The following is a 68,330-nucleotide window of genomic DNA, read 5'->3' as shown; positions in this document are numbered from 1 at the left end:
TTGGGGTCCCTATGGCTAAGGGGGCTGCATGGGGCCCTAGAAACGGTCTGGAAGTTTGGGTTATGGTCCTAGGAAGGGCTAGGATAGGTTCGGTCAAGGCTTGGATGAGTTGGTTGAGTGCTGGAACCGAAACTCCACAAACATGCGTTGGTTGGGCTGTTTTGGGGCGTGTGGTTCCTATGGCTAAAGGGGTGGTGCAAGGGCTGGAACAGGGGATAGGGACGTGTCTTAGGGTCCTGGTGAGGGTCTAGTGTAAGCCAAAAGTCGAGCCAAGGGCAGCCATAGCCGCTGGAGCCTTTGTTCCTCAGCTGCACGCATTCGGCGTGCGGCTGTTGTGGGGAGGTTGGAGTGTTGAGCGTCTGTTCTGTGTTTGAAAGGGCCTGACCATGGTCTTATTTAGTGTCTAAGGAAGGGGTCTAGGGCCTGGTTTGATGTCGTTTCATGCCGTGGTCCTTCGTGGTCGTAAATTGCCCGAACATGTCAAAATAAGAGCGAAGTGAGCCTAGGTTAAATTCTAAATCCTTGTTTCGATTTTGGCTTGGGCTTGGGGACTTCCAGCAGCTTAAATTATGTCTTAGGAAGTTAATAAAAGTCTGGTCTCGGGTTGGTTCGAGTCGGAAGGGTATTTTGATAATTTGTTTTATCGAAACGCGAAAACGGTTGTAAACGAGTCATCAGGTAAGTGAATTGAGTCGTTTTTGAAACGCAGGTCCTAAGATTGAATTTCTAGAAAGCTACTGGATATTTTTGGGTTTTTTTGAAGTTTTAAAATTGAGTTGTCTCCTTGAGTCAAAGTTTAAGGTCGTCCGGGTACGTATAGCGTTGAAACGTGTGTAGTCGGTTCGAGGAAAGTCGAGGGCGGTTTGCAACTTCCTAAAACAATTCCACATCATGAAAAATGTTATTTTTAAAAGTTTTAAAGTATATGCATGATATATGCTATTTTTAGAAGTTTTTACATATTTGCACGTATATGCTATTTTTAGCAGTCTCAACGATACGAAAGATATAAGCTATTTTTGGAAGTTTTAAAGAATATGGAAAGTTATGAATGTTTTATGAAATGATAAAGTAATGGAAAATGTTTTTGAGGAATATGAATTGATCGTGACGAAAAAGTTGTAAGGGATCCGTTGAAAACGGGAATGGTGAACTTGCAATGAAAAGAGAGTGAACCGTCGAAAACGGGGGCGGGAATCTCAATAATAATGGATCCGTTGAAAACGCGAACGGTGAAGTTATTTTTATGATAGTCGGTGGGATAGTCGAAAAAGTGGACGTTGAACCCGGCGGCCTAGTACTATGATTTATAGATTAATCAATCGAATAAAAGCTGTCACTTTCGAGGATCGGACTTCACCTAAAAATGATTATTTTTAAGGGAAAAGGTTCATATTTAAGCATGGTTTAAAAGCTGCATATTTTGAATGTTTCACGATTGCATGGGAAAAATCAATTTTTAGTAAAAATAATTTTTATGCATGTGATTGTATATGTATGTACTTGCTATGCTAGGTTTGAGCATGATGAGTCATTAGACTCACTAGGTTTGAATGGTTGCAGGTGATAATGATATTGAGGGAGGCGTTGACGCTTGAGTGGATCGAGTCTGGCAGTACACTCCCGAAGGACATTTATTTTCCGCATTAGCTTGTTAGTTAAAAGATTTAAAGATTTTTGTCAATGAATTTATTAGAGATTTTTATGTTTTATTTTGACGTTAGTTGATCTTGTTAAAGGTCGACGTAAGATTTTTGGTTAATTGACGATTTGTGGATTTTTATGTACTTGAGATTTTAAATGTTAGAGTATTTTGATTTATGGAAGGGTTAAGTGGTTTTAATTATTAATTTTTTGAAATAATGTTTTTAAAAAAAAATTAGTAAGATTTTGAAGATAAAAAGTAGTGGACGTTCAATAACATTTAGAGATCAGTCCTACTATTTCTCTGACGTCGACCTTGTTCTCAGCAGAGATAGTATTACCCGTTAAAATCTTATCACTACAAAAAAAAAATCCAAACGAAAACGGTTAAAATCCGTTGTCGTAGCCATTTTAAAAACGTTGTTAAAGCCCCTGTGGTTAAAGAGTGCGCTCAAAGACAACGGTTTTACTCCGTTGTTGTAGACACATTTTGCGACGGTTTTTCAAAAACCGTCGTCAATAAACTTAGCGACGGATATGTGTCAAACCGTCGCTAGTTAGCGACAGTTTATTATATTCGCGACAGTTAGTTCATTAAGTCCGTCGCTAATATTAGCGACGGTTATTTTATGATTTCCGTCGCTAATATTTTCAGTAAAATAAAAAAAATTACTTTTAATAATTTAATGAATTTAAAAAAACTTATAATTTGAATAGGCTAACAATATTCAAGATCTTAACTAAAACTTAAAAATTTATAAAAAAATAAAGGGAAAAAATTTACTTGAAATCGAAACTGAAATCATGTAAGAAGAAAAATTTTAAGTGTTTTGAAATGGTGTGTGTTAAAATGGACCGAATGGGCAGGTATTTATAGATAATTTGCGACGATTTTTGTATAATCTATCGCTAGCAGCGAAGGTTTAGCCAAGAACCGTCGCATTTTTAAAATTTGCGACAGTTTTTTTAAAACTGTCGCTATCCGTAGCGACGGGTTTGTTAAAACCGTCGTTAACTTTTACGACGGTTTTAACAAACCGTCGCTAAATTTAAAACATGAGACGGATTTAATCAAAACTGTCGCTAAATAAAGCGACGGATTTTATACCGTCGCTAAAGTTAGCGACTGTTTTATCAAACCCGTCGCTAAATACGTTGTAAATCACTTCTTTCAACAACGGTTTTCTAAATCTGTTGTTGATTGTAAAAAAAAACGCTAATAGACAACAGATCTATAAACCGTTGTCTTTGACCATAAAAAACGCTCAAAGACAACGGTTTTATAGAACCGTTGTCATTGACCCTAAAAACCGTTGTCTTTGACCCCCAAAAGTCTTTTGCTTAAAAAACGCACCTACGACAACGGTTTTCACTAAAACCATTGTTAAAAAGCATACGACAACGGTTTTAGTAAAAACCGTTGTCGTAGGTGCGTTGTTAATTTTAAATTTTCTTGTAGTGTATGTCACTATTTTATGACCCACCTAGTCAACCAAATCAAGCGGCACAACATCACCAGCTTAACACACAAAAACTTCGCAGGAGATCATTCATCCCAGTAATACTCTCACTCATGCACACTTAACCCAACAACGAGTATTTGGTGTGAAGTATCCCCACACACACACACACAGAGATATATATCATACATAATTCATTATTCCATTTCATGAGTCAAACAGTGTAGTCGACATAAATGGTGCAACTTATGGTGATCAACGAGATCACATCTTCAGAAGATGTTGATCAAGACGTATATATTCTTATTTTCCCAAGGTGGAGAATGGTAAAAAGTAATGAACCAACTTTAGCAAATTTTATATAGAAGCAGACAATTCAAGATAATATAAAATAAAAATAAACGAGAATCTAGAATATATTCATAGCTAAACTAGTAAGTGATAAAAGTAGGCTAATTTACTTGATGGAGATAGAAAAAGAATCTCATGAATAAACTAAACTTGAAGCCTAAACAAATTGACCCCTTTTAAGGTTCCCTTTTAAAGTTTTTTTAATCATATAATAATAGAAAGGTTCCATTTAGGAATGTTTTCATTACTTTAAATTAAGGGCTTTACTCCTAATTGAACTCAAGAAAATTTCAAACTTAGCATAAATAACAAGCTACATATGGAGGTTAAAAAAGAGAGAAATGTGGAAGAAAGAGCAATGGATATCACCTTGAAAGAGCTTGCCAATAAATTGCAAGAATTTGCCAAGGATAGAGATTGGGAAAAGTATCATAGTCCAAGAAATTTACTACTTGCAATGGTAAAGTTTGTTGTTTTTTTCATCCTTTATTTAATTTATATTAAAAAATATTGATTTTTGCTATTTTTTCCCCACCTATATCATCGTTTTTCCAGTGAGATATAATCCATTTTTTAAGTTCACTTGTACTATATATCTCTGTCTAACGTTGGCTTAAAACATGGATATTAGACATATATATTTCTAATAAGTTACAATGGATTTCTGTAAAAAATCGAGTTAATCATTTTCGTTTACGAACAGTTACTATTGGAGTTCATTGTGAAGTTACGCTCGAATGGGCCATGTGTGTGAGATTTTTTCATTTTTAGGTATATGAGACAATATGTGATTTTTCAGGTTGGTGAAGTGGGAGAATTATCAGAAATATTTCAATGGAGGGGAGAGGTGAAGAAAGGGTTGCCAAATTGGGAGGAATCAGAAAAAGAACACCTTGGGGAAGAGCTGTCTGATGTGTTGCTTTATCTAATAAGATTGGCTGATATTTGTGGAATTGATCTTGGAGATGCTGCCACTAGAAAGATACTCAAAAATGCCATTAAATACCCACCAAAATTTAACTAAAAATTTGCTTAAAGTACTTTAATAACTATGTTTATGTTAAATTTGTTACAATATAATTAAGTATATAATTTCCGGGGGCAAAAATTAAGAGTTGATATATATCTTGGACGATCTCAATGGTTTAATATGTGTTAATATCTCATAAGCGAGAAATTGTATGTTCGGTTATGTAATTTGTATTTTTTCTTCATTTTTGGTCAATTTACGGTCTTATTTCACTAATTTGCATTTTTTAGTCATTTTTCATTAGAATATTGTTGTGACACCAAAAAATGACGAGTTACCACCGGAAAATGCTGACATAACTATGGACGTCGTTGGCGTTTCTGATGTGACGTCATTAAAATTGAAAAGGTGCAAATTATTAGATTGATACTGAATTGACATATAACAAAACTAAAAATAAAAAATGTGCAAGTACAGTAAAAATAATATAATTTTCTCCCTTATGGAAAGCTAAATATAACGTTATGAATATTTATGAATATATTTTAAATAAAACAAGTTGATGAGCTAAGTCATAATTCAAATATTTGCTAATAGTCTACAATTTAACTCGAATTAAGCTTAAATTTGAACTTTGTTTCGAGCCGAACTCAAAATAAGAATGGGGTGGGTTTTTTTATTAATAATTTTAAAAATAAAAAAAATTCAAATTTACTTTAAATTGTGCAAAACTCCACCATGACAGCGGACGCTACGAATAATGAAGCATCCACTCTAGCTGCATCCTTATTTTATTTTATTTTATTTTTTGTTTAATATCAGGTTTCCTCGTGTAATTAAAGGTCACATATTAAACATGTGCCTTTCACTAATTTGAAAGACAAATAATTTTTAAATAGTATGTATCTTGTGTGAATTTCTCGCGTCACGGATTTTTATCTATAAGACGGGTCGATCCGGTTCATCACTACTATAAAAACTAATACTTTAATACAAAAAATAATAATTTTTATGGGTTGGGTCGAATCGGAAGACCGGCTCACAAAAATTAATATGTGAGACTGTCTTATTGAAGTTTTTTATATTTTGAAAATGGCGATGAACTGGAAAATCATGTTTTTTTTAAAAAAAAAATATTTTAAAAATATTAGGTAATTTATTTTTCAAAAAAGATTTAGTCTTTTTATATTTCTAAAATTTATTTAACTTATTTAAATATGCTTTGGTTTAGTTTTTTAAAAATAAATGACAATTTATGTGTATCGGTCCACTTTATTTTTATTTTATTTTTCCTATTAATATATTTAATAGTTGGAATAATAATAATAATAATAGTAATAATAATAATAATAATAATAATAATAATAATTGCCATAAGTGAAATTTTAGAAAAAAATAAAAGGAGTGTGAATTTACTTGTGTCTACTAATTGTTTTTACTAGTAATATGATTAATTAAAAAATAATAACGATATTTAGAATAATAAATGAAATATAGAAAATTATAAAAAAATTCCCACGCAAAATTCTTGAATTTTTTCTCGTTTTAAATTTAATAAAATTCATTTATTTAAATATATAGGTTTAGTTTTCAAAAAATAAAAATTATTAATTTTTTTAAAACAAAACATATATACACACCTTCTTTTATTTTTTCAAAAATCTTGCCTACAAAAATTCAAGAATTTTACATATTCCATTTATTATTATTATACAACTATTAATCATATTATTAGTAAAAATAAAATAAAAAATAAGTAGGCCAACATACATTCACCTTTCTTTATTTTTTTAAAAAGTAAACCAACCTGTTTTTAAATAATTTAAAGAATTTTTTTAGAAAATTAAAAAGATTACAACTTTTTTTTAAAGATAAATTACTTGATATTTTTAAAATATTTTTTTTAAAAATGTTTGTCCGTTATACCATCATTTAAATAAAAAAAACTCCAATGATACGGTTTCACGAATCATTTTTTATATTGATTTTTGACCCGACCCTACCAATGAAGAATGATTACTTTTTATGTTAAAATTATTAGTTTTAATTATAGATGTGGACTAGATCGAATCGTCTTACAGATGAAAATCCATAAAAACTTCTCACAAGATATCTACTATTTGAAAATTATTTGTCTTTTAAATTAGTACGTGACCTCAAGTCTTATTTTATTACACAAGAAAACATGACATTAAATAAAACAAAAGAAAATTAAAAAGCCTACAACTCCATTGCTAAGGGTGGGAAAAAATACCGAATTTTCGATATAACAAGGTTACCGTACCTAAAAATACCGAATTTTCGATATAACGAGGATACCGAAATATTCGGTACGGTAATGGTATGAAATTTGAAATTTTCGATATATACCGAAATAATATATATAAATTAAAAAAATATAATATTTTTAAATAATAATAAAGTTAAATTTTTTAAAAATATAAGGTATTTTTTGATATAAAACTATATATATCGATATCGTATCAAACTAAAGAATTTAACTTCTGTTTGGACTCATCATGTTGGAATAGTCCAAATCAAAGTTCAGTGAAGCAACTCGACTCATAGTTGAGAATTTAAAATGTTGAGAAGTCTTATCTCTGTCGTTTAACCTTACAGCTAGCTAGAAGACTTGATGCTGAGCCTCGACTTTTTAAAAAGCTGATATGCTTCAGAAATCACAGGACCTCAGACATTGTTGCAAAGATAGCGGATGAAGAAGTTGCACATGTTGCAGTTAAAGTTTATTGGTGTTAATTGATGTCTTGGATCTCCACACATTTTTGCGGTTGATGTTTATTGTCTTGATGAATTTGTTTTGTATATATCTTTCCGAGTCTCTTTGACTGTCTTGAGGTATTTGTTTAGTATTAGTGATCATTGGCCTTAGAATTACAAAAGAATGAATTTTTTATATATATAATTTCGGTATGACGGTATTTTATAGATAGCGTACCAAAACTTCAGCATACTGATTTTTCAGTATACCGAAAATTCGGTACGGTAACGATATCATTTTCTCATGTCGGTATTTTCGGTATGGTATATCGTACCGACCACCTCTATCCATTGCAGCCTTGAGCAGACGCTGCAAACTCTTCATGGTGAACTTGTACAGTACTTCTGCAAAACTCCACCATTCAAATTAAATTTGATTTTTTTTTTAAAAAAAATTATTAAGAAAAAAACCCCAACATGAATAGTTCATCTTTCGACGTTGTTCTAAGTAAGGTTTTTCAACTGCAGTTTGGTTCAATTCTAGATAAACATTTGAACCAAACCATATTTTATTAGTTTTACAAAATTTCAAACTAAGCCAAACCAAACAAATTATTTTTTATAAAGAAACTAACTCAAGCGATGAATTTCCGTTTGGTTTAGTTTGGTCTGATTTAGATGACTAATTTTAAGTTTTGAATTTTATACTCAATTAGTGCATCATATATTGTAATTTGGAAATAGCAGCAATTGAAATTTGACAAAATTGAGATTACATTTTATTTTATTGAACTAAAATGATTACATATAAAACTATATACTAAAAAACTTATGAATGTTACATATTTTGAAACTTATAAAAAACCTAGACTTTTAGGGTTATAATTATGTTTGTTTGGATTAAAATCTGTAATAAATAAAATTTTTAATATAATAGTATTGTTACAACTTACAAAACTCACTAATAATACAATAGAAACTAAAAATCAAATAAAATATACTAATGTACAAGAAAAATCAAATTAAATAAACAAGACTTATTACATGATTTTTTTTTATATGAATGCAGTCGGTTTTGTTTGGTTTATTTTTATCAAAGGTTTGAACCAAACTAATATTTACAGTTTATTAGATTTTAAAACCAATAAAAAAACGTGCTTGCTAGAAAATCGATTCAAAGTATGCAGTTTGGTTTGATTTTACAGTTTGATTCAGTTTCTGAACACTTCTGATTCGACACGTAGGAATATACATATACATGATCATCCCAATTTTTAAATTTTGCCCTATGCTTAGGACCGTATATCTATACTATATTATTAAGTGTGAGGATATGATAATAACTACCTAGGAAGGACATCAACTTTTTCTTCCAACTTTACCTTTATATGATATTAATATTACACTTTTGTTTTTGTTTTTGTTTTTAATTTCAACACACACTTTTATTTTTATTTTTTTATTTCAACAATTCAAATATCAATTTAGTCCCTCCATAATTTGTCAAATTTCACTTTAGTCCATCGATAATGATAAATAAAAGACTATATACACACGCATCACGTGTGTAGAGTAACTAGTTTAAATGATCTTTCTAGTTTATAGACTTCATTCTACGCTTTTAAATTGGTAGAAAAATCGAAGATCGTGAATTTAATATTATGCATATTTTTATTTTGAAATTTCGAAAATTAAATATATAGGTTTTAACTAATGATTGAGGCTCCAAACATCAAACATACCCACCACATAAACAGCGGGAATTTTGAAAATCAGTTAGGGCAAATTTATTTCACCTCTTCAATTTAAATATAAATCATAAATTCTTTTAACCACAAAAACCACACACAGACTCAGATTTTGGCCTGAATATGATCAAACTTTCTCTGCAAATCTAAATTTCAGGTATATTTATTTATCTCTTTATTTATTTTTACTTTTTCTGCATGTAATTGATTTATAATCTATAAAACAATTTTATCGCGGATCGATTTTTCTTCTTAGCCTTTTCTTCTTGTTATCATGAATTGAATTTGCTTTTCTCATAGAAGACAGGTTAACTATACATTATCAGATACGTTTTCTGCAAATCCCTTTTTTTTATGTCATTTCAAATAATTTCGCGGTTAGAGAATTGGAAATTATTTTTAAAGCGTATAATAAATCATTATTTTTTTATAAATTCGACTTGCATATGATGCCATTAACTCGTATTGAAAATGACGACATGGATTTAATTTATAATGCGTTATTTAAAGTATTCGAACAAAGTTATCTATTTTTTTTTTTTGTTATTTCTTACAGAAATAAATATATAACTGATGAAAATGGAAGATCGATCCGTGTTTATTCTCAGTTTGGAAGGTATAAAGCATGTGAAATCTGAAGAAGGGGATTTGCTAACCAAGCCTTTCTTGAATGTGTGCAAACTCATAATCCCTATTATAGGTTGGTTCAATATGTTTCTCCTTTATAATGCCAACTTAAGATATTATAGTTTTTCTTTATATGTAAATCATCATTTTTCTCTTTGACGGAGTTTGCGAAAATTTGAATTTTCGCGATTTTCGAATGGTTTTAAACAAAAATTCGTATTTCCTTTCATTTTATTTCGAAATTTTAATGCGACTGTTAATATCTTATATAGATAAATTCGGGCCAGCCATGACAATCGTAAAATTAGACATCAATAGCAACATATCGGTAAGATTTCATCGAGCGAAAATTTCCATTTAAGAGAGTAATTTAATTAATTTTTAGTGATAAAAGGTAGTATATATTTTCATAAAATAATTCATCAATTTAAATATTTGTATTCTAAATTAATTATTTTTTTTTAAAAAAAATATTTCTCCAGAGGCTGGAATCAAGGCACAAGTCAAATCCATCAAGATTTAACTACTTGTACAGCTTGATACAAGCTGAGATCGAGACAAACACTGCTAAATCATCCTCTAGCTGCACCAATGCACTTCTCTGGTTAACAAGGTATGAAGGTAATACTTATTAGGTTCACGGGAACGCGTTTTGTTAATAACTATTCTTTACCTGTCCACATTATACGAAAATGGTTAATCGAGATTCGAGAATTACTATAGAAGCCTATTTTAACTATTTATTAATCAATTCAAACTTTTATACGGGACATAAGTATTATAACAACTAGCACATCGACACGCACGTTGACTACAATCCAATTTAACCAAAAGAGGTAAAGATAGATGACGTAAATTGTAATTTTCCATGAAATTTTTTGACTAATCATTATCTACAAAAATTTCTTGTGCAATTGATGGAGTATATGAGTAGTGTTGAATGCGACCTTGCTAGCTATCATCATCGCCATCATCTGTAAAATATGTAACATTTTTTTTGTCTGAATAACTAATGTTAAATACTTTTTATGTTAATAAATATTATATATGTTATTAACTGTGTTAATAGTTATTATTAGCATTTACAAATTTGCTGCATATATTCTCAAACCAAACTATTCTCATTTTGTGGCAGAGCTATTGATTTTCTAGTCGAGCTATTGCATAATCTAGAACAACATCAAGATTGGCCGATGTCCCAAGTTTACAACGATTCATACACCAAGACCTTGAAAAAATGGCATGGTTGGCTTGCTACTTCAAGTTCTATGGTAATATATGATTTATCAAATTCATCCATTATATATATATATGTATATTTCTGAAGTAAATTTGAATTTATTTGGTGGGAAAATAAGGTTGCAATTAAGCTAGCACCGGATAAGAAGAAGTTCATGGAGGTGATTGGAACACAAGGTGACATCCATGGAGACATACAAAAATTCTGCACAGATTTCTCACTGATCACTTTAAGCATTCACAAGTTTCTGGTAAGCTCTCTGCTCTTTTCAATGTAAAATCGAGTTACATCGATCAATACAGGAGAGAAATGCACTACATATCCATGTTGATGCATATCGTTTGGTTGCAGGGCAGTGTTGGATTGGACAATATGAAAACATCATGACAAGTATGACAGCCGAGATATTTTGTTGGTCGACCAATAATTTTCACTCTTTATATTTTGTGTTCTTTGTCTCTTCACCTTTTTACTGGTAATTTAAACGTTTAAATGACTCGGACACAATGTTAAATGATAATCTAATCTTACATTTTGAATAGTTAGATATGTTTAAGGTCTATTTCTCCAACATATTGCCCATGCATACATGTGGAGCTTCATGTGCATATACAGCTCAAGTCTCAAGCAAAGTTACAGCAAAACGAGCTTCATTATCAGCTCACCTTTTGAAATGAATCTTGTTTCACAATCAACCCCTTTTTAAACCATTTTATAATCAAGAAACATAGGAAATAAAGATAGTCGAGGCTTACCCCAAGAACGAGAGTATTTGTAAGGGGTGAATCCCTGGGATTTTCATGCTCATTGTAAATCTGGAGTCTTCATGCCCTCCAAAAGTCTTTCTTTAAGCATCTCAACCTCCTGTAGCTGTTCAAACACACTTTGTTCCATTTTTCTCATGTGGGATAAGGTTTATGAATATATGATAATGTAAAAAACAAATCCCTGTAGATGCTAATTTGTATACTAATTAAATAAAATTTTGATATCCAAAAGCAATGCTTTACAAGAAAGGAAAGTCAAATGGCTTTGGTATCATTTCTGAATATATTTTTGTCCCTCTATACAAATCTCGCACATGAAAGGAGATGAAAAGAAAAGGAATCAGTCACAAACTAAAATATATATGATTTCCGTCCTTCCAAAACTTATGAGATAACAAAAACCCTGAGCTCTTCTCTATCTCCTCTAGTGATACGTGTATCAGAGTCAAGGTAGGTAACATCAAATTCACCGGTACCAGTATTGGATCGAGGCCGTAACACATCTGGCAAATGGGGAATATCCACCGGTGGTAGCTGTGATAAGTTTCCAGTTGCTTTCACGGTTGTTTTCTCGAAAGTTATCTTGATCCTATTAGTTCCTGTTCAATGAAAAAATAGTAGTTTTAATAAATACCATGAGAAAATTTAATGAAAATATTTGAACCAAAATAACAATGTGAAGTACTAACCTATGAGCACAAACTTGTGGGCTAAACTTGCAGTCAATTCGACGGGTGGTAAAGGCCATGGAGCTCCCAATTCAAGTTCAACTATGTTGTCGAAATCTCTGCTTAAGATGTCGATTCTTTGGAACACCTTTTCAAGAAGAATGGTATTATGTAACCAGCATAACCGAAGGGCAAGTACCAGACATGATTTCCTTAATGCATATAGAGACTGAACCAGGATTTCAATTTTGCTTTTTGGGAAAACAATTTCATGTATAATTTTCAAATAAAATATAAAAATATAGGATGGGTGAAATTCACGTATCTAAAGAAGTTATATATGAAACATGATACTTATTGCTGTCAAAGAAAGAACCATTCTGTCTCTTGATATGAATGTTTCTACTCTAACCCCTCTTCATACTGATATTAATCTTTTTTCCTTTATTCAATTTTACTATTGAAAAATAAATGTCAGATACACAGTAAATAGAGAACACAACACAACACAACACAAAATCATGTGGTTCGACCGAAAAGGCCTACATTACATTCATGAAAAATATCCCGAGTGATAAAACTCTATTAATTTATCGTTCTTATAAGTAAATCAATATTAAATAATATAAAAAACACATCGAAATCTGAATATAACATCTGATTCCACAATGTAATTATTTAGTTTCTAACATTCCGAATCCAGAATAAGCAAGAAGAAGTTTTCAAATGCATCACACACTCATTTATGATAGGATGAGAATGATAATCTACTAGAATCAGACCATGTGTCTCAACTCCAATACCTTAAAATTAAATTATTTCTGAAAAATAAGCTAAGCATATTGTATTGCACGAGCATGCATACCTGACCAAGATTTATAGGAAGAAGCCTTCTGGTGGGTGGTCCAGGACGGCTACCTCCAAGAGTCCGAGATGAGAATGCACTGCTGTAAGCTAATTTCCACCGTCCTTGAAGCTTATCAAGACCATCAATAGTTGACAGATCTACAGAACCTCCAGCACATTCAAGCGCCTTTGCAGAAGCTTCAGCTTTCTGCAAGTCATCTTCATTTGCTGCAAGGCCTCTATTTAAACCAGAAACAGTACTCTGCAATGAAGACCAAATACAGTTTTTTTTTTTTTACTTCCAATCGAGAAAACAAATCATCCTTCACAAGATCCTACTTATCAAATATACGATACAATATTTGTTCATACAAAAACTTATTTTCTTGTTTGGCTGCTTGAGTACACTCGTTTCTTTTGTGTTGTTATATCACAAATTTAATGATTTTTCAATTTTGTTCTTCTTTTAGTCAAATGTTCGTTTTGGTAACATAAAGTTGAGTAGATGCTCAACAAGCAACCGTAGTCTCTAAAATTTTGATGCTTGCAACGTATATATTTCAATATATTTTATTTTGGCAAAACTTTAGCTCAGTACCCATGTGTGCTCATAGATGAAAACCTTGAGATTGGTATAGACGTACATTTCACAGGAATGTGATTGTATACTACGTGAAAACATGAGATTCATTCTTTGGGACTGCATTTTTTAAAATTTGTGTTCCTAGTCAATCAGCTGAGTAACAAGAGAATATCTATCTATCAATCTATCTATCTAGCTTATTTGAAACCAAAAATCTTGATCCGTAGCTACGTTTCATCAGCACACACTAGTAACTGCTAATAGGAGATAGATTCATCTGATGATCCATAAGAAAATTTAAGTATTTAACCTTTTTTTGCCAATGATTTTGATATCAATTTTCTAAACATCGTCCGACTTTTGGGATCATGTGTTTATGTCATCTACTCACTATTTACACATTGTACAACGTATAATAGGTTTTTTGTCAAAGAAAGTTAAAAAAATCTTTGACTAAGGTTATAATTCTATAAAACCCATGACATTTATCCTAAAGTCACCAAATAATTCTCATCAGCCAATTAGGGAATTTGAGTTGTCATGAAGAATCATTAAGCTCACAAGTCACAACCCAAGATAAGACAAGAGCTTTATTCAATAAACACTGCATTATGACTCCGTGAGGGTCACAAGGTGGCAATTTATTGTCTACATAATTCGGTATTCCGTTAACGGAAATTCGCCACTTGTGTATGCACCTGGATTTCCTAAATGTTCTGTCAAGGGCATGACCTTAGGACTCTATGGCTAAAGTACGGTGTGTACTTCAGATGACTTATGATACATTAAGGCATGAATATAGCCATAAGACTAATAGTAAGATCTAGACAAACCAATGACCCAACATCTGGTTGGGACGTATGAAAATCCACTTGATCCAATGGATTTAAATACATAACAAAGAAGTAAAATTGTAAGATGTCTCATATGGATTGAGTTGTTATTTTTATTTTTAATAATTCTTTTCGAATGGCAACAAGGATAGAAAAGAGTACACAATATTATTCAACCAAAAAAGCATTCTCAACAAATTAAGTTCAGTAAGAAACATTCATATTTTATCCTTGTTTTTATTTATCCAGAAAATCTTACTCTCGCCTTAAAATTACATAAACCTCTCATCCAACTAGATTTCTTGGATCCCACAACAAAATAAATCTAGCAAGAACTAACCAAAAACAAAATCAACCCAAAAAACAATTCAGTATTAGCATCAGGATCAACCAACATCAGAACCCAAGAAATAATAATAATATATTAATAATTAATAAATAAATAAAAAAAGCCGAGCAAAGGCATAATATTTACCAACAAATTGAGCTTAAGTGACCCAATAAGCTCATCTTTGGACTCAAGAAGTGGAACATCAGTAAAAGATGACTGACAAATGACGCCATTCTTGATATTACAGTTTCTTCTGCGCTGAAATCTCTCAGTTCTTGAGAAATTTAAGGTGATAAAAGAAGATTCGGATGCATTACTTAATGGGTTATGTGGGGATTGAATGTGGGAGAATGGAAGTGATAAAGGAAGCACAGAAGCCATGGGCAACGAAAAAGGTCGATTCTTTCCCTGCTTCGATTGGTTGGTTATTATCAAATCAAATATAATTATTGCTTTATAATAAAATAATAAATTTATCAATAGATTTAATTTGGATTTTTTGAATGAAAATGGTGAGGCCACCTAATGTCCCCTTGGACCAGTGATGGCCAGAGGAGTGCCGACGGTTGGATACTTGCTTAAATTTGTGTTCATATCTTTAAATGTTTAAAAAATTATAATTATAATTGTATTGTTATTATTGATTATAATTTTTGGTAAAACGCAATAACGAAACATATAAGTGGTCGCGACTTGCGGGATCAAATTATTTACTCATTAATTTATTAATTCATGTAATAACGACTTTTTTAATCTTATTAATGTAGACAAGAAATAATATTATTTGAGTGACTTCCAATCCAGATGGCACAACCAATGCCGGTGATCAACAAATCCGAGTGGTCACCCAATTCGGGTGAATAGCCATCCACTCGGGTGGACATCAAATTCTGGTGATCAACCAATCCGAGGGGATTGCCAACTCCACTGATGACAATCCGGGTGGTCAAACAACCCTGGATGACAAATGCCACTTTGACAATTCCCAAAAAGCAAGTTTCGTGAGTTGTCACATGCGTCACAAACAAGAATTAAAGATGTCAGGTTACCCAGTGAAAACCCTTCAGTATTCAAATCATCGATCACTCGATGTAGTTTTCGTGATAAAGCAAGAGTGTAAAATGAAAAATCTCCCTAAAATGTGAGTACTTTGAGTAATTTATAAGGTTTTTCAAAATCATGCGAGCTTGGGCCCTATATGGGCATAACTTAAATTTTATTCATCCCAATTTTATTATCGAGTCAGTTATAATAATTAAAAATATGCTATTAATTGGACTAAAATAATTAAAATTGGGTTATTTGATCATCACAAGTCCCCTGCTCTCAAGTAAGTGTAGCTTAGAGGTGGTATACCGTACTGAAAATTTTATACTGTATCGAAAATTATGGTATAAGAAAATCCATATTTACCGAAAATTTCGGTATATATAACTAGCATACTAATTATATCGAAATTGTACGGTATACCGAGATTTCGGTACGGTATCGGCATATACCGTTTTATACCGAAAAAACCTTATATTTTAAAATTTTTTATATATTTTAAATTTTTTGTATATTTTTTCAGTATTTCGATATATACCGAAAATTTCAAATTGTATATTGTTACCGTATCGAAAAATTCGGTATTGTTACCGTACCGTACCGAAATCTTCGGTATACCGAAAATTCGGTAAATTCGACATTTTTTCGGTACGGTAATCTCGGTATACCGAAAATTCGGTATTTTTTCCCACCCCAACTGTAGCTAGATGGATATGATCGAGAGTAAAAATCTAGAGGAATAGTTAAATTTTGGGCGAATGAAGTATATTTGTGTCGCATTCATTTATATTTATATATGTTTCTTGTGTTACATTAGCTGCAAGCTATTGTCCAATGTTCTATTTTGTAGAAATCATGAGAAATCAACCTTTCTTTTATGTCGAATACACTGGGTGGTGGCACATGCAGTTTGGAACTTGGGTCTTTACAGTATCCATTATTATTATTTTATTTATAGTCGTTATGATTTTCGTAAATTATTTTTTATAATTGTAATGATAAATTTTTTTTTTTTTTGTAGTCATTATGACCTATTGATTTATTTTTTATAGTCTCAATGATTTTATTTTTTTATAGTCGCTATGACTAGTTTTTTTTTAATATAGTTTCCATGACTTGTTCGATTTTTTTAAACTCTCTAAGACTTTTTTTAGTGTCGTTATGAATTATTGAATTTTTTTTATAGTCGCTATGACTTGTTTAGGGGGTGTGAAGAAATCTAAATTGCCAAAGGTTTATCTTCTCACATGCATGTGTGAGGTCTGCGATCAGAAGTGGGCGCGTAGCTGATGGTAACCTCATCTTTTTCATATGTTGTCCCCGTTATTGGATTTAAAGGTGGCTGTCTCCTTCATTAGGGCCATTAAGGCTTCTTGGGTGATAGATAAATTTGTGTCTTATAGAGGAGTGGGAAGCGGGCGTCCTTATTGTCCATTAGCATTGTGATTCGTGTGTGATTGAGTTTGCATTATCAGTGACGAGGTAACCTTCCCACAAATGGTGCCAAACTAATGTAACTAAGAAATAATATTATCTGAGAACAGTCAATCCGAAGGGACATCCAATCCAGATGGACAACCAATCAAGGTGATCGACCAATCAGTGATCAGTCAATCCAGGTAGACATAAAAATTCCGATGATCAGTCAATCCATATTTATCTTTGTTTTTTCTTTTTACCGCAGAAATCTGACTCTCACTTTAAAATTGCATAAACCTCTCATCCAATTGGATTTCTTGGATCCCACAATAAAATAAATCTAGCAAGAACTAACCAAAAACAAAACCAACCTGAAAAACAATTCAGTATTAACCTCAGGATCAAACAAAATCTGAACTCAAGAAATAATAATAATATATTAATAATTCAGTATTAACCTCAGAATCAAACAAAATCTGAACTCAAGAAATAATAATAATAATAATAATATATTAATAATTAATAAATAATGATACTCAATAGAAATATAATGTTCGCTTTTCAGTAGGTGATGCTAGCCTGAATGTAGACCTCGAATTCACTCTAGGCCTGAAATCACGAAGGAGACCGTCAGAAGGGGGCAGTGAGGGTGCCCCGGCATAGTCCATTCGACGCTCAAGTCAGATACTGAGGACGAATATGAGAGAACAGCTAGGGACGCTGTTGAGAATCAATACAGTGAATGAATGAATTGGACACTCAAACCTGATATTTATAAGAGTGTACATGAGATCAATCATGGGCCACTTACTTAGGTTAGGAATGGGCCGGGGGTCCAAAGTCTTGTTTGGGCCTAATCTTGATGGGCCCATCATAGGATAGCACCAGTCTTCCCTTCCCAAGTCGAACTAAATCGCAGGTTCGAAGTTCGATTAATTGCACTGTCCACATCCCTGGGCGTACCTTCCATCAATCACCCTTCAGTTAGTATCTCTCCATTTTGCTTCTTCCTCTAACGCGCTTGCCCCTGCTAGCTCCTCATCCACACCTTCGCAAACTCGCACCCACGCCCTTGCAGCCTCATCCAACTTTGCAGCTCGTCCCTCGCTCACGTTCTTTATTATTACCCCATCCCTTGGCCTCGCCCTCCACGCCTTCTCCCCTTGCCTCACCCTCCACGCCTCCAGCCTCGCCCTCGCCCTTCTCCTTCGCCGCTCGCCCTAGCTTCGCCTATGCAGCATGTACACTCGCTTGTCTGGCCCCTAACTCCCCTCGTCCAAGCCTGTGCTCGTCTCGCTCCCTTGCCCCACCTCTCGTACACGTCTGTGCCCGTCTCGTCCCTAGCCTGCCCTAGCCGCCTAGCCCCACCTCTCGCCGCTATCACATCTCGCCTCACCCATGCCCGCAGCCTCACCATCTCGCCCTCGCCCTTCCAAGCTCGCGCTTCTTTCTCCCTTCGCCTCGCCTCGCCTCTGCCTAGCCTCTGCCAGCCCCACGTCCTTTCCTCGCCTTGCCTCATCCTCGCCCATCTCGCCCTCATCTTCAAGGTCCTCTACTAGGCTTTAGGTAGGAGAAACGAGTACTTCACTCACCCTTCATACTTCAAGCACCTCACTCTCCTCAATTCAAGCTCATCTACTTAGGGTCCAAACTTCACTCTCACCATCTCAAGCTCATCTATTATGCTTCAATCTTCATGCTCACCACCTCAAGCTTTTTTACTAGACTCCAATCTTAGTAGAAAAATTATGAACCCTCACCCTCCATATTTTAAGATTTTCACCCTCACCACCTCAAGCTCATCTACTAGACTCTAACCTTTACCATCACCACCTCAAGCTCCTCTACTAGGCTTTAGCATTCGTAAGAAAATTATGAACCATCACACTCCATACATCAAGTGAAGACTCTCACCACCTCAAGCTCCTATACTAGTGTAAAGCCCCGTATTTGACAACTGTCTCCATTGTACCAATCAAATCTTTTAAACACTCCTCAACTGCACAGTCCCATACCAGAACAATTTTGGAATCCATTTCCTTCCAGTGTAAGATGGATTCAATCATATTCCCTTCTCCTAGAAGCCTGCCAGAAGCCGCTCATTATCCGTGCAACCTCATGGCACCGACGATCACCCCCGACCTCTCGGCTCCGGGCCTCACAACTAGGCTTCAACCTTAGAAGTAAAATTATTAACACTCACCCTCCTCACTTCAAGCTCCTCTACCTAGGTCGAGCCATGATAGGATAAATATAGATTTCACTTTCATCACCTCAACTCTTCTCTTCTACTAAGCATAGCCCAAATAAGTAAAATTTAATTTTTAATCTTCTCACCTCTTCTCATCTACTAGGCATAGCCCAATTAGGTAAAATTTAATTTTTAATCTCCCCACATCTTCTCCTCTGCTAGGCATAGCCCAAGTAGGTAAAATTTAATTTTCATTCATCCCAACTCTTTGCCAAGTAGGTAAAATTTAATTTTTAGTCTCCCCACCTCTTCTCTTATACTAGGCTCAGCACAATTAGGTAAAATTTAATTTTCATTCTCCCCACCTCTTCTTCTCTACTAGGCTCAACCTCAGTAGGTAAAATTAATTTTCATTCCCCCAAACTCTTCTCCTCTACTAGGCATAGCCCAAGTACGTAAAATTTAATTTTCATTCTTTCCATATCTTCTCCTCTACTAGGCATAACTCAAGTAGGTAAAATTTAATTTTCATTCTCCCCACTTCTTCTCCTCTACTAGGCTCATTCTAAGTAGGTAAAATTCAATTCATGTTAACCTCATAGTACAACAACAACCACGAACTTAATACAAGAATTTAAATTTCAGCCGATTACATTGGAAAAATTCAGAAACAAAATACATCAACAATAAAGTCAAGAGTAATATTCTCTAAGGTGGTAAGCATTCCAGGGCCTTTTTAAAGCCTTTCCCTTTGCATCCTCCAAGTAATAGGCTCCAGAATTAAACTTCTTGATCACTCTGAAAAAACCCTCCCACTTTGCGGCCAACTTTCCTCTCTGCTCCTCTTGCACCTTCCCCAAGACCAAATCACCCACTTAAAAGCTTCTCTGAATGACTCTACGATTGTAAGAATGAGCTATATGATTTTCATAAGCTTCCATGAGAATGCTCGCGGCCTCTCTTTTCTCTTCCAACAGCTCAAGGTCATGGGCTATCTTCAGTGTCATCTTCTTGAACCCCAACTCTACAATTTCTAGCTCTTCGTCTGCTATCTCCTGAATCTCCTCCCTTATCACCGCTTCTTCCCCTCCTGATCACGTTGAATTCTGTACGCGCTCTCTTCCCCTCTCCCTTTACTACCCCTTCATAACACCGACGCGCGACTTTTTGGTCTCGCACAAGAATCCAACTCCTTTTCTCATAGGAAACTTAATCTTCTGATGATAGGTGAAAGCTACGACTCTAAAATCCTTTAGGACTGTCCGTCCCAAAATTTTATTATATGATGATGGAGTATCTATCATCGTGAAGGTTATCATCTTTGTTACCCGTCGAGGATCACTCCCCACGGATAAGGGAAGACCAATTTGACACAATTGCTGAATGACCTGTCCCGCGAACCCATACAAATGGGTATAGACCTGCTCAAACTCAAATCCTTCCACTTTCATATGTATTGAACAAAATATTAATGGAGCTTTCATTATCAATAAAGATCCTTGTCACTTCGTAATTACCAATGGTGTCCGTCACCACCGAGGCATCATTATGTGGAGCCACGACGCCTCGGAGGTCTTCCGGACCAAAGCTTATGATGAGATCTTGTAGTAAGTCCGCATCCCTGGATATCTTATAGTTCTCCAACGTTCTTCTGTGTGCTTTCCAAGCTCGCCCGGAGTCTCCATCGGTAGTACCTCCCGAGATCATATGAATTATTACTTTCGTAGGATAGTTATCCTCGTTCATTCTCCTCTTTGGATCAGCATGCTCTCGAGGGAAATCTTGAACCCGCCATTCCTTTCTCGGCTCTACTACCCAATGGTTTATCCAGGGAGGGCCCTGACCTCGCCTAGGGGACGGGCAAGACCTTGGCCGACTCCCGGATGAGGATCCCTCTCGTCTATCAGGCGGAGGTGATCTAGCATCATTTTCAACCCTCTGCGATTTTTCCCACCTCCCTTCTGACTCCCTCACTTCCATCACCTTGTCCTGATTCCTATTCAAAGAAACATGGGATGAGAATTGTCCTCTACCTCTAGCCTTATCCTCTTCTCTTTCACATGTGCCTCTCTTCCTACCTCCTCTCTCTGCTCCCTCAACCCTACTCTCCCCGGGAAGCTTTTCCATCCTCCTGTGCCGCTGGGAATCTTCTAGATTCACGTACTTTTCTGCTCGAGCTAAAAGATCAGCATAGCTCAACGGAGGTTTCTTGACCAACGATTTGAATAATTCCCCTCCTCTCAGTCCTTGGGTGAAGCCACTTACTCTCTCTCCTAGGCGCTGGAGCTCTGTTTCCCAATTGCTGCCTCAATATTCTTATCTCCTTCAACATCTCCTCCATCTCAGGATTCTCCCCGCTTGGAACGGGGCTGCATCTCTTCAACTCTGCTCTGATAGCCCTCGGCATTCTCCTCTTCATGGTGAAGAGCTTGTTCTTCGACAAACATAGACTCTTGGTTCTTTTTCATGGCTTCGTCTACTGTCCTTGTAATGAATTTGCCTAACTGTTCCAGGGTCAAGTTCTCCACATTCTCATTGGGATGAGTTTTTTCAGGTCTCGTCTCAGGACGAGGTTTCTCAGTTCCCGTCTCAAGATGAGGTTGTTCGGGTCTCGTCTGAGGACATGATGATACTGAGTTAGTTCTTCTGCTTCCTCTCTGGCCTACCAATCTCTACGTCTCATCTCAAGCTTTCCACAGACGGCGTCAAGTGATACACACTAGAAATATAAGGTTCCCTTCCAGTATGTGATGCTATCCCAAATGCAGACCTCGAATTCACTCTAAGCCTAAAATCACGAAGGAGACCGTTAGAAGGGGGCGGGAGAGTGTCTCGACATAGCCCTTCCGACGCTCAAGTCAGATATTGAGGACTAATATAAGAGAGCAACTAGGGACGCTGTTGAGAATCAATATAGTGAATGAATCAATTAGACAATCAAATCTTGTATTTATAGAAGGGTACGTGAGATCCATCATGGGCCACTTACCTAGGTTAGGAATGGGCCGGGAGTCCAAATTCTTGTTTGGACCTGATCTTGATGGGCCCATTCATAGGATATAAAATAAATAAAAAGTTCGAGCAAAGACATAATATTTACCAACAATTTGAGCTTAAGGGACCCAATAAGCTCATCTTTGGACCCTAGAAGTAGAATATCACTAAAAGATGACTAGCAAATGACGCCATTCTTGATCTTGATATTACAGTTTCTTGTAGTTCTTGAGAAATTAAAGATGACAAAATAAGATTCCGATGCATTAGTAAATGGGTTATGCGAAGATTGAATGTGGGAGAATGGAAGTGATAAATGAAGTACAAAAGCCATTGTTATGATGTTCAAATTGCGCAAAGAAAAGATCGATTTTTTCGCTGGTTTTTTTCGCTTGATGTAAAGAAATAGTATAATTTTTACAAAATATTTGAGTTCATTTGGATTGTTTGATATGCATGAGGATCAATGATGGTTAGAGACATGTCAAAGGTCAGATTCTAGTAGGAGTTTTCAACAATTGGTTCTCATTATATTTATTATAAATAGTGTACTTTCTTGGTTGTAAATGAAAATTTGTTGATATATTCTCTTGAACTTCTAATACATTATATATAAAAATAATGATTTTCTGTCTAATCTAGCTAATCGAGCTTTTTCAGTACAATAATTTATAACAATTGAATATCGTTAAAAAAATATTATTGCAAGTGTACATGTCAACTTTTAATAACAAGTACAAATATCGTCTGACAAAAGTTGGTATATTAAAAATCTATCTCAAGAAGAATTATTTAGTTAACTTTAACAAAAAGTCGAATAAATTACTAAAATAAATTGAAATTAAAATAAAAGGATGAAACAAACACAATATAAATAATTTCAATTAAAATAATATATAAACAAATGTTAGAATCCCAGTTAATACGCATACCCTTCAATCTTTTATAATGATTGAATTTCAATTATTTAGCAATGTTTTTGAAGGAATTCATTATTTTATCTATAAACTATGTCGAGTTACATTGAACTAATTCAACAACAAGCAATAACCAAATTTCCTTTTTTTTATTTAATAATTGTAATCACAACAATGAACGGTGGAATTCTCTAACTTTCATTTTTCAGTCTATGACTATCAACATGTACTCAATATCATATGTTGTTAAGATTGGCTAGATGTTTAGAGGAGGTTAATGAAGACCTAGTAAAATTTTCGGCATGATTGATTTGGCTAACAAAACACAATCACTATGAGATACAAGTCACCAAGATAAAATATATGCGCGGAAAAGACTCGTGTTCAAAGTTGAACCAAATAGATACTAACACGAGAATCGGTAGAGTCAGCAATCTCAATGACAAAAATATTCACGATGTTCAATAACTTTTCGATGATGAAAATACTGTTAGACAACAAATTCAAGATGATTTTGATGGAGAAAATGGAGAAGAAATGCATCATCCTTTGGAGAATGCACAATCTGCAGAGAACGAGCAATAATCAACAATCAATCAACACATTTCAGTCAGTGTGACGAAAAATGAACAAAGATCTCAACGAGTTAGAAAAAGACCGACATGGATGGAAAATTATGAGGGAACTGGTATTAACCAAATTGAAGATCCATTTGTTCATTTTGCTCTATTTTCATACTGTGACCCAGTAGCTTTCGAAGATCCCATCAAAGAAACAAATTAGCAAAAGGCAATGGCTACTAAAATCACATCCATCGAGAAAATAAAAGTTGGGAACTGACCGAGCTTCCAAAAGGTCAAAAACAATAAGTGTGAAGTAGATTTACAAGAGTAAATTGAAAGAAAATGGAAAATTCGACAAATTCAAGACACTGTTTGTAGCAAAAGGTTACAAACAAGAGTTTGGAGTCAGCTATAAAAAAACGTTTGCACAAGTTGCAAGGCATGATACAATCAGATTGGTAATTGCATTAGCTGCACAATATTCATGGTCTATCTTTTAATTTGATGTGAAATCGGTGTTCTTACATGGAGACTTGGAAGAACATAAATATATGTGTCGATCAACCTCCTGGTTATATTAAGTTTGGAAATGAGCATAAAGTGTATAGATTGAAAAAAATTTTGTATGGGCTAAAGCAAGTCCCAGGAGCATGATATAGTCGAATTGAGGCTTATTTTTTTAAGTTGGGTTTTCAAAAATATCCTTATGAGTATACACTTCGTACAAAATTTAAAGATGAAGGAAAATGCTCATTGTTTGGTTATATGTTGACGATCTTATATTCATGGGTAATGATAGTGTCAAGTTTGACAATTTTAAGGAGTTCATGATGATTAAGTTTGATATGTCGGATCTTGGCAAGAAGCATTATTTTCTTGGTATTGGAGTAGTTCAATCTACTCATGGGATTTTTATTTCCCAAAAGAAATATGTTCAATAAGCTTTGTGCAGATTTAATATGAAGAAATGCAATTCTGCAAGTACTTCCGTAGAATGTGGTTTGAAACTAAACAAATATTGTGAAGGAAAGAAGATTGAAAACACACTTTACAAAAAAATTGTTGGAAGATTAATGTATTTGGTAGCAACAAGGCCGTATATTATTTGTATTCTTTTAGTCTCATAAACAGATACATGGAGAATCTTACATAAATGAATCTTTTAGCTGACAAGAGGATTTTATGATAATTGCAACGAACACGTGAACTTGGTCTCTACTATAAGAAAGGAGAATAATAAGATTTTTTGACTTTTTGTGATAGTGATTATGCATGAGATTGAGATGATAGAAAAAGAACTCCATGATATGCTTTTCTCTTAGATTCAACGGTTGTTCCATGGATTTCGAAAAAGCAATTAATTGTTACTTTATCAACCATTGAAACTGAATTTGTTGCAGCAACTTCATGATGTGCATGTCAAGCTATTTGGTTGAAAAAAATTTTTGAAGAACTTAAATTCAAGAATAATTATCCTATTGCAATTTATTGTGATAATAGTTCAACGATAAAACTATCAAAGAATCCAGTCCTCCATGAAAAAAGCAAGCATATTGATGTGAAATATCATTTTTAAGAGACCTCACAAAGAAAGAAACATTTGATCTCATCTATCGGAGAAGCGAAAACCAAGTAGCTGACATGTTTACCAAGTCCCTCAAACTACCTGGTAAACATGTCAGCTACTTGGTTTTCGCTTCTTTCCATTGGTGTATTTCCATATAAAAGGTTCATTGCTCAATAAATAAGATATATAGGAAAAAAAAAAAATTCTTCTCTTTGTTTGATTTATATTTTATTATCTCACTTTCTTAATTTTTTTATCAGTGTAAATTCTGAACAGCTAACCACAAATTTATATGTTCATTTAACTAGAAGTTTAAAAAATAAAGTTCGAACCATTTTTGGTTATAAAACGTATATGTTTATTTAACTTGAAGTTTAAAAAAAATAAGTTTGAACCATTTTTTTATAAAATGTAGAAAAGATATTGTAGGTTTAAAAAATATTATTTGCAGTCTACTTTTTCATGTGAAAGAATGCATAGTAAAAAAAATATGTAAAATATTAATAATATTCGAATTTTTATTTAAATAATGCATACTTATGTATCAATTAAATAAATAAATTAAATTAAATTTAAAAATCTATCAATTATAAACTAATAATGGGAAAAAGAATGCATTGTGATGTATCAATATATCAATTAAATAATTGATATAAATTAACTTTATTTAACTTGAAGTTTAAAAAATTATGTCTGAACCTCTAACCACAAATTTATATGTTTATTTAAATTCAAGTTTAAAAACTAAAGATTGAACCATTTTTTGTTATAAAAATATAAAATATAAAGTAGGTTTAAAACATACTAACCACAAATCTATATGTGCATTTAACTTGAACTTTAAAAAATTAAGTCTGAACTACTAACCACAAATTTATATGTTTATTTAAATTCAAGTTTAAAAACTAAAGATTGAACCATTTTTTGTTATAAAACATATATGTTTATTTAACTTGAAGTTTAAAAAATTAAGTATGAACCTTTAACCATAAATTTATATGTTCATTTAATATGAAGTTTAAAAAATTAAGTACGAACCATTTTTGGTTATAAAACGTAAAAAGATATTTTAGGTTTAAAAAATATTAATAGTAGTCCACCTTTTCATATGAAAGAATGCATAGTAAAAAAATATGCAAAAATATTAATGGTATTCGACTTTTTTATTTGAAAGAATATGGTAACGTATCAATTAAATAAATTATTTAATTAGGTAATTAAATCAGAAAATTGAAAAGTTAAATAAATAAAACATTAATTAAGTAATGGTGGGAAAAAATTTAATTAAGTGAATTCACAAATCAAACTTCACTTTTCACGTGAACGAATGCATAGTAAAAAAATATGCAAAAAATATTAATAGTATTCGACTTTTTTATTTGAAAGAATATATAATTATGTATCAATTAATTATCAATTAATTAATTAATTAAATTAAAAAAATTATCAATTATTAAGTAATCGTGGGAAAAAGAAACCATAGTAATGTATCAATTAAATAAATTAGTTAATTAGGTAATTAAATCATAAAATTGAAAAGTACATAAATAAATAATTAAATAAATAAAAAAATTAATTAAGTAATGGTGGGAAAAATGATAACTAAGTAAATTCACAAATCAAACTCATATATTTATATAAATAATATATATTTGTTATTTATTTTTGAAACATATTTTTATACATAAAAACTTTTGCGAGACGGTCTCACAAGTAAATTTTGTGAGACGAATCTCTATTTTGTTGACCCATGAAAAATTCTTACCCTTCTGAATTATTAAAAAAAGCATAAAACTCTGTATGTCAAATTTAAGATATTTTAAAACTCCTTGTTTTAAAAAAATCAGATACATTTCCGTCATTTACATGGATTTTTATGCCTCGACTTAAAAAAAATAAGGTTATAAAATATCATTAATTTTGTATAGAGGTTTATGTTTTTTAAAATTTTTTTATAGGGGTTCTTAATGTTATTTGTCCAAAATATTTTTGACCAATTCTTTATTCTATGTTATTTTATTTCGATTACAATGTGGAGTTTTGGTATCGCCGTAGTTGTTGTTGCAGTTGTAGTTGTAGTTTGAGGGATATAATTCTTTCTCCATTGTGAAAGAGACGTGTTATTAAGTACTAATATCTCACTCATGCGATACACAGATTATATCCCGTGTATATAATATGAAAATTTTGTCTACACACATGAAACAAAAACACAAACTAATTTGATGGTGACTAATACAATTAACGACCAAAAATAATATTATTGTTGGATGTATTTGAAAAATAAAATCGATAAGTATATATATTTAGTGGGTGCAATAATTGTCCTTGCTGGTAGAGCAATCGAACCGTGGTGCTTGAGCTGCTGTGCGGTTTAAAAGATTTGAGTTGTACCATTACCACTAGCTATAGCTTTTGGTAAAGCGGCAATCGCTCGGTCCTACAATTGGTATCAGAGCCAAGGTCACGGGTTCGATTCCCATTGATTGCAAGGAGTGCAATTATTGGGAGGGAGATTGTTGAGTGCAATAATTATCATCGAACCGTGGTGCTTGAGCTGCTGTGCGGTTTAAAAGATTTGAGTTGTACCATTATCACTAGCTATAGCTTTTGGTAAAGCGGCAAACGCTCGATCCTACAATATTTTTATATGTTGGGTGTGTATATATATATCTATAATTTTATTTCTTCAGCAATTTAACTACGACTCATATATTCAACATGAAGATAGATGTTTATCTAGATTTCCAATGGCTAGATGGAAATATTTCATCTTGGCTTTCTTGTGTTGTTCTTTGGGATCTCCGGGATTGATTTTATTTTATTTTTTTTAATGTAAAAAAAAACATGAAGATAGATAGATAAAGTGCAGTAGGGCGCCTGAATGGCTGAATGCCGATATATGTACGAGATGAGACACATAACTAATTGGCACTACTTGTAAATCAGCCATAAATTTCTATATGTATTTGAAAAGAACACAAAAATTTTGTAAGACGAATCTTCTATTCGAATCATTCATGAAAAAATGTTATTTTTATGTCAAAAATATTACTTATTATTGTAAATATGAGCAGGATTGACCCGTCTCACGGATAGAGATCCGTGAGACCAGTGGCGAAGCCAGAAATATGGCTCTGCTCGGGCTAGAATTTTAAACTCTAGAATTTTTTAATATTTTAAATTAATCTATCCGGGCTAGTATCATATTATTCCAAAATCATACCAAATTTACATATAAATTGTTCAAAAAAAATTGGACTTTAGCCCGGGTATTCATATATGTGCCTTCGTCCGTGCGTGAGACTATATCATAAGAGACCAATTTTTGAAGAAATATTGCATTCATGTATATTGAGTGTTACATGGTTCAAACAATTAAAACAAAATACTATGATTATTGTTAATATATGCATTACATGCATGTTTGTACAATTCATTTTTTTATGGGTAAGTGTTTGCGGAATTTAGAATTCTTTTTTTATAAAACTACGAGTAATTATATTGAAAATATTTATGATTATTTACTGTAGTTTGTAATAATCGTTTGGATGATGATCAATGATTTTTAAAGAAAGATAATGATGTAATTATATTAAGCACATTTATAATTTGTATAGATAAATTATTGAATTTTTCACTTTTGAGAAGTCAATGAGATATAATTTATTAAATGAAAAATATTATTATTTTTCTAAAAGGACATAAACAATTTCGTGAAATTTAATTAGAATCACAAAGTATGATATCATATTTTTATAAATAGTACAAATAATAAACATTTATTAATTTTGATATAGAAATAAACATATTTAATAAATTTAGGTAACATGTCTCGGTTGATTCAAATTACATATGCATCGAATTTTTGCTCAAAAATTGTTATTGTAGATTAATACTAGTAAATCATGAAATGGAAAACCCTAATATAATCTCACATAAATTTTATTTTTATAACTAGAAAATAAATAAATACAATATATATTGTATATATATGCACACAAATCACATTTCACGTTGACCATGTTAACAAATTAAATTACATTCTTTCTTTGATTTCTAGATTCGGTTTTCTTCATCGAAGTTTCATTATAAAGAACATAAAAAGCAATAATATTAATTAGAGACGATGATCTCACAAATCTTTATTCATGACACGAGTCAATCTTACACATATTTAAAATAAAAAAAATAATTTTTGGCAAAACAAATAATATTTTTTCATGGATAGCCCAAATAGAATATCTATCTCATAAATTGACTAATAAAACAATTTCACAACAGTTTTTGTGTATTAATTATCGTTGAAAATGTCAATATTTTGGTCCATTTAGGCGTTTGTAGCCGAAAGTTGCATTTATTTGACTCGGACATATATATTCCTGGAAATTCAAATTTCTGATAAAAATACAAATTAAAGTGTAATATAAAAAGTTTTACGAATGGTACAAACATAAATTTTCATAAACATACCTCATTAAATTAATTATTACTTGTCGTATTTAAAATGAAACAATCTATTACTTCCTCGAAGTGACTAGATAACTATGTTCAAATGTAATGAGCGTACAAAGAGTGTAAATTTTTTTGGGGTTACTATCATTTGTGTAAAAAATTAAAACATTTTCTAAGATTTTTTTTATAATAATTAAAATAATTATTTTGGTAAATTTTTGAAATTTATTTTTGTTTATAACATGTTTTTTAAAATTTTTTATATTAAGTACATATAATATGGTAATGTTATGATCGCGCTATGATTAAGATGATGGAGTTTAAAAGAATTAAATCGAGCCAAATACAAAAAAAAAAAAATTAAGATTATCATTCGAGTTCAAATTGTTTTTCAAATAATTAAATATTTTTGGCTCAAATGTAGCTCATGTTTGAGCTCAACTTGAAATATTCTAAGTTGTTTGTGAGCTATTTGAACTATAAATTGAAAATAAAAGTCATTTCAGAATTGTATAAAATTAATTCAATTTATAAGGTGTATTTCAAGTTATTTGGGCTACATTGGATGTTATCTAGACAAACTGATGGTTGCAAGATCAAACGGATTGCACAAAAAACAATAATCAGTTGGGCATGAATAGTTGCGGTATTTAGGTCAGCCTGATCAATTCGGTTATCCAAATGTAAACATTCAATATGTGTTACGAAACTAAAACGATGACAAATCATATTCACAAGTCAAATCTGAATTAGAGTGTAAGATGCTGATAAATGATGATGACAATACAAGTTCTACGCATGCTGAAATAAGCAATGTTGATTTCAACAGACTTCATCAATTTGGTTTAGTTGAGCAGACGAGAAAAACTAAATGACCAGTTTAGCTGATGAACAAAACTGAATGACCAGTTGAGTAGACGAGCCAAACTGAATGACCAGTTTAGTAGGTCGAGTTTAGCAAATGAGAAAAACTGAATGACCAGTTGAGCAAATGAACAAAAATGAAAGACCAATTTAGCAGGTTTAGTTTAACAAATGAGCAAAAATGAATGACCAGTTGAGGAGACGAGCCAAATTGAATGAGCATTCTAGCATACTAGCCAAACTGAATGTTCAGTCTAGCTGAAGAGCCCAACTGAACAAAAACGTCAAAATCAGTTAGGCTCGGAAAAAGTGGCCAGTAAGGCGGTAATGATCGTTTCAATATCAGAAACAATACAGAGACTTTTCAAAATGTCATATTCTTGTGTCTAACCTACATATCATTCTTGGAGCCTAAAATACAATATCTTGAAGATCAAATACAAGCCTTGGAAGGGGATTCAGAATATTAGCAGCCTACATGAAAAAATTAGCTAGAATGATAGTAAGTCCAATGTATGAGGATATATTTGAGAAATAAATATACTGTAAATGATTAAATCCTCACACACAATCACCCACACATATACATGAAAGTTGAGCTTCAAAATTTAGTTGAGTGAGTCTTTACACAAAGACACTAAAGATTGTGCTTGTAGTCTAGGCGTAAGAGACGTTAAACATTATGCGGAATGTGATGTTGCAGCCTACAATCGAGAGTGTACTAAGAGTTTCAATTAGACAAGAGATAAGTCCTAATTTGAAATGGGTTTCTACAAGGAGTCGTATAAATCAAAGTCTTCTAGTGGTAATTTCCTAGGGATAAATGAGTGACACAAGAGTTTTTAATCTCCGAACATCCATAAACAAATTTGTGTCTATTTATTTATTATAGTTATTTATTTGTTACTGTTTTTAATATGTATTGTTGAAACATTTTATGTGTATTTCAAATATCAAAATATTCATACCAATGTTTGATAAAATGCTTCAACCAAAATGTTTTTACTCATTCAACTTTCATATCTTTTAAATGCTTTACATAATGCTTAATTGGTTTTTACAAATGATTATTTTGAGTAACTTCCGCTTGGTTTGAAAACCAAACTCTAATTAATTAATCGGTGTTCAATATTTCAAGAACCGAGATATTGTAGCTCAACGATTATCCTACAATCGATCCAATCAGATTATATTGCATTTAAAAAATATTAAACACTAAAATAAATTGAGATCGAATTCCACTGAAAAATATTAAATATATTTAAGATTAACTCAAATTTGATAGGTTCACATGTACAAATTCAAGATATTTTAAAACGGGCAAAAAAGCTTATAAACCAACTTGATTCATTTAGAACTATTTACCATAATTCCTTCTTTTATTATACTTTCAATAGATTATAAGTAATTTTATTTGATTATTTATTGTGCAAAAAAAGGAAAAAAAAAACTGGATTTAAACATGAAAATAAACTTATATAATTACCAATAAAATAATTAAAATCTGGGACAGAGTTATGAGATTTAAGTAAACTCGCTCCACCATTATATATATCTATATATATTTACAAGTATATATATGTGCATATATATTATTGATAATACATTCATATTTTTTTATTATATTGAATAATAAATAACTTAATTCATAATGTTAGGATCAAAAGAATGGTTTAGAGGGGGTGGATAAACAATAACAGAAATTTCAAAATTAATTTAGTTGAGTTAGCAATGTCAAGTTGTAAATCTCTTCAGTTGAGTGTACAATAAACCAAGAGTAGAATACTTTGCGGAAAGGCTTACTGAAACTATTCGAACACGGAAGATAGCTAAGATAAAAACAGTTTAATTATCAAAACGATACGACAGAAAGTAAAAAGCACATACATTTTTATGTATGTTTGGAAATTTGAATAATTCATATGTCACTCATTCTTCCACATAAGAAATATTTTACTTAAATACTTTGTTAATTATTAGTAATTTGCAACAACTCAATTCAACATGATTTATCTCTTGCATACTGAAACTCCTAAACATTTCTCAAACTTAAACAAATGATCAATAGGAGACTTAATGTCAATTACAAGTATTTCACAATAAAATATACTAGTATGAATTGATCCTCAATGATGAGATATAGATCTTTGAATGTGTACTAAATAAATAGTTCGAAGAGTTTGGCTGTAAAGAACTTGAAATTCAAAATAATGCTTCGCAAATAAGGATTGTTTGACCATTGAAATTTCATTTGACCGATCTATTTATAGTCTTCGATCTCAACGATAATGAATTTCAATCTGATTCATTTCCAAATAGAACGGTCGTTGTGTCATGTCATTGTCGTTTCTGATAGATCGTATATCTTGGATAATGCAGTGAACTCTAACATTCTAATGGACCGATAAAGCTATTATTAAATATCTTATCGGATATTTTAGTAAGGCTCCGAAAATTAATGAAGGACAACCTCAGGTAATGTTCACCAAACCTTAACTGATTCAGTTAGACAGGGTCATCAATTGTCCTCTAATCAGTGACACTTGAATCATTTAGCTTCAAAATCATTTTTGATCTGGATTAGTTGGATTGGCTATTAGTTTGGCTCATGAAACATTAACACATAAATTATTAGTTTCTCTTATGAATTCAGTTCGGTTAAGCTGTATTAATTCTTCATAAATTTCACGTCTTTTGTTAATCATCCAAAACTTAATGGTTCCAATACATAATTTTAGTTCATAATATGTTACGATTGAAATAATTTTATTGTATTATGATATTTGTATATTTAAAAATATATTATTATGATTTTTTATATTTGAATTGGATATAAATTAATAGAATTTTTTTTTTAATTGTGGGTTCATGTGGAATTGAACACGTCTAATTTTGGGACAGCGGGTCATAAAAGTGAGGAAGGGCCGACCTAAACCCGCCCTTAGACGTCCCCACAAACAACTAAAAGGAGCAGATTCCATTCCAGCACACGTTAACGACGACTTGTGGAAAAAAAATATTATATCAAAGTCAACTTTTCCGAGTAAAAATTTTCACATTTATTTTGAAAAATTTGTTTTAGCAAAAAAATTGCTTCTGGTTTTACACCAGCAATGGATGTATACATAGCAATTTATGCTATCCAAAGCCTTCTTAATGAGCTGCTAGAGGAAGATTTAAAAAGCTTGACAAAATTACAAGGTCGAATCGAGCTTATTCAGACGAATCTGTCCAAGTTAATGTCCATTTTGGAGATTGCGGAATCCGGTCAAGAATCTGACGAAGGAACCCGAAAATGGGTTGGAGAGACAAGACAAGCTGTGTATGAAATAAAATTCTTACTTGATTCATCAAGAAAAGAAGGAAGCGTTTTCAAAAGAAGCCACAGTTTCAAGGATGTTGGGTCGATGATCAAGGTTGTTGAGGATAAGATCACTGCCCTTGAATCAGATTCACGAGTTCGACATATAGAACCGAGGCAACTGCGAATCCAGAAGCAGAGGAGAACACATTTGCATCAGGCAGTGCCGGATTTTGTCGGCCTTGAGGAGGATTTGGAGGCGTTAGTGGAGCGTCTGGTGGGAGATGATAGAGTTCAGGATTCGCAAGTCGTGTGCCTTATTGGGGAGACTGGTGTTGGTAAGACAACCCTCGCGAAAAGGATTTACTATCATGAAGAAATCAAGAATCATTTCCAAGCTTTTGCTTGGATCTATGTATCTCAGCAATGGAAGCTGGAGGATGTCCTGCAATGGATTTTATTCAATCTCGAGCCCGAGAAGGGGAAGAAACCCGATAGAGTATTTAAAGTTCACGAGCTGGTTAACGAGCTTTTCGGCGTTCAACAAAGGAAACGATGCCTTATCGTGCTTGATGGTTTATGGTATAATGGATTCTGGGATTTACTCAGACCGGCCTTTCCGACCAAACAAAACCGAAGCAAAGTTCTGATCACAACACGTAGCGTAGAAATCGCTGATCACATCGATCAAACTCACGTGGGATGTTATCTCTACAAGCAAAGGCGTTTAAACGAAAAAGAGAGTTGGGAGCTACTTAAGAAGAAAATCGGCCACAGACTAAACATTGCAGGTATCTTTTTGGGACCAAAATTTTCAGCAAGTTCAGGGAGTTTTCCAATTTATAAGTTTTCCCGATGCATTGTTTTACAGGAGAATACGGCGAGTATGACGATGAGGATGAGAATGACGATGGAGCATCAAGTATACAAAGCTTTGGGACATGCGCGTCTGTTGAGGAAGAGGACGACTCCACTGATTTTCTTGATATATCTACTCCAGAAGACGGTATTCAAGGTATGGTGATTAATTCGATACCGCATATGTTCAACATACTAAGTCTATCCGATAAAATATTTGATTGGGGGAGAAATGTTTGAAACAAAATGGCTTAGAAAGCTTATAAGTTCTTAGAAACGGTGAGCCCGGAGTTCCATTCTTAAATGAGTCCTAATCATGATCTTTAATATACCTCACAGACCCAAAAAATCAGCTAGAGGTGGAGAGAGTAGGAAACGAGATTGTTGATCGGTGTGCAGGGCTGCCACAAGCTATCGTGCTGCTCGGGGGAATCCTAACGACTAAGTCTACAATAACGGAATGGAAAATGGTGCATCAAAACTTGGATTCATATTCCAGAAGAGGAAGGAGCTCTCAAGAAAAAGCAGGGATACGTGATGTTTTATCACTGAGTTATCATGACCTACCATATCAGCTCAAGCCATGCTTCTTGTATATGGGAAACTTTCCCGAGGATTATAAAATTCCCACTCGGAAACTCTACTTTTTGTGGGCTGCTGAAGGCTTTTTACCATCAGAATCAACAGGTGGCGAGAATCAAGAATCGATCGCGGACACAGGGGAGCGTTACTTAGGTGAACTAGCTGAAAGGTGCATGGTTAAGGTGGTGGTGGACGAGTTAACTGGACGATTCAAGACTTGTCAGCTTCACGACTTCACGAGGGAGTTATGCCTTTTAAAGGGCAAGGATGAAAATTTCTTGAAAAGGGTTCCTTTTAGCCATGAAACAAATTCGATAAGTTCCCCATCTTCGTCATCTACTGTTGCATCGACCCGTAATGCGCACAGACTTTCCATTGCAGTAGAATATGATTTCAACAATTGTTTTCCTACTGCAAAGCTCGACAACATCAGGTCAGCATTGTTCTTTTCCAGGCTTAGTGACAGAAGAAATCTTCAGCCTACACTTGAATTGCTATGCATTGAATCTAAACTTCTAAAAGTGTTGAGCCTCGAAAGGTTCGATTTTGGCAGAAAACTATCCAAGGCTGTTGGGGATTTGGTCCACCTAAGGTACCTGAGTTTAAGAGGTTCAAAGTTTCACGAACTGCCACATTCCATAGGAAATCTGAAATACTTGCAAACGCTTGATTTACGGCTACCATTTTCCGTATGTTTAACAATTCCCAATGTCATACGGAACCTGAATCAGTTGAGACACCTGTATCTCCCTCCATCACACACAAGTACAGAGAAGTTGCAGCTAAGTCATTTATGCAACCTGAACATCCTTAAAAACTTCGATACACGTGTCTCAGACTATAGGGATATCTTCAAACTAACTGCGCTTCAAAAACTGTCTGCAGTAATAGAACTGGAAACCGAGAGACTTCAGGCAGTGTGTACATACCTAAGCATGAATTCTACTCGTCTAAGAGACTCCTCTTTACGTGTCCGCCACTTCTTCCAGTCCGAAAGAGAGTTGAATCTCCTGAGGCAACTTGTGGGGTGCGGTAATCTTCGTAAACTAGATTTGATTGGTACTATAAATAAGCTACCCGAACATGGCTTATTCACTCGAAGCCTTGTCAAATTAACCCTGAGAAACAGCATGCTCAAAGAAAATCCAATGGCTACACTGGAGAAGCTGCCTAATCTGCATTCCCTTTCGCTACGTAAGAACGCAGTTGAGACGAATGAGCTTCATTGTACTTCTCAGGGATTCCCACAACTAAGAATTCTTGAAATTCAAGGGCAGAGAAGAATAGAAAATTGGACAGTAGAGGAAGGAGCAATGCCTAAACTTCGAAGTCTGAAAATTGATGAATGTGTCAATTTGGAAATGGTTCCTGAAGGAATTAGATATATTGCAACATTGAGGGAATTGGTGATTGCTAACATGCCTGATTCCTTCAAGAACAGGGTTCAGGTGGTCCGGGAAGAAGTAGGCGAGTCTTCTGCTAGAACTGAACGTAACTTGTCAGTCAAAATGTTTGAGACCAGCCCAGATTACACGACACAACTGGAACATCGGTCACCAGGTACAAACCAACACATACTAATCATTGTCATCATCATCATATCCATAGATGTAACTCTGGAATTTTGTCAGGAGTTGAGCGCGCTACTCATCCATCCCAAAAGACCATCTGTTACTTCAGTTTTTCTGCATTTTGCATACACCTATATGAGTCGTGCATTGACACGCGTCGTCGTTTTTTCCCCAAACAGGAAGCACTTCTGCTGTTCTAAGAAGTTTTTCTCCAAAAATATTGCCTAAGGAATGGGAGAATGCATAAAAATATCTGCAACAGACAAAATGCAGGAGCGACGTCAAACGAACAACACACTCCAGGAGTCATATTAAGCTTGAGATCCGACTCCCAACAACAAGAACTGCATATGGCAATTTAGTTCTTGTTTGAAGNAGTTTGTATATGGTATAGGTCAAGACCCTCATAAATACATGGCTTCATTTATCCAATTGAGATGATATTTATTTCAAAATTTTAGAAAGGGAATAGCTAACTTTGTACATAAATACATTACTCCAATTATTATTATTATTTGTTTAATTTTCATGACCCTCAAATTTCTTTTGTATTTGTCTTGGTGATCTCCACCTTTTTCTTATTTTTTTGTATGAACGTTAGATTTTCCATTTCAATAATTTTTTTTTTGAAAGGACCATTTCAATAATTGACCTCAAATAATTGCTTATATGCTTCGTACCACTTCTTCCACATATTCTCTAACATAAATAACCGGTCGATTATATAATTCTTTCAAGGTTTTGATCTATTAAAATCTAACAGCTATAATTGGACCAATTCTTGTGCTACAATTGGTTTGGGTGCAATAATTGTCCTTATTTGGTAGAGCAATCGAACTGTGGTACTTGTGCTGTTGTGCGGTTTAAACGATTTGAGTTGTACCATTACCACCAGCTATAGCTTTTGGTAAAGCGGTAAACACTCGGTCCTACAATTGGTATTAGAGCCAAGGTCACAGGTTCGATTCTTATTTATTGCAAGGAGTGCAATTATTGAGAGGGAGATTGTTGGGTGTAATAATTGTCCCTGCTTGGTAGAGCGATCGAACTGTGGTGCTTGAGCTGCTGTGCGGTTTAAAAGATTTGAGTTGCACCATTACCACCAGTTATAGCTTTTGGTAAAGCGGCAAGCGTTCGATCCTACAGTTTTTATAGTATATAACATAAATACGGAAACAATAACGTAATGAAAATAAAACTAAACTCGATGTTTGAAACTTCATGTCTCTAACATGATCACCAACTCCAAAACATGTGTTGTTATCGTACACACGAATATCGAAATATACATAAAATATGAGTTCTAAGGTGACATGTCTCAAAACATGTCGCAACACGAATCAAGACCGGAGACAACCTGCATTCGAAACGAAACATCAAGACATATCATAAACTTATACAAGACACTGTTATTTATCTATCTATCAATGATATATTGATCAGTCTCTAACAGTTTCTCATATGAGGGGACAAAACCATATATAAGTTATTATAACTCACCGCTTCAGGGTGTTATCTTATCTTAACATGTTTTGGAAATTTTCTTACTAATTTTAATTTGAATAATAACAGTACATTTTCAAGATTTCATATCATAACAAATGAATTATGTGAAAGGGAACATATGTATATGAAATTAGAGGACATGAAACAAATAGTGTATGGTTGAATATATATATATATATATATATATATAAGTGAACTTACTTGTTTTTCTTCAATCAAATGTGAGTGAAACTTGTTGGAATGATCAAACACCAACGTTGCCAGATGACTCACAAATTGGTAGAAGCCTCTCAGGCTTGTACAGAATCTGGTGCTTCGAATTTATAGGATCTGCTCGAGTTGTTTCTGCCATCCAATGTTCGAATTTTGGGTAGAGTGTTTGCTTCAACTTGCAGAATCTGCTCTAATTTTGATGTTGCCAAGGGTTGAGAAGGGGACAAAGATTCTTCTTGAAAATGAACAGAATTTTGTTACTGAAGTTAACAAACTTTTTGCTGAAACTTTCAGATTGTTTGTGGATGTTGTATGGCTTCATTGTGCAATCATGCAGGGTATTTATAGACTTAGAAAGATGATCTGCAGAGGCTGTCATTCAAAGCCATTACAACCCTTTTTGAAGGACTTCATTAGCCTTAAAATGGATGTTACTTGTGCTGTCAAAACGGCCATTTGAATGCCCCTTTTGAACATCATTAGATGACACCCAATAGTTGTTATACGTTTGTTGAATCTCATTTCAAATTTTCGAAAATCTGCATGGGTTTTGGGCTTTCAGCTTTCTTCTTTTCGAATTTATTGGGAACCATGTCTTGGTCTTGCTAAATTCAAATTTTTCAGTGCTTTTATGTGAACAGTTTCATGTTCTCACAATTTGTCGAACTTTAATTGTGAACTCAAAGTTCTTAAACAATATTTAATATAGATTTTCGTTAAATTTCTTTTTGTATCCATTTGAAATTTAAAAGCTTCACAAATTGAGTAATAATTGCACCGACTCAGGTCAGACTAAAAGAATAATATCATAGTGTACACAAAAACACTGGTTGAAATTCTTTATCTTGCAATGTAAAACATTTCTCTATCTTTTCTTATAAATCCATATAAAAGATCAGAAATAAGATCTCATTTCCAAGTATATTTGCGATCACAGGCCAAAATGCCAGAAAAAGGTGGAGTTTTTCCATATAATATAATTAACCTGTCATGTCCCGAGACCGAGGTTAATCGACTATGACGTTGTTTTTTTACAACCAAACAATCGAAAATAACAAGTCTCGTAGTACAATATGATGGATCAGTTTGGAGGCACCTGCGAGACTGATTTAAACATAATATTCTCAATGAGCTGCAATAGCTCGTATTTTAAAAATGTAAACACCGATGAATTAAATTGAGATTGGTTTTAAATTAAGCGGAAAATACTCGAAGTAATATTTCGTAAAGAAAGTTGATCAGTTTAAAGTTTTTAACTCGTGTGAACTGAATAACTGAAACGAGGGGGATCAGTTCGAATTTGTATCAGTTCAGTTATGATGAGAACTGAACTCATATCAGCTGAACTGTTCAAATCAGCTTTAAAGCAATAGTTAAACAGTTAAGAGCACAAGATATGTTTATGGATGTTCAGAGACTTAAATTACTCATATGTCACCCCTTCTACCAACTCTGGTAGGTTCCACTAGAAAACTTTGATTTATACAATACTTTGTACAAACCCACTCAGCTTAGGACGTACGCTACTGCCTAACTGAACTCCTAACATTCAAGACTGTAGGCAGGACCTCACAATCAGCATATTGTTTAATGTCTCATATGCAAAGACTACATACATAAGTTTATTGTCTTTGTGAAAGACTCACTCAGCTATTTGATAAGCTCAATTCTGTGTGTATATGTGAGTGATTGTGTGTGCATATGTGAGAATTGATCTCTGAATACAACACAAAAGTATTCTCACACACTGAAGAAATTGTGCTTCTAATCTAAGCTGATAACACGTTGAAGTGTTCCCTCAAATCTGGGCTGGTTGCTTCTTTTAAGCTGATATGTATTATGTGTGCCCTCTCTTATATGTGTTTATCCGGACACACTTATTTTTCCACACACTCGTGTTGATGGTCTTGATCTTGTATATATAGAGGCAATGTAACTGTACATCAAGACTCATCAAATATGTTCATTGCAGTTTGAATTCGTTCCCCGATATTTGAGTCTTATCCTTTCTGACAGCCATTCTGGAACATCTCGATTTTAAGCTCTGCTACAACGTTCATCATTGTCCTTTAATTGGACAATTACTTTTATACCCATGTGCAAAAGCTAGATTCCATTTAGATAAAGATTGTCTTGTTGTACAACTTGATCGGCTCCTAACTGATGCTTTGAACTGGTCAGCTGAACTGGTCTTGAGCTGGTTTGGTGAAATCAGTTGGTTCGTCTGCTGAACTGATTTCACTGATTCAGTTGAACTCTTCATCAGATGGCCGGACTTTCTTATAGGGAACTAGGGAAAATTTTGAAACTCTAGAGTAACTTTCAGGTGTGATTTTCGAATGGGAGTATCTTCCTATTTATAGGGGCTGACTGCTATCTTAATCATGTATTATCCTCGCGTTTGAACTTTTGAATCAAACTTTAAATCTAAAATAATTTATCCTTCTTTATCCATTTTTTTTGGATAAATTTGAAAATAATCCCCTATCCAGGCCTGAAATTTCGAATTCCATGTCTAATTTCCAGCATCCAGTAGACATCTTATTTTGCAGTACGACTACATCTTTACCTTAAATTCCAAAATATTCCCTATTAAATTTCGAATTTAATGGTAATTTATCCAAAAATAGGATTATTGATTTTTCCTAAAATCTTGGTAGGCAACTTATAAATTTCTCATGCCTACATTTCTTTATCACGTAGACTTTTTCATATCTACATAATTTTGAAAATTATATATAAATACATGAAAAATTCGAAAGTCTCAGATTGCATTATCCTCTGTTTAATCTTGATCCATGCGCATCAATATCATCTCAAATCTTATACATTTATCTTGTATTTTCTTCCCAAATTCGAATTTATGTCTCAAATTTTACTCGTTTACATCCAATATCTCTTTATTTAATTTCTTGGATCATGATCTATTTATTTATCCTTAAATCAAAATATATGCACAATATCATCTTAAATTTCGAGCTCCCTAGATATTGTATACATGATTTAATTATCTCACACATCTTTAGATAGAGTTGACAATCTTAAATAAAATAATTAGATAATTAAATAAAAAAATCTTGGATAATATAGTACAATTTTAAATTACAAAATAATATCAGGAGTATAGAATTAATGAGGTTTACATAACCATCTGTCAATCCTACATTATGCTCTCCATGGCCATGAAGTGGGGTGGGGGGTTCTTAATATGTATGACAAATTAAACTTACAATTTAACAATATCCTATCACTGTCTTGTACTAAGCACAAGCCCGACATCGCCAGGAAACATAAGACATGTTACAGACCAATTTTATTTACATATCCAAAGTTTTGTATCATATACAATTCCAATTCCACATTCTCTTTCAATTTTTTGAATAGATTAGTATAATTTTCTATCTATTTAAATGTGTGTGTGTGTGTTCTTTTCCTTTCTCAATGATTATTCTTTTTACACCACAATAGATGCCCTTCTCTTTGCCAGTTGGAATGTTTTCTTCAAGAATTGGTTAGCCCCTTCCTCATTTCTATGGCAAAGGATTCTCAATATGGTGTCGGGATCAGACCGGTTCCATTTCCCTGTCCGCGGAATAGGTAGTTTCAGACCTTCAACCATGAAACATATCCCACTAGCTTCACAAGCCACGATGTTGAAATGTTCGATTAGTTGCTCGGTTGATTCGCTCATCAATGCCAACACACCTTCGATCATCTCAGCTTCCCTTTCAAGCACATCTTCGACTATCAAACTTTCTCCACATGTACACAAGAGCTTCTTTAAATCTCTAAAATCTTCTTCAATCATGGAATGATCAGATCTAGAAAAGGCCCGCGAACTCCCACCGGCCAGCAAAACCATTAGGTAGGCCTCAAACGAAGCCTTCATCACTTCTTTTAGAGCTAGTACCTGAGCCCCGGTAGTGATTATTTCGCATAGAATAGCAATATTTTGCTTCAGTGTTCTCAGTGCTGGTATAATTCGTGCATTCGTCACATCTCCAGCATATAAACTTCCATAGAAAACCGAGCTCGAGTCAAGGAATATCAGACGATAGGCTGCAACTTCCGACACTTGTTGTAACCCGACTTGGATGGCAGATTGGCAATGTTCGAAATAGGAACTTCCAAGTTGCTTGTTTCTTTTACGGCTTCTAGGTGAAGAAATCACATTTTGGGAGACGGATAGTGTTTTATCTAAGGAGTGAAGTTGGAAGATAAGGTACTGCAAGGTGTTGAGCCTAATGTAAAGACGTTGTGTCCCTCGACTTATTGAAGGATTAAAGTTGTTTCCGGAATGCCACGCTTTTTCGCTTGACTCGTCTACACCGGCATTGCAAGATGCTATCTTCCAAAGTTTCGCAAATTTTGAATCAGGGCTACATCTTGTCAGAGGAGGAAGTGTAGGGAGATAGTTTTGTTTTGATCCTGCAAAATAGAAATGACACACAATACTGAAGCAATCACAGGTAGTTTTATAAAAATTACACGTGAACTTTATAAATTTTTTTTTACTTTAGGACTCGCATCAACTAGCCCTCATCTATGCTTGACTAAATAGGAATTCAAGAATTCTTACCACATGATGCAACAAAATTAATGTAATCTTGGAAGAAATGCCCCAATCCATCCGTAAGATCATAAACTAAGTTCTCAGGTATGTTAGCCGGAATTTCAAAAAAGCTCTCCACAGCTTCCTTGGCGAATCTCACTAGTTCTACCGCGGAATGCGCGTATGGCTCACTTTTGCTCTTTGGATTCCATGTCTGCAAAAACAAATGTTGAAGTGAAGAAAAACCCATAAACTATCTGACCAATCTTTATGGATCCAATCGACAGGGGAGCAAACAAGTGGCGTTGGTTTCATCAATCCCCTAAGTACTCTAAAATTAAATCATGGTTCAATGTATTTTATAATAAGCTTACTTCACTTTCTTTTGATTGCTCGATAAATTCCTTGCTTTTTTTCAACCTTTCTTGAATCCATTGTTTTAACAATCTTCTTATGATATAATCAACTTCGTAAGAAATGATTTCTTTGTATCCATCTTCACCAGTAGCAGAGCCATCAACCATCATTTGTATCAGCACCTTTTCGAGCTTCTTAGCCTTCTGTAAGACCAACACTGCTTCGTTTGTGAACGAGGATGTTCCAGTTAGGTACCGTTTCAGCAACGTGCCGTAGCAAGAATGCAGAGTCGCAGCAGCAAGTCTAGCAGCATGCTGGTTCCATTTCTTGAGAATAGGGGTGAATATATCCTTCTCCTTTGCTGCCAACTCTTCGGTTTCTCTGGTAAGTTTCATCAGCACCTCATTCACTTCTCTTGTTTCTTGACTCTTCCCATTGATGTTTTGATCTTCTAGAATCTTTTGATCATAGAAATTTCAGTAACAAGAAGTTTTATAGTTTGTTTTGTGTCCATATCTTTCAAATAACATCAGCAAAGACAATATAAATCAGAGAGAGATTAGACAAACCTTAGCAAATGCATTTCTTATCGACGATCGGATGTATCGAGCAACCGTATTGCCATCTAAATCATCAGTCACTTCTCCCTTTTCTACACTAACATAGCAAGGTACATCCTCTTCCAATATCTTTGTGGCTGAAATAGCTAAAGGAAGAACATTTTCCATTATGCGAGTTGTCCCTCGATCGAAATTCCCGTGATAATCCAGCAATCTCTTCTCAGACCATCTCTTTACAGCATTCAACACACAAGCCAACATCTTAACATAAATGTCATCTTTTTCAACCCTTTTAGCATCGTCTGCTACGTCATTCAAGATCACGATTGAAGCCCCCAGAAGATCCGACTCCACCTCTCCGGTCGCAACATATTGCTTGAAAAATACCCAAAAGAGAGACAAGTTGTGGATTGACCGGTTAATCCCCAATACAGGCCATGTTTTCTTAATCAGTTCGAGCAACTCATCAACCTCATCCAGGACTAGACTCTCATCCTTAATATCAAACACCGAGTACAACAAGGCGATGTAAATGTAGACATTTAAAGGGTATCCATCGGCCCAATGGCATGAATCAGTTTTCTTGCCATCAAGGCCTCGGCTTGCTAAAGATACGACACAATGGCTAAGTGTTTTCATGGTTTCCGAGTTTTTCCCGGTTTCTATCGCCTTCGTTTCTGAAGATTGAATTATGTCTGTAAGTTTAACAGCAAAGGAGTCTGATTTTTCTAGTGGAACCGAAGGGTGGAGGAGGAGTCCCTCCTCTAGAATCTTCAACTTCCGTCTCTGCCATTGATAGAATTCCTCTCCGTCGTTAAATTCAGATGGTTTAAGATGGCGGAGTAGTTCGAGAGGAAGGATGATCGCCTCTGCTCGCTTACTTGTCTGTTCAAATTAAACAATTTGTTACAAGCAATATTACAAACCGACAATTCATTTGATGTAGACGATTGATGCTACAATATTTCTGAAAGGAAACTTAATTTTCAAGAACAGAAAGCGTCTCGCGTAAATTTCTTCGTGACAGAATGAATTTGACATGAAAACTCTGCTCCATTTAGTGTTACAAACATTATTGTTTCAATTTATACAAATCACCACGCAGATTTTCTATCAAATAAATTCTTAATTGGTTATTTGGTTCAAAAGCATGCGCACACATACACACAAATATATACATATATGAATGCATGCCACATTACTTTGCCAACAAGGGTTCTTGTGATAGTTTTACGTAGCCTGTTGTCACTCTCCTCTGTCATCCTCAGCTGCCTCCTCATTACCTCCGCTGCAGTCATCGGCCGCCTCGCCCTCGCGGCTTGCGCCTCAGTGAAAACCATCCCACTTGACGGGTTCGACCCGCACATGCTCGCCCGCCTTGACGGCGGAGACTTCTTCACCATCTTCAATCCCAACGCCCTCTTTAACCGGCTCGTCATCGCCATCCCCACCCCAGACCACTTGACAGGAGACCCAGGACCCGACCCGATCCCATCTGCCCCATTATCAGCTGATGGATTGTGTTTTGTGGCAGCGCTTCGGCCACCAAACCCGGGCGAAGACCTGCATGCAGTGAAGAAGATTTCTCCGGCGACTTCAAGAATATCTTCGCTGAAGACACCATCTAGTTTCCCGAATGGGTAAACGAGATCTGATGAGGAGTCCGAGTCCATGTCAGAATCGCATGGCATTGGTAAGGAAGCTGGAATTCCAAGAGAGATCGATACAACGGTGTCAGACAGCTATCAGGCGGGACAGCGCGGAGGCGGAAGCCGGCGAACACGAAATGGTTTCCTTCTTGTTTTTGTGGAGAGAAGAGAGGGGGAAATATGACAATGAGAAAGGATGACATGCAACATTAATTAAGACAGGGAGAGGTGAAGATGAATGGACAGGAGAATGTTCAGGGAGACAAGGTAGAGAAGGGTTTATATTCTATCTACTATTTAAATTTCTCGTGTTAATATATATATATATATATCAAAATTGAAGATTTTGATAATTGATCTTGTTAAATTTAGTCTTAGTTATTGTAAATTGCAATAATTGTCTCTGCTTGACATAGCAATCAAAACGCAGTGATTGAGTTATTTTAAAACTTAAAAGATTATAGATATATCATTATCCCTGGCTATAATTTTTGATAAAATAGCAAACACTCGGTTCTACAATTTAAATTAGAGCCAAATCCATGAGTTAGATTCTCATTGATCGTAATGAGTACAATTACTGGGAGATGAATTGCTATGGTTCAATAATTTCCTCCTCTTGGTAGAACAATTGAAACTTGATATTTGAGCTGATGTACGATTTAAAATATTAGAGTTGCATCATAATCACCAAATACAGATTTTGATAAAGTGACAAATATTCGGTCTTACAGTTCGGTATCGTTCAACTTTTGGTAATTTTATGTTTTTTCATCGGAAATATTGATATGATACTCACACATATTAGTGTCACATCGATGTACATCAATGTCATGTTAGAAAGAAAGATTTGAATTGGAAAAAAAAAAACGAAAATAGTAGATTAAGTATAAAACTTGACAACATAGTAGAACCAAAATCGCAAAACAACCAAAAACGCTACTTTACCTAAATTTTATGCCCCTTTGTTCGCAACTTGCCAAAATATCAACTTGAGAAATTTATGTACTTTTGCTCTAACACAATTTTGTTCAGATCTTCCCTTATAATTTTAAAACATGTATACGTATGTGCATACCAATTCTTTGGCATCATCTGGCTTTGATATTTGTGTGAAATCTAAAGGGCAAATATAACATAATATGAACTTAGTATTGACATTGTCACAAGTTAAATATTTATACAGTCAGCGATGGAGCCAGAAAAATTTATTTGAAGAGAGGCCAAAATGGTTTATTTTTAAAAAAAATTAATTAATTAGCAAAAAAAGAGTATATATATTATAATTTATATGTACATGATAATAAGTATTATACTATTGGCACATATATTCTAACAGAAAAAGTGATTATAAAAACAAATTTAATTTAATATAATAAAAAATGTGATTTTAAAATAATCAAAGTGAAGCAACACTGTACAATTCTTAGGTTTTCAATACTTCATTATTCTATAACATGTTTCACAACAATCAAGTTGCAAAAGGAGATTAAAAAAAATATTTTAATTATTTAATCTAATTCGTAATCGTTACATAATAAATAGAGAAACACATAAGGCATTGTTTGGTATGCATGATAAGGGGTGATTAATTTTTAATCCTTAACTTATCACGTGTTTGGTGTGCATGATTAAAATTGTGATAGCCCCCGTTCAGCCCGCACTCAGCCCGCACTGTATGCATTATTATCCTCTTGTTGGTGGTTATATAATCTTTTGGGGGAGAAAGGATGATGTTTGATTAATTTAAATTTTTCTTTAATATCCTAAAGTTTAAAATAATTATAAATTCAAAAAATTTAATAATATTTAAATATAATTTTTAATTTGACTAATATTATAAATAATGTAATTATTATTGATCATATTTTTATTATTATATTATTTTTAACCGTAATATTATAATTGTTATTAACAATTATTTAATATTCAAATTTGTATTAATATTTTAATTATCACAATAAATGAATATTTATGTTATTATCAAATTTTAATTATTTTCTATAATATTAATCGATTTTTTAGTTTTTTCGGAAATTGAAATTAATGAAAATTTAATAATTAATATAATGTTTTAATTTTATTTATAATTTTTTAAATCAATTAATTCTAGAAATTTTATTTATTTATTCAATCATTTTAAGAATATATTACTAATTAATATATGATGAGGGCATTTTAGTAAAATTAACAAAAATAATCGAGCAAGTTAAAATCATGTCAAACATCATATAATTTATCATAATGTGTTATTTATCCTTATTTTTTTATTTTATAATCACTCTTATTATATATCAATTACTTATCCTATCACACGAAACAAACGATGTCTAAATATATATGTAATCATATTTTTTTTTTTATCATGTTTAACAGTTTTAAGCTATGTTTGGAATTTTTTTCATAATTTCAAACTCTTAATTAAAAAATCGAGTTACTACTAAGATTTAAGCAATATTTTTTAATATACATTGGTAATGGAATGTTTTTATAATTAATAATCGATAAATTATTATATTGAAATTTGTTTTTATAACATGAGTAAGTCTCTTGTGAGACGGTCTCGCGAATTTTTATTTGTGAGAAGGTTTCGCGATCAACCCTACCGATATTCACAATAAAAAGTAATACTCTTAACATAAAAAGTAATACTTTTTCATGGGTGACCCAAATAAAAGATTCGACCCACAAAATTGATCTGTGAGACTGTCTCACAAGAGTTTGTGTTATAACATATACCCTTAAAAAAAAAATCTGAAAATAGGAATTCAAAAAATAGCATAGAAGAGATNACCCACAAAATTGATCCGTGAGACTGTCTCACAAGAGTTTGTGTTATAACATATACCCATAAAAAAAATCTGAAAATAGGAATTCAAAAAATAGCATAGAAGAGATTTAGAAATAAGAGAAAATAAAAGTCTAAGATGGTCGTACTTTTGTCCTTTGTCCAATAATTTTTTTAAATATTACAAAAGGATCCGAGAAATAATTCCTCGGATGTATTTAAATCTGAGAAATTGTTTATTTTCTTCTTTTTTATTTAAAAATTAATACTTAAATTTATTTTTCCTTGAAGAATGGGGCCAAAATTTAGAGATGTGGGTTGAGCTCCGTCTCAGCTTTCAATAATGCTATTATCTTATTGATTACGACAACTTTGATTGTTGCATATCCAATAGAAGAAAATTTCCCGTAATATTTGATCGATTGGCCATAATATTTGATGAGATGATCGTAATGTATATATAATAAATCAAGATAATTAATTTAAAAGATAGTAACACTCAACTAATATTTAAATATTTAGAATTTGATGTTACATTTATCAATAATAAATTCAAACTATTACTTATAAGGTATAATAATGTTTCCAAAAGATTTTTTTTAATAATTACAAACAATTCATTGCTATATCAACTCAATATTACAAATGATAGAGTGAACAAACAATAACACAATATATCATGAAAGATCAGATAGAGCATATTAGTGTGTGCTTTGAGAGGTTGATGTGCTTCTTTAAAGAGTGTTCAAGGACTTAAATTTTTATAAAGATGCAAAAATGATCGATAGCCGCAGTTGATTCAGTAATCTTCAACGTCGTACAATTTGTTCCTAGTTATGTGACATTTTCATTGTTAATATTTTTTTAAAAAAAGTTCTCAATTGTACTATCATTCGGTATGCATGCAGAGAATGTCGTATGTCCTTATCTCCTTTCCAAATATAGTATAAGACGATAAATGATATTAGAAACTAGCTAAAATTCAGCAAACAAACTATTAAATTTTGTTCGAGGAAAAGAATATTCAGTAGAGTTTGTCTTTATCCAGAAACATTATATTATCTGGCTCATATATAATTAGTGACTGTCTGTTGTTGGCAGCTTGATAAGGAGGGCTTGATTATTTCTTTTGGCAAGCTTTAAGATAGATAGTGGATTGAATTGAGATAGTTTAGTTTTCTCTGTTAGTAGCTGGTAAAAGATAAACAATATTGTAGGATCGGTGAAGTGTTTAGAAGTGGTCGTCAAATAAATACTCCAAACTTGTTATTTCTCCTGCTTCTGAAATATGTGCTTCAAACTTTTTTAGGAACCAGAATCTGATCTCGATCTTTAAAAGTGCAGTGGACTACTTAAAAGTGTGGAAACCACAACACTTGATGAAACTTAAAAAAAGTAGAAGGTAAAACAACATAATGTTTGTTTCTGGAAGTTCGAACAACAAAACCCTTGTACACCTTCTCTTATTCTATTTTCAGAATGTATCACTAAAAAACTTTGATCAATACACACTTGTACAAACTCAATTCAGTAGGACTTACCATTGCATGCTGAAACTCTTAGTGTTACAACTCAACACTTGATGAATTTTGATTCTCGGAAATACTCTTTCCACGTATTACAAATACTTCACACATTTCAGTGAGTGAATACAATGAAATAGTATGTGAACAATGATAGTACAAATCATCTTATGAATTTGATAGAACTTTATAGCGTGATATTTTTTTTGTAGACTTTCAGTATGATAAGCTAGAAGGAGTACGTGATTTCACAATTTCACACAAAAAGGTTAATATTTTGTGAACACATCATGAAGTCTCTCTATAAATCATCTTCAACGTTCGAATGAGAATGACTCTTTTTTTCCGTTATGAGTACCTAGATCCAATAATAGACTTGTTATTTGTTTTTGTACCCAAAATGATAATAACAACAAATGATCTGTAAGGTTCATTTAACTGATTTAATAAAGCCTAATATTGTACAAAATGAATACAATAAATAGAGACATCCTCTTATAGATAGTACAAACAAAACTGATGTCACTAATATAGTTTCATGGATTATCGTAAAAGGTTAACTTCCTGACTACTGCTTCTGGTTCTCTATTACTTCATTCTCAGTTCGGTCCACTGTAATTTATTTTTTAAGGTGTGTTATGGTTTTTCTTAAATAACTCAATACAAAAAATTATGGTTCTGATTTTTCTTCAGATGAGTACAGCTTCTAGTTTTCTTTTAAAGTTTTCCTTAAGCATCACATCATCTCAATTAAAAATATCTTTTTCAAACATCTAACAAACTTGAATAATAATCCAACAAGACTTCATGCAACTTTTAATCATTCAACAAGTTATTTCAACTTCCCGTGCACATTCAGTAAGATATCCTAACAGCCATTAAACATTTAGCCTGATAGCCTTACAGTCCGCAACTATTTGTTCTCGTAAAAAAATAAGATTGTTTTAATTAACAACATACGTAAAACATTAGGATCTTTATTTTGATAAGTTTGATTTATAGAAAATAGTTTTTATAAAGTAATTTATTCTCTGTCCAAAATTTTCTAAGAAGTTAGGCATTCCACTGGTTCGCGTCCAAGGGAAATCCAGATGCGATCATAGTCTAAACACACTTGGAGTTGACTCTCATCCTCAAAATGTTTTACCACTATGTCATGCTCATGGGGGCGAGTGAAGTATTATTTGTTACGACGATTACATGTATAATGAGGAAAATAGGCATAGGTTGTGAGAACTAGGAATTATGGACGACAATGAGTAAGATTTGGATATGATTCCATATACTCTGTTCTCATTCTATCTTCATCCTCATCTTCATCGGGTATTCCACTTTCATCCTATACCCGTCGGAGAATTGGGCATTCATACCCTACCCAAATATTCTATTATCACTTTCAATTATATATTTTTTTTTTCAAATTTTAATTATTTATATGAAGCTATGGATATTTACAAATTTTTTTATAGAAAAATAAGAAAAAATATTAAATATAAAAATTATCAAACAAAAAATCATATAAGAAATAAAAAAAAATATTATAAATAGTTTATCTCAGCACCATTATCTTAAAAAAATTAACATCATCTTTATACGAAAATTTTCTTCATTCCACCCAACTACCATCATTTATATATATATTTATTAATTTTAATATGATTTTATTAAATGATATATATATATATATATATATATGATTTATATATATATTATAATTTGTTACAATTTAATCGGGTATTGGGTTGGACATGAGTTGAATTCTACCAGACTTGTCTCCATCCTCGAACTCGAAGATCTCTTATATAATCGGGTTCAAAAAATCTTTTCTTACCCATCTCCGTTCATATCAGATATCGGATCTAAAGATTTTGGAAGAAATTGTCATCTGACAAGGAATTCTATACGATTTGTGTAATTGTGTATGATAATACTGAAAAGATGCTAACATGTCACTTGTTTAGTTCCATTTCAATCGAATATCTATGCATATTTTGACCAAGAAATTTAAATTAAGTCTTTAATTACAGCTCATTCCTTATCCTACTATTGTAATTATCGCGATTCAGTTAGGCTATTTAGGGTAGGAGGTGGCGCTATATCTTGATTTTCCTTTGCCGTTAATGAATTAGTGATCCTCTATATACATATATATATATATAGTATTTGTAGTAGAATCTATGCTAAAATCGAGTTAATAATTTCAAACTACTCCTAGGTTCTACCATAAACATTAATTTAATAGTGAAAATTTAATAATATATGTGAAGTCTATTGAAAAATCAATAGATCTCATATATATTGATAAAGTCAACTTTTAGATGCATTCTTAGGTAGTGTTATGTTAGGATTGGTGAAATGTTTAGAAGTAGATTGAATAAACATTTCGAACTTCAAATACTTTTACTTTTGAAAAGTGTGCCGAATTTTTTTAAGAATTCAGAAGCTGATCTTGTACTTGGAAAGTGTAGCAGACTAAGTTGATAAGTGCGGAAACAGTCCACAACATTTTAGTGAAACTAAATACAGTAGGTCAGTTACACATAACTTGTTTCTAGATGTTCGAAGGACTAAACCATTCTAGTCTCTTCTTATTCAGTTTCCAGAAAGTATCACTAGAAGACTTTGATTAGTACACACTTGTACAACCCAATTCAGTTGATCTTATTCTAACCTACTGAAACTTCTAGTATTACAACGCAAAGCTTTAATCAATTTAGTTCTAGAAAAGACTCTTTCCACGGATTACAAGTGAAACATCTGCTTAATCGTTTTCTTAAAAAGTATTAGAAATTTTTTTTTTGCAAAAGCTATTCATAACTTCGGCCATTACATATACATATACATATACATAAAATACTTTTGTACCATTTTAAAATAAAATATCAAAATACTATTTGAAATTTCAAAGGAAATAGTCAAAACATGAGATCGTAAAACATTTTACCAAACCTAAAAAGCAATAAATATGAAAAGTGTAGCCCATACTAAATCTCTCAAAAATCTCTTAAAACATAAATAAATAGTCGTAAAATCTTTAACGTAAAATCATAAACTTAAATGCAAAAAATAGAAGCACTGGTCCTCGGGTTATGTGCACCTCCAGTCCAGTCAGATTAGGCATCCAAGCCTCCCTCAACATTATTATCATACTCACCTGCACCAATCACACCTAGTGAGTCTAAAGACTCAATACATCATATCCTTGATAACGAGTAATACGTAATACATGTCACATACAACGGTGAAAAATACTTGTACTTAAAATATAATTTTCATCATAAAGCATAAACTTTAAACTTAAACATTTTCATAAACGTGTAAAATCATAAACATTTTCGTATAATCATAAGCATATACATATCATTTTCAACATATACATATTCATATTCATGTTCATATACGTGTTTTGTTGAATTCAGATCGTTGATTGTGACTTTCGTGTTCATATACATGTTGGTCTCTAACATATCATCGTATTAGTCACAATCTTTTCACATCCTTCAACATGTTATCATCACTTAATAAAATCATGCATATACATATCGTTTTTATTTTTGAAACCAAGCATGCAACATATCTTTTAAATGTCCAATAATGAAACCATAAAAATCCATGAACATTTAAAAACCATAATTTAACATATAAAAATTCTTAAACATCCATAATCATTGAAAATAATCATATTAGCATATAAAATAACATTTAGCACTCACCTATGACCCTTAGGACGCACCCTAGCCCAGCCCTTGAACCCCAGGCCGAGCCCTTGACTCCTACGCAAGCTTGCAACCTACGCGTGCCTCTTGCCACTCTCTGGTAGGAGCCCTTGTTGGCAAGGACTCCTCCCAGCCCACTTAGCTCGAGTCCTATCACGACTAGGATTCTAGCCCTGACTGTCCCACGACCCTGGCTAACCCCTGGACCCAGCCAAAGCCCAGCCGAGCCCTCAACGACCAAGACCGAACCATTATCCTCGCATGACAGCAACATGTTTTACCAGCTTATTATTTCGTGGTTTCCAGCGTGTGTAGTGTGTGTCTAGGATCCTATATCATGTGTAATACCATTCTTAATCATAACCTAAATCATGGCAGTCCTTAAATCATACAAAAACATGATTTTTGAAGGAATATACAAGCCAAAAGTTTGACATATGATGAAATTTCGAAAATAAATCAAAGTGACACTTGATTTCCATACTTTTCATGCATAAAAACATATTATGGTGTGATGATGTTTTGAAGGAAAGAATAGGCGTGCCTTTGCGTTTTAAAAAGCACGATTATTCGTTGACGATTTGCGAAGAACGGGGCAAGAACCTTGGCTTGAATTCCTTGAGCTTCTTTCGAAATTTTCTACCAATTTATGTGTGTGGGTGAGTCGTGTATTGGAGTGTTTTGGTGAGGGAAAAATTCTGATTTGAGGCGTGTAGGTTGTGTGTGGTTTGTGGGTGTATTTCATATTATATATTAATAAAATCCTTAATTAAGCTTAGGCCTATTAAGCTCATAATTTAAGTCCATTAGTCTTAATTAGGATTTAATTAAAATATTAAAATAGTTTTGTTAAAAATAAGTTTGTGCATTTATTAGCCGGGTTGCCAAAAAGTTCGTATTTTTGTTGAAAAACCAACGCCGATAAAATTTACGTCTCGACGTATAAAATAACCTCAAAACCCCTTATATTCAAAAATAAGAAAAACCATCAACCATATTTTAAAAAATTTAAAATAATTATTTAATAAAAACATTTTACGTTTTTCAGCCCTCGGTCTCCGTTCTTCGATCGCAACTTGAATAATCCTTAAAAATACAATTTTATGCATCATGACAATTAAATCCTATTTAACATATAATCATGCATGTCACATAATCAATTAAGCAATTAAATCAATTAATTACTTATTTTTCATATTTCTTAGATTTGTATACAGTTGAGTTACGTCGTCTTAATTTTTTGACCTTACAACAAGTACTTCACACTTTACAGTATATAAAATAATGAATAAGCGCGAATATAGCACGTAGTGATCTCCTGGATCTGATATGTCTTTAAAGTGTGATGGTTTTATGAGGTTTTGAAAATGTTGATTCGTTTTAATGATTTTTGCAATAAATGCAAAGTTCGTGATAAGTGAAAGTTTTGCACTTTACTTACCCAAGAAAGTGGCATGAGAGTATGCGAATATCGAATATCGAGCGAATTTATGTGTTTTGGTAGTTGTTTATGTTATTGCAGGAATCAAGCATAAGCGTATAACTTGTGACCAACAAGGAATAAATTAAATTTCGAAATGGAAAATGAAGTGAACAAGAAAGCAGAAGAAGTGCAAGAGAAAAAAATGAATGAACAGTAGCATGCGCACAGTGCGGCTGCCCAAATAACTAAAGCTTGCGTGCTGCTGCCCGAAATCTTGTGCAGCCGAGCGCCCGCAGGAGAAAGAATTTGACGGGCTTTTCTTGGGCTTTCGCAACCATTCATGCATTTATAAAAAAAAAATTAAACGCTAACCACATGAGAGAGCGGCAGTCACGCACAAAAATCCAGAAAATGGGAAAAAGAGCGAAAACAAAGAATGAAGACGAAGAGCGCATCTATCGGTTCGAAATTATAAATATACATGTCAATGATAATTTTAATGTAGTGAAGACAAAGTGAAATCGTATCTCTAGATTATCATTCTCACTGATTTTAAATCTTTTGCGCACTTTCATTAATTTTAGTTCATAATTAACAACAAAAATTTTATTAAATTTTCTAAATAAAGTCTGATTATTTTAGTTGTGGTAATTAATTTATAATTAAATTGCACTCCCTGTGGGATCGATATCTGTGCTCTACCAAGTACTAAAACTTGACACCGTTCACTTGCGGGTAGCAAATATTGCAGCAAATTTTTGTCATCGTTTCCGAGGAGTGCTCTAAATTAATTTTAATATTAATATCACTACTAATTAGTCTATACTTTAATTTAGATTTGTTTTTTTATTTATTTATTCACTCTGGTTCTCCTCTGTTGCAGTTTATGCGACAAACTTAGAGCTTGACTCGTTGATTTTTGACCCAGAAATTAAAAAGGCAGCAAGAGCCTTGAGAAAAGCATGAAGAGGAGAGGTTAATTCAATGAATGAATACAGAGAGAACGAAAACCCACTCACTCATGTGGTGCCTATCAGATACCATTTCAAATCGGTGATCAACGCCCACTACTTTGGCATAGCTCACAAAACGAAAAATGCTAACAATTTTGAGCTAAAGCCATCACTAATTAACATGGTTCAGCAGAACCAGTTTGGGGAAGCAGGAATTGTAGATCCTCATCTGCATCTGAAGAGATTTATGGAGATTATTGACACGGTAAAAATTAATAATGTTCTTGACAATATTATTAGATTGCTTATGTTTTAGTTTTCTCTCAGGGATCAAGCTAGAGGTTGGCTCCATTCACTGTTGCTAGGGAGCATAACTACTTGGCAAGAATTGGCTACAAAATTCCTTTCGAAATGCTTCGCACTGAAGGAGACGATGAGGAGATACAAAGAAATCTTCCAAGAAGCTGCAAGACCCCGAGAAATTAGATGTACCATGTGCAATACGGGGCCGAATGGTGGGAGAGGCTCTTTGTAATTCAAGTGCGAGATTGAACGTAATGCCAAATTCTCTTTACGAGAAACATGGACTGAGGAAGATGAATCCCACAGAACTGATCTTGCAATTGGTAGATAAATCTGTCAAGGTACCTTCGGGGTTGGTGGAAGATGTTGAAGTACAAGTCGATAAACTGAGGCTTCCAGCAGATTTCGTTGTGCTTGACATGAAGAACAGTCAGAATGTTCCTATTATTCTAGGACGGCCATTCTTGGATACCACTGGAGCCATAATAGATGTTAAGAAAGGAAGGTTTTCCATGGAGGTTGAAGGCCAGAGGGTGGTAATCAAGGTGTCCAAGAGATCACATGATCCACCTTGAACTGGAAGAAGAGTCAGGCTGATGACTTTAAACATAGCACTGCGTGGGAGGCAATCCACGAAATTTTATTTTCTGCATTTTAATTTAGTTTTTTTTTAGTCACATATTTTCACATCACTTAGACTAATAATCTTTTAATGAGCAGGTCTGTGTGATGAGTTGAACACCCCAACACATGGAAGAAAATGATGATAACGACGAATATAGACGCTTGTCGCCCCAAGTATGAATTGTCCTAATTTTTTAACTCTTACATACATTGAAGACAATGCATATTTTAAATTTGGGAGGGTACTTTAATTTAATTCCTGTTACTTGAATTCTTGCTATAGTTAGTTTAATATTTTGCCCAAAAAAAATTTATTCAGTGTCTAGTAGGCCAAGTGTGGAAGAAGAATCAGTGGGCCCATAATGATATTTTTGCCAAACTGGTTGAGTCATGGTGCATGTGTACAATTTCTTAAAATTTCACAACCATTTATGCACTTTCGCCATGATCATCGATACATCTGATAAGGAGAGAACGTATAGTGCACGCTAAGTATTACTGATAGACGACATAATTTGAGACTTTTTGTGATTTCTATATGATATTGAAGTAAATGTTACAAGCACATAAATGATCTAGGCATTCATTGAGTTTCTTTGGGCACATTTAAATTTTTATAACATATCATTTGAAGCCCTTTGAGCCTAACGATAAGGAGATGTGTAATTGAATTTGTTCTAAAAAGTGTCATATCATTATTTTGATGCACATGGTCGGATTGTAAAAGTTGATTAGTGAATGAGAAGTAGTCCAGAACTTGGTTTAACACTCTTCGAGGCGAAATACGGATATTGTATGATTTCGAGATGATTTAGGCGATTTTTGGATCGTTTGAGCCTTTCGAGCCTACCAATATGTCATATTAATCTCTATTGTCCTAGTTTGAGACAATTTAAAAAATCGAATGGTGTGTGCCAGGGCACAAAATAGCCCCGTTAGTACATTTTTCTTTGTCCTATGTAAACTGCCAAAAATCCCAAGCCTATATACTAATTGCTGCATGAATGTGAGAGCAATGAACACCTTTCAGCGCTATTAAAATGAAAAGAAAAAAATACTCGTGGGAGAAAGGGGAGTAAAACATAAAAAATTATGAAGTAAAAGGAGGAATGTGTGGTGTGAAGATGGTGAACATGAGAAAAGAAAGAACTGTAGATGAAAAGAAAAAAATGATGAAAAAAATCAATTAAAGGTGGAATATGAAAGAGAGAGAATAGCTGCAAAAAAAAAATTTGTTTGTTTTCTCTCATCTTTGATTTTCATACATTTATTCAAGCCGTGAGCCGTAGCCTAACGATATATGCTTACAAGACCTATTAACGGAGTCACGCATATCCAATATAATAGTGGAGAAGAGTTGTTAAAGTTAAGCCTATGGACACTTCAAAAGCACTGTCAACGAGTATGAAATCTGACCATTTACACGTATACATCTCATGACATCACGTTACATTTTGGTATAATTCTCTTTATTATCTTTTGAACCAAATGTTTATCCAAAGTCCTGGTGATCTTTGTGCATAGATAATTATTTCCCTAGATAATAGCTTGAAACTTGAGTTAAACATTCTATGTTTATATGAGGTAAACTAGAAGCTTAAATCTATCACTATGTTGGGTTGGGTAGATGAGATTGATGATCCACACACACACGTGGACTGTTAAGTAATGTGTTCATGCATCAAGATTGAAAACCTAAACATGTGATATTTGAGGCCATAATGATTACTCTCTTCCACCACTTTCGTTTTGTTAATTTCCTAGAACAACATTGAATGTAATTTTTACAATTTGCTCGGGACTAGCAAACCTTAAGTTTGGGGGTATTTGATAAGTGCAAGTTTTCCACTTAAATTACCCAAGGAAGTGGCATGAAAGTATGTGAATAACGAGCGGATTTATGCGCTTTGGCTGTTGTTTATGTCATTGCAAGATTCAAGCATGGACACATAACTTGTGACCAACAAGGAATAAATTAAATTTCAAAATGGAAGAATGAAGTGAACAAGAAAGCAGAAGAAGCACGAGCGAAAAAAAAAATTAATGAACAGCATCGCATGCGGGCGCTGGTTTAGCGGGGCTTCGCAAATACCAGAAGCTCGCGCGTGGCTACGTGAAATCCTTCACAACCCTGCGTGCATAGGAGACAGAATCTGACGAGCTTTTTATGGTCTTTCGCAATCATTCACGCATTTATAAAAATTTAAACCCTAGCCACAAGAGAGAGCGGCAGTCATGCACAAAAATCCAGAGAACAGAAAAGAGACCGAGAACGAAGAACGAAGACGAAGAGTGCATCTACCGAGGACAGAGTCGCAACTCTGATTTGATTCTTCTTCCCTTCTTCTTACTTAATTTTATTCTATTAGTGATGTTGAAGAACATGAATTTATTTTGGTGTTTTTCATTCATGAACTAATTTATTAAATCTAGAGGACGATGTAGTTTAGTCGAATCTTTATTTATGAATGGTTGATTTGTACATCCAGATTACTTCTTTGTTTATTTATATTTTCCGGATCTTATTGCTTTCAGTTAGTTGATCACTAATTTGATTGTCATATTTATTTGAGATCTATTACTCGAGAGAGAGGATTTTAAATAAGACCGTAAGAAAATTTATCGTTGATGTTTATAGAGTTCGGAAGGTCTATAACTCAAAGGAATCCATTAAAAGAATTATTGTGGGTAGCAAATATTGCAACAGTTCGAGTGTAACGTCCGAAAAACCAAACCTACGTAAACCACATGCATGCAAAATTATTTTAATTGCTTAATTATTTTTAAATGCTTGCATGATATTTATTAAATGATTTAAGGTATGATTGCATGATTAAATGATTATATGACATGATTTCGTGAAATTTAAGGATTTTACCCGAATATTCGATAATAGGCAGGGAAAAGAGATCGGGGAGAACCAAGACTAGAATAATTATTTTTCATTAAATGTTTTCAAGGCTTCCTAATATGATTAAAAATGATTTAATTTTCCTAAAAATATTGGATTTCGAATTATTTTACGAGTAGAGCTCGATTTTTCCCGAGAAGTCGGTTTTGTTTAAACAAGGAGTTTTTAAAAGATCAAAATATTATTTTTGGGAAAATTTTTTTATAAACTTTTATGTTTTAATTAAATAAGAGTTATTGGGCCCAATTTAACTAAATTGAGTAGGCCCAATTGCTCCTAAGCTTGCAAGCCCAAAACTCAAGCCTATTAACGTGTTAATTAAATTATAATAAGAACCTAGGGCCTCTTCCACCCGATAATTCATGATAAACCAGCCGAAAATTCACTCCCACACACATCAAATTTTCGAGAATAAGGGAGGAAGAAAAATCAAGGAGTCTTCGTCGTCCAGTCGTCCAACTTCGCACCCTCACCAACAATCGTTTATTCGAGCGTTATAAACACAAAGGCACGTTTTCTAAACTCTTTTAAACGTCATAAAAATCATATTATGCATGTTTTAATTGTTTATGCATGAAAAATATGTTTGTAAGATTAGTTCAACGTTTCGTCAAATATTTTCAAAGTTTCAACGATTTAATACTTGGATTTGAAACGTTATGATTCCCGAGGGTTAAGCTGCCAATATAAGATGAAATATGGTTAAAACATGATTAATTTAAAAGGGAAACAAGCTAGAACCAAAGGGAAGGCTAGGAAAGGACCGAGGGTTTTGTGTTTGGTTTGTACTTGGGTAAATGGCTCAGCTAGGGGATGTGCTGCATGTGGGCTCGGCCAGGGCTAGTTGGGGCTCGAGGAGGGTCATGGGTGAGGGCTTGGTGGAGTCCTAGCAAGGCTAAGACTCGTGGGTATCAGTTGGTGAAGAGTCCTCATGGAGTAGGACTCTTCCCATGCGTGAGTTTGTTCGGCCGAGGAGCTGGTGTAGCGAGGGTTTAAGGGCTGGGCTAGGCCATCTAGGCTATGGCTCAGAGTGGTCCAGGGTTAGTGAGAGTCCGAGGGGATCGCTGGTTAAGGGGCTAGAAGAGGCTTGGTTCGATCAAGAGTCCTAGGGAGAAGCAGCTTGTGTGCGCGGCTGCTGTCTCTTGGTTCAAGTAGCTGGGCTTGGTTGGGTCTAGGCATGGTCCATGGTCTGTTAGGGTCAGGTGGGCTTGGTGGTGGCTCGGGTAGGGGATTCCTAGTTGGCTAGGAGTCCTAGGAATTCGAAAGAAGCATGCACGCAGAACTTGTGGCTCGGGGGCTGGGTTTGTGTGTGAGTTAGGGGCTGGTTCTAAGGGTCATGTTCAGTCAGTATGGTGCCTAGGTGGGTTGGCTAGGGTCTGGCTTGAGGTGGCTCGGCCGTGGCTCGGTTGAATAGGGAGATGGCTCAGTGTGTTTTTATAAGGGTCATATTTCGAATTTAAAGAATAAAAATTGGGACCATGGGCTCACGGGGGTGGTTCATGGCTCACAAGGGTAGGTTAGGTAATAAAAAGGTTATGTTTAAAATTTGGGATCAAAATACTAAGTTTTGAATTTATTCGCGAATTAAACGTCTCACGAATCGTTAATTAATGAATTAATTGAAAAGCCTTGAAATTAAGCTGAATAAAATTATGAAAAATTATATTTAAGCATAAATAATTATTTGGGATAAGACCATGTCATTAAAATTAAGAAAAAGATAAAATCGAGAAATTATATGTCTAGGACAAAACAATCATTTTACACTTGGGAAGTACGTAAAATCTTGGCAGCGTCCCGAAGGATCATAAAGCTTGTTAAATGATTTAAAATGATATTTTATGATGATTTTGATGAAAATATGATATTTTATTATTTATGATAAAACAGTGCAATTTTTACTGTTAAAATGCTATTTTTGGAAAGTTATGATGTTTTATGCTTTTAAAAGAAAAATGAAAAATATTTTGAGGGAAGTGAATTGGCTGTAACAAAAGATATATGTTGTGGAGGATCCTTTTTAAGAAATAACGGTGAATTTACAATTTTGTGGGGATGTCGTGAGGGAAAAGGCCCCAGAGCAAGCCCATTTACGGGAGAGGGCCCCAGAGGGAGCCCATTTTTGGGAAAAGGCCCCAGAGAGAGCTTGTCTATGGGAGAAGGTCCCCGAGGGAGCCCGATGATTGTATTTCCACGGTGGAGCCTAGTGCCCACCCCGATGGACCATGTGGAGCTGAAGACTGATCAGTCGACCAGAGGATAAAAGCTAGTCACTTTCGATGATCAAACTTCACCCAAAATGATAAAAGATTGAAAGCTTTACGATTAAAATGATTTTATGATATATGATTTATTTATGCTTAAAAGCTATTTTAAATGGTTTATTTATGTTTAAAAGCTATTTTAAATAAAAGTATGATTTTCAATGCATGTGATTGTATATGTATTATTTGCTACTCATGTTTAGAACGTGTTCAGTCATTAGACTCACTAGGTTTGTATGATGTAGGATTTGATGATATTATGGGAGGCGCTGACGATTGAGTGGATCGAGTGCTGCAGTACACTCCCGAGGGACCTTTATGTTTCCGCACTTGATAGACAATAGATTTAAATATTAATGTTAATGATTTTATTAGAGATATTTTTATGCTTTAATTTTATGTTAGCTGATCCTTTTAAAGGTCGATGTAGGATTTTTGTTAGTTCATGATTTAAGGATATTTTTATATGCTTGAGATTCAAATGTTAAATTATTTATGATTTATAAAAATTTTAGGTATTTTAATTAGTATTTTCGAGTTTATGAAAAAAATAAAAAAATCGAGGTCGTTTCATCGAGAGCTCTTTGTGAATCATCGGAAGACCTTTACAAAGTTCATATATAACATTCAATAAAGAACGACTCTTTTCCTGTTAAGAGTGCTTGAATCCAAGAGTACACTTTGTTAAAGAGAGTAATATATGATCTTGTACGGTTCATTTAATATCATTAAATGAAGTGCACTTTGGTAAAGAACGACAATATTAAACACGAACATTCTCTGATAAAAATTACATACGAAACAGACAACACTAGCCTCTTATTAAGGAATATAAGATTTAATGTTACCCTGACATGTTATTACTAGCGCGAAATCTACTGCTTATGGTTATGAAATGTTGTAGTCTAGTTTTACTTGATGTGAGGCCCGAGGTCGAAGAGGGTGGGGGATAATCCTCGGTGCCATGAGGTTTCACAAACAAGGAGCGGTTCCTGGCAGGCTTCTAGGTGAAAAAAACATGAATGAACCGATCTCACATCAAAAAAAGAGGGATTCCAAAAAGTGTTCAGTATGGGACTGTGCATTTGAGGAAGACTTAAAAGATTTGATAGGTACTACTCATATCAAGAAGATGCATACTCTTTTCGGGCGCTCATCACATAAGAACTTCAAAGTTAATCGTGCTTGACTTGAGAAAATTTTGGGATGGGTGACCCCCTGTGAAGTTTCTTAGAGTTATGGTGAGTGTGAGTAAAGACGTGAGCACTCTCAAAAGACTCGTTGTCACGCCCCGAGGGCCGAGGCGTATATGACATTCAATATTGTTATATAACAATAAGCCTCGTAGACCAAACCAGTCTTTTTCATAAATAAATATTGTCTTTTACAAAGACAATGGAATAGAAATCACATTAACAGTTTTGTAGAAGCGAAATACAAAAGAATGTAATACTAAGATTAAACAAAGTTGTGATCTTCAGTCTTTTGATCCTGTCACCAGCCTCAGAACGTTTCTTGTTCTTCATCATTCAGTTGTTCCTGAGTCTTATCTGAGGAGAGATGTAAGGGGGTGAGCGTTTTGGGAAACACTTAGCAAGTGAGGGCCAATCGATTACCACAAATACATATAGAAATAGATTTAAAATACATATCTCAAACATATTTTCAAAACTTAGTATATCGACTTATCATATCAGAACATTAACAGAATCATAATCGAAATGTGAAACAGAGCTTATCGGAACAAATCAGAATAGATTAAATCAGAACAAACAAAACAATGTTATTCATCTCGTTATCCATGGTAAAATTGTCCCTCATATGTTAGTGCTCTAAGGGGTGAGGCAAAAACACAGTTTTATACCCACTGATGGGGGCCAGACATAGTTTACAATCTTCGTTCCATATCCAACTCAAATCATAACAGTATATTACAGAATCAAAATCATCAAACAGAACTTATCAGAATTTTGAATGGAATCAGTCTCGAGTAGGTTTTGGATAAAATCCGGAAGAAATTGAAGAATTTCTTGCGAATACCCAGTATTGGCCATAATTTACAAGAAAATTCTTCAGTCTTAGTAAGAAATCCATTAGTTGCTACCTGAAATGGACTAGTACAACAGCTCCTTCCTTGCTTGAGAATAGCCGAATTTTGGAGGATTTTTGTCGAAGTTTTTGGTGTGTCATTTCTCACCACATGACGAGGTATTTATAGGTGAAAAAATGGTAGATCCTCCCTCTTATATCAGCCGAAATTGGCCTTCCAAATGCGCACAATTGATAGTCCAAGTAGCCTCCAAATGGTCAAAGTTTATCCAAAACCAAGGGCCACCTTGGTGCACTCAGGGGTCACTCCTTACATCTTAATTATTTCCAACTTCTAGCTCCTCCAATGTCTGAATTTTTGGCTCTTTTAGGACATGGATCAATGAGCTCGCTTGAGGTAGAATCTTGGGTTCATGGGCTAGGGGTTTCCTCCTCCTCCGACAACGCTTCGATTATTGTGGTTTCATATCGTATAGATTTCTTTTGAGCTAATCCCTCGAGCTTTTTGAGCTGAAAGTTTAAGTATATTGTTGAGTTTCTTTAATTAATAATTTCAATCTTAAATATCGAGTTTTATTGCTTACATGTTTTGCTTCGAAAATCAGGATCCTCACACTAGTCTTGGTACCATGGGGACAATCGTCAAATCCGAGGCATTACAGTTGGTATCAGAGCCGACCTCTCCTAGTATGGTGTGGTTTGGGGATTAAACAAGCAGAATATGGTGGGCATGTGAGGCCTGTAGCCGAAGAGGGTGGGGGGTGATCCCCGGTGTCATGATGTTGCACGGACAATGAGAGGCTCGCGTGCTTTTAGGTGAAGGTAACATGAATGAACCGATCTCATACCGAAAAGAGAGAGATTCCAAAAAGTGTTTAGGTATGGGACTGTGCAGTTGAGGAAGACTTAAAAGATTTGATAGGTTCTACTCATACCAAGAAGGTGCATCTTCTTTTCGGGAGCTCATCACATAAGAATTTCAAAGTTAAGCGTGGATGATTTGGGGCAATTATGGCATGATGACTCCCTGAGAAGTTTCCTAGAGTGCGTGCTAGTGAGGACATAAGCACACTGGAAAGACCCGTCTTGGTATAGTGGGGACATTAGTTGAATCTAGGGAGTTACACTTAATGTCTGACAATGACTGTCTACTGGAATTTCTTCTTAGCAAATGTTCTGGTTCTCTCTTAACTTCTGATTTTCTCTTAGCACATCACCACAAATAAGATAACCATAACATGTTCTAAGGTAATATCTCATTTCCTGAGATGACCTAATTAGACAGTGACCAAAAAATATTTCATTTATGTTTTCAATCCCATCATATCCCATTTTTTCCCCAAAAAAGAATGTCGTCGAATTTGCCTTCCATAGCTAATCCAAAACCCATTAAAAACATCATTATTTTCAGATAATCACAACAAATAGACCTGGCCAGAGGACGGGTTGGACAAGGACCTGGGCTCGGACTGTGGTCAACGGGCCGATTAACCACGTCAATGGGTTTGAACCGAGACCTTGACCGTGACAATGATTGTAACTGACCAAAGGCAGCTCAGTTACGATTTTTGGGTCTAAAACTTGTCAACCCATCAGGTTGGACGGGTTGAATCCAATGAGTTGACAGTATTTGATTAATTTATTTTTTAAATGTACGACAAAGATCAATAGATCACCTGGTCGTTGGAGATCGATGGTCATCAAGTGGTCGTTGATCAACCCAGCAGATTTGAACTGCCGGGTAGGCCATTATTATTATTTTTTTAAAAAAAAGCGGCCACAATTTTGTAATCGTTGATGAGCAAAAGGTCACAATGACGTGATCATTGTGAAACAATTGAGTCGACCAAAACCCGGACCGATGGTTTGACAGTTGAATTTTTTTTTAAAAATTCCCGAATTCAACCTTAGTCCTTATAAATTCCCCCATCCTTTTCATTTTTTTCCACACAATTCTTTGTCAAATCCCAATCTCTAATTCCCAATTCAAACTTTATTTCTCTATTGTAAAAATATCAATTGCTGATTATTGTCAATTGTCATTTATTTTTCTAATTACTTCAATTTTTTAATTTAAATAGCCGGTTCAAGTCGTAATAAGGGCAAGGGAAATAACATCATGCCCGACGTTGAGGATCGCGATTTTCTTTCATTCAATATTGATTCATATGATCTTGATTTTTTCAATGAGGAGCAACAAGAACAAGAGACAGCCCAACAAACACGTCATCATCTAAGTCAAGATAGTATGAGCAATCAGATTATGCATAAAACTCGAGGGATGCCTCACCACACATCTAATATCTTCACTAAACATTTCAAAAAAGTGACTCTTTCCTCTGGTAATTTTGCAAGCCAAATGCAAATATTGTTCGAAAATTTACAAATTTTAGCAAGGAGGTGGTTATGGATCTTTGACGTGACACTTCGAAAGAAATCATCTGGTAGAAATCGGTATTGATATTTCTCAAACTCAAATGCCAGCATTTCACGTCTCAAACATGTAACGATTCTCAACTATTTAATATTTTGAATCTAAATTTAGAGAAGAAACAAATAGATATTGTGTGATTGTCTTTTAGTTTTGTAATAAATTATCTTTTAGAAATTGAATTTCAACAAATGCAAATCCTTCTATTAAATATATATCACGAAGTACACTAAAACACACACTTAAAAAAGTAGTTGTTGAAAAAAAGAATTAATTAAAAAATATTCAAGTTTAATTAATAAAGTTTCTTTGTGTTCAGATAATTTGAGTGATCATTCACAAAGTTGTTCATATATGAATATTACATGTAATCGGATTGACAGTTTTTGGAACATTAAAAAATATTGCTTGCATATAAATGATTTAAAGAACCATGCACTTACGACACCAAATATTTCTCAACTTGTAATTGTTATTTTTCAAGAATATCATTTAACTTCTCAATTGTTTTCATTTTCTTTTAATAATTCTAGTGAAAATACTTCTAATGTTGTTGAACTTATTCAAATATATAAACCTGTTAAATTTTTCGTATCAGGTGCACATGTTATATATTAAATTTGTGTGTTCAAGATGAAAAAAAAAATCGAATCACATATTAAACCAATTAGTAAAACAATTCATTATCTATGGACATATCTCAAGTTACGAAACAATTGGGAAAATTTTGCAAAATCAATGATATGAGGCCTAAACAGTTTGTACGGGACGTTCCAATATGTTGGAGTTCAACATATAAATTATTATTACCTTCTTTTAGAATATAAATATTTATTATTTTTTTCATCAACATGTTCAAGCTCATAGTATATATTTGTTACACTAGTATTTATGAAATTTTAAAAGTCACTACAAGAAAAATGATTTTCCGCAGCACGTCATCAACGGCGTGCATTAAAAGCACGCTGCGAATATTATTTTTAACGGCGTGCACTCATATGTGCGCTGTTGATATTATTGCACTTGACAGTATTAACGGCGTGCTTAAAAAGCACGCTGCGGATATTACTTATCCGCGGCGTGCTTGCTGCGGATATTACTTATCCGCGGCGTAAGCACGCCGCGGATAAGTAATATCCGCAGCGTGCGTTTATGTGTGCCGTTAAAAAATTATATAAACAACAGCGTGCATGTGAAAGTGCGCCGTTAATATTTAGCGACGGTTTTTGAAAACCGATGCAATATTTATATTAGCGACGATTTTTTTCAAACCGTCGCTATATTTGCGACGGTTTGGTTTAAACCGTCGCTAATTTTAGCGACGGTTTAATACAATTGTCGCCAAATTCAAATTAGCGACAGTTATATTATAACCGTCTCTAATAGCGACGGT

General features: G+C 33.8%; 5 protein-coding genes and 1 pseudogene across 5 annotated transcripts; 4 read left to right on the top strand and 2 right to left on the bottom strand.

Moving 5' to 3' along the window:
* The first annotated feature begins 3,774 nt into the window (after positions 1-3,774).
* LOC140971873 (uncharacterized) lies at positions 3,775-4,479 on the top strand (annotated as a pseudogene).
* A 4,499-nt stretch (positions 4,480-8,978) lies between these two features.
* LOC140963422 (glycolipid transfer protein 1-like) lies at positions 8,979-11,882 on the top strand. The gene is made up of 7 exons (XM_073422742.1): positions 8,979-9,048; positions 9,448-9,591; positions 9,791-9,846; positions 10,001-10,131; positions 10,654-10,789; positions 10,877-11,008; positions 11,110-11,882. The coding sequence occupies exons 2-7, from the start codon at positions 9,465-9,467 to the stop codon at positions 11,143-11,145; spliced, it is 618 nt and encodes a 205-aa protein (XP_073278843.1). The 5' UTR covers positions 8,979-9,048; positions 9,448-9,464; the 3' UTR covers positions 11,146-11,882.
* On the bottom strand, positions 11,778-15,226 carry LOC140963412 (plastid-lipid-associated protein 6, chloroplastic). Its single transcript, XM_073422730.1, has 4 exons — positions 14,931-15,226; positions 13,059-13,301; positions 12,215-12,341; positions 11,778-12,124 (listed from the first exon to the last, which is right to left on the bottom strand). Exons 1-4 carry the CDS (start codon positions 15,165-15,167, stop codon positions 11,910-11,912), a joined length of 822 nt encoding a protein of 273 aa, XP_073278831.1. The 5' UTR covers positions 15,168-15,226; the 3' UTR covers positions 11,778-11,909.
* Positions 15,227-33,792: 18,566 nt separating this feature from the next.
* Positions 33,793-37,486, top strand: LOC140963404 (putative inactive disease susceptibility protein LOV1). Its single transcript, XM_073422718.1, has 4 exons — positions 33,793-34,895; positions 34,976-35,119; positions 35,302-37,104; positions 37,295-37,486. Exons 1-4 carry the CDS (start codon positions 33,917-33,919, stop codon positions 37,360-37,362), a joined length of 2,994 nt encoding a protein of 997 aa, XP_073278819.1. The 5' UTR covers positions 33,793-33,916; the 3' UTR covers positions 37,363-37,486.
* Positions 37,487-41,960: 4,474 nt separating this feature from the next.
* LOC140963397 (protein unc-13 homolog) lies at positions 41,961-46,146 on the bottom strand. Its single transcript, XM_073422705.1, has 5 exons — positions 45,506-46,146; positions 44,313-45,188; positions 43,761-44,201; positions 43,414-43,600; positions 41,961-43,262 (listed from the first exon to the last, which is right to left on the bottom strand). Exons 1-5 carry the CDS (start codon positions 45,992-45,994, stop codon positions 42,289-42,291), a joined length of 2,967 nt encoding a protein of 988 aa, XP_073278806.1. The 5' UTR covers positions 45,995-46,146; the 3' UTR covers positions 41,961-42,288.
* A 10,721-nt stretch (positions 46,147-56,867) lies between these two features.
* On the top strand, positions 56,868-57,233 carry LOC140971872 (uncharacterized). The gene has a single exon (XM_073434404.1). The coding sequence runs from the start codon at positions 56,868-56,870 to the stop codon at positions 57,231-57,233; it is 366 nt and encodes a 121-aa protein (XP_073290505.1).
* The last annotated feature ends 11,097 nt before the right edge of the window (positions 57,234-68,330 follow it).

The sequence above is a fragment of the Primulina huaijiensis genome, chromosome 2 (assembly GCF_012295235.1).
Source record: "Primulina huaijiensis isolate GDHJ02 chromosome 2, ASM1229523v2, whole genome shotgun sequence".
Classification (NCBI taxonomy): domain Eukaryota; kingdom Viridiplantae; phylum Streptophyta; class Magnoliopsida; order Lamiales; family Gesneriaceae; genus Primulina; species Primulina huaijiensis.
The sequence above is the reverse complement of the archived record's forward strand: the minus strand, read 5'-3'. Positions and strand labels throughout refer to the sequence as shown.

Bases quoted from the DNA above. Each gene is read 5' to 3' on its own strand.
- LOC140963404 (XM_073422718.1), top strand. From the start codon at position 33,917: ATGGATGTATACATAGCAATTTATGCTATCCAAAGCCTTCTTAATGAG. The intron at 34,896-34,975 runs GTATCTTTTTGG...ATTGTTTTACAG, and splicing joins CCACAGACTAAACATTGCAG to GAGAATACGGCGAGTATGAC. The intron at 37,105-37,294 runs GTACAAACCAAC...TTCCCCAAACAG, and splicing joins ACTGGAACATCGGTCACCAG to GAAGCACTTCTGCTGTTCTA.
- LOC140963397 (XM_073422705.1), bottom strand. From the start codon at position 45,994: ATGCCATGCGATTCTGACATGGACTCGGACTCCTCATCAGATCTCGTT. The intron at 45,189-45,505 runs GTAATGTGGCAT...TAATTTGAACAG, and splicing joins CAAGAACCCTTGTTGGCAAA to ACAAGTAAGCGAGCAGAGGC. The intron at 44,202-44,312 runs GTTTGTCTAATC...TATGATCAAAAG, and splicing joins TAAGAAATGCATTTGCTAAG to ATTCTAGAAGATCAAAACAT.
- LOC140971872 (XM_073434404.1), top strand. From the start codon at position 56,868: ATGGTGGGAGAGGCTCTTTGTAATTCAAGTGCGAGATTGAACGTAATG.
- LOC140963422 (XM_073422742.1), top strand. From the start codon at position 9,465: ATGAAAATGGAAGATCGATCCGTGTTTATTCTCAGTTTGGAAGGTATA. The intron at 9,847-10,000 runs GTAAGATTTCAT...ATATTTCTCCAG, and splicing joins ACATCAATAGCAACATATCG to AGGCTGGAATCAAGGCACAA. The intron at 11,009-11,109 runs GTAAGCTCTCTG...GTTTGGTTGCAG, and splicing joins TAAGCATTCACAAGTTTCTG to GGCAGTGTTGGATTGGACAA.
- LOC140963412 (XM_073422730.1), bottom strand. From the start codon at position 15,167: ATGGCTTCTGTGCTTCCTTTATCACTTCCATTCTCCCACATTCAATCC. The intron at 12,342-13,058 runs GTATGCATGCTC...CTTCTTGAAAAG, and splicing joins TTCCTATAAATCTTGGTCAG to GTGTTCCAAAGAATCGACAT. The intron at 12,125-12,214 runs GTTAGTACTTCA...TTCATTGAACAG, and splicing joins CCACAAGTTTGTGCTCATAG to GAACTAATAGGATCAAGATA.